The 71,070-nt window shown below is 36.6% G+C and overlaps 6 protein-coding genes across 9 annotated transcripts; 5 read left to right on the top strand and 1 right to left on the bottom strand.

Moving 5' to 3' along the window:
• The first annotated feature begins 23,392 nt into the window (after positions 1–23,392).
• Positions 23,393–26,060, top strand: LOC113314333 (embryonic protein DC-8-like). Its single transcript, XM_026563131.1, has 3 exons — positions 23,393–25,102; positions 25,256–25,392; positions 25,519–26,060. Exons 1-3 carry the CDS (start codon positions 23,486–23,488, stop codon positions 25,829–25,831), a joined length of 2,067 nt encoding a protein of 688 aa, XP_026418916.1. The 5' UTR covers positions 23,393–23,485; the 3' UTR covers positions 25,832–26,060.
• Positions 26,061–26,508: 448 nt separating this feature from the next.
• On the top strand, positions 26,509–31,221 carry LOC113313307 (magnesium transporter MRS2-11, chloroplastic-like). 3 transcript variants are annotated; one of them, XM_026562061.1, is made up of 14 exons: positions 26,509–27,038; positions 27,139–27,211; positions 27,364–27,434; positions 27,574–27,659; positions 27,795–27,885; positions 28,053–28,121; positions 28,611–28,691; positions 28,790–28,955; positions 29,073–29,118; positions 29,443–29,523; positions 29,899–29,981; positions 30,129–30,172; positions 30,329–30,441; positions 30,905–31,221. In XM_026562061.1, exons 1-13 carry the CDS (start codon positions 26,589–26,591, stop codon positions 30,425–30,427), a joined length of 1,440 nt encoding a protein of 479 aa, XP_026417846.1. In that variant the 5' UTR covers positions 26,509–26,588; the 3' UTR covers positions 30,428–30,441; positions 30,905–31,221. The 3 variants fall into 3 exon arrangements, with proteins under 3 accessions (XP_026417846.1, XP_026417847.1, XP_026417845.1); XM_026562062.1 differs by having other exon boundaries at positions 30,928–31,221; XM_026562060.1 differs by lacking the exon at positions 30,905–31,221 and having other exon boundaries at positions 30,329–30,903.
• A 1,675-nt stretch (positions 31,222–32,896) lies between these two features.
• LOC113312768 (triosephosphate isomerase, cytosolic-like) lies at positions 32,897–34,445 on the top strand. Its single transcript, XM_026561504.1, has 5 exons — positions 32,897–32,977; positions 33,069–33,165; positions 33,228–33,345; positions 34,133–34,217; positions 34,368–34,445. The coding sequence occupies exons 1-5, from the start codon at positions 32,897–32,899 to the stop codon at positions 34,443–34,445; spliced, it is 459 nt and encodes a 152-aa protein (XP_026417289.1).
• A 6,475-nt stretch (positions 34,446–40,920) lies between these two features.
• On the top strand, positions 40,921–44,640 carry LOC113311827 (probable U3 small nucleolar RNA-associated protein 7). Of its 2 annotated transcripts, XM_026560625.1 has the most exons (9): positions 40,921–41,065; positions 41,193–41,261; positions 41,536–41,667; positions 41,864–41,953; positions 42,059–42,191; positions 42,647–42,765; positions 42,892–42,959; positions 43,193–43,241; positions 43,353–44,640. In XM_026560625.1, the coding sequence occupies exons 2-9, from the start codon at positions 41,199–41,201 to the stop codon at positions 44,373–44,375; spliced, it is 1,677 nt and encodes a 558-aa protein (XP_026416410.1). In that variant the 5' UTR covers positions 40,921–41,065; positions 41,193–41,198; the 3' UTR covers positions 44,376–44,640. The 2 variants fall into 2 exon arrangements, with proteins under 2 accessions (XP_026416410.1, XP_026416412.1); XM_026560627.1 differs by lacking the exons at positions 40,921–41,065; positions 41,193–41,261; positions 41,536–41,667 and having other exon boundaries at positions 42,072–42,191.
• A 2,297-nt stretch (positions 44,641–46,937) lies between these two features.
• Positions 46,938–50,226, top strand: LOC113313335 (sulfite exporter TauE/SafE family protein 4-like). Its single transcript, XM_026562101.1, has 12 exons — positions 46,938–47,165; positions 47,257–47,416; positions 47,543–47,743; positions 47,850–47,911; positions 48,018–48,057; positions 48,179–48,234; positions 48,383–48,469; positions 48,664–48,714; positions 48,815–49,054; positions 49,383–49,476; positions 49,561–49,701; positions 49,785–50,226. Exons 1-12 carry the CDS (start codon positions 47,001–47,003, stop codon positions 49,859–49,861), a joined length of 1,374 nt encoding a protein of 457 aa, XP_026417886.1. The 5' UTR covers positions 46,938–47,000; the 3' UTR covers positions 49,862–50,226.
• Positions 50,227–50,681: 455 nt separating this feature from the next.
• On the bottom strand, positions 50,682–54,231 carry LOC113310762 (SRSF protein kinase 2-like). The gene is made up of 4 exons (XM_026559535.1): positions 53,904–54,231; positions 52,830–53,807; positions 51,576–51,623; positions 50,682–51,484 (listed from the first exon to the last, which is right to left on the bottom strand). Exons 1-4 carry the CDS (start codon positions 54,108–54,110, stop codon positions 51,044–51,046), a joined length of 1,674 nt encoding a protein of 557 aa, XP_026415320.1. The 5' UTR covers positions 54,111–54,231; the 3' UTR covers positions 50,682–51,043.
• Positions 54,232–71,070: the final 16,839 nt, after the last annotated feature.

The raw sequence follows: 71,070 nt of genomic DNA on the forward strand, positions 1-71,070 counted from the left end.
ACCGGTTTCCTCCTTCAGGTATTTGAGCCAAGAAGGGAATAGAACTTGTATGCTTCTCTTCCCATAGACAACCGTGCATGTAACCCTGAACGGATGTAGACCCCACCATGTATATGCTTCGAAAAAACGTTACCCTGTTGCACCTGTTTGATAGGCATGTGGGCCCGCCTACTTCGTTCAACCGTAGGACTCATCATGCGCCTACTTGATCGAACGTGGGCTTGTTGTGCCTGCTTGATAGGCATGTGGGCCCGCCTACTTCGCTCAACCGTGGGACTCATCATGCGCCTGCTTGATCGAACGTGGGCTTGTTGTGCCTGCTTCGGTTAAACGTGGGTCCACTGTGTGCGCCTATTATACCGGCCTTATGTCCTGATCAATACCATCCTTTGTGACTTGATCAATACCATCCTTGTGACTTGATCAATACTAGCCTTGTGACTTGAGCAATACCAGCCTTGTGACTTGAGCAATACCAGCCTTGTTTGCTGACGTGATATCAGTCTTGCTTGCGTGACAGGATATTAGCCTTGTGATCTCGACTAATACCATCTTCGCGAACTTGAGCAACACCGGCCTCGTTTGCTGACGTGGCCCAATACCAGCGTTGCTTGTTTTGCCCGTACGTTTTATGTGCTTGATCAATGTGGGACCCGTCGCGTGCCTTCTTTGCTTGGGGCCGGTTGTGCCTACTTTGACCAATCTGGGGCTGGTTGTGCTTGATCAATGTGGGACCCGCCGCGTGCCTACTTCGACCAGACACCAAACCGGTTGCCTCACCCAACACCAGACTTGTCTCTTGACCAACACCGGCCTTGCCTTGACGAACACCGGCCTTGCTATCTTGTTTCGTTCGAACACCGACCTTGTCCCATACACCAGCTTTGTTACTTCTACCAATACCGGCCTTGTTGCTGTGACCAACACCGGTCTTGCTGACTAACACCGGTCTTCCCTTTGCTCGAACGTGGGACCCAGGCGTGCTTACTTTTCCCAAACGTGAACCTTGTATGTTCGAACGTGGTGTGGGTCCCACTGAGAGCGTTAAAGCAGCTTCTGGTGGAGGGAGCGTTGAAGAAGCTCTTGACTGACGGCGGAGGAATTTTATGCTGAGCCTCAGTCCCCAAGCGTGGTCTGCGTGGCTCTATCTTGTATACCCGATGGGTCTTTTGTACGTAATGGTCGTTGATAACGCAATTTTGGATTGAAATCTCCGTCAGTTAACGCAATTTTGGATCCAAAACTAACACCTTCAAATTTCCAAGCATATTAATTACAAATTGGTGTAGTAATAATTGCATTACATAAGAAATATATTCGTTATAAAACGATTTGAGGATTTTATTTTTGCTCAGACCCTAGGATGGTTCGATAATTTTGTTCTTCTTATTTGATGCATATGGCGTGCTAATCCTCCAAGGATTCATATTACATTCACACAAGAAATATGATCGGGGAACATTTTCAAATTTGTAATCCTTGGAGAATTCAAATAATATTCAGACAACCACTTGACTCGATTATGTCAGTTTAAACAATCCTTTATGTGTTTTTTTAAAATTTGGTGGAAAACCAAGAATCCATATTAGTTCGCTGATGATATCAGCATTATAGGTCTCTTGAGGAGTCCCAAAATCCACACTTTAGCAGCATAAATTCTATTTGAAAATGCGGGGGTACAAATACCACACCCAACAATTCGTTTGGAAATCTGAGAGGACTTACTCCAATACACTTTATAGAGAATCAACTAGACAGTCAGATTCAATCTAGATTAAAGTATATCAAAGAGTTTAATATCTCTAACTCTTAATTCAATCCGCAATCAACAAATAGAAATCTGCGAGCCTGATTGAATATAAGAGGAATTACTTGAGCGGTACCAAAGACCAATGTTCAAGTGTCAATCAATGTAAATTAACAACCAAAGGTTGGATATTCTAATTGATTGATCTAACGCACAACCTGTGATATTTCAATTATATAAAAAAATATAATGCGGAAAAGAAATAACACAGACCCCAGAATTTTGTTAACGAGGAAACCGCAAATGCAGGAAACCTCGGGACCTAGTCCAGATTGAACACCACAGTGTATTAAGCCGCTACAGACACTAGCCTACTACCAATTAACTTCGGACTAAACTGTAGTTGAACCCTAATCAATCTCACACTGATTCAAGGTACAGTTGCACTCCATACGTCTCTGATCCCAGCAGGATACTACGCACTTGATTCCCTTAGCTGATCTCACCCACAACTAATAGTTGCTACGACCCAAAGTCGGAGACTTGATAGACAAATCTGTCTCACACATAACAGTCTATAAAATTGAATAAATATGTCTCCCACAGAAGTACCCAAGAGTTTTTGTTCCGTCTTTTGATAAATCAAGGTGAACAGGAACCAATTGATAAACCAGACTTATATACCCGAAGAACAACCTAGTATTATCAATCATCTCACAATAAACTTAATCGACTAGCGAAACAAGTTATTGCGGAATCACAAACGATGAGACGAAGTTTGTTTGTGATTAGTTTTCTATCTTGCCTATCGGAGATATAAAATCTCGAGCCAATTATTTCAATTGCACTCAACACGATAGAAACAGCAAGATCAGATCACGCAACTACAAAGATAATAGTTGGGTCTGGCTTCACAATCCCAATGAAGTCTTCAAGTCATTAACCTACAGGGTCTCGATAAGAAACCTGAGGTTAAAGGAGAATCGACTCTAGTTATGCAACTAGTAACACACATGAGGTGTGGGGATTAGGTTTCCCAGTTGCCAGAGTTATCCTTTTATATAGTTTTCAAATCAGGGATTGCAATCCAAGTTACCTTGGTAACAAAGTATTCAATATTCACTGTTAGATGAAAAACCTGATTCAACCAAGCTAATATCTTCCAATCGTTAGATTGAACTTAGCTTGTTACACACAAATGAAATGTACCCTCATTTAGGTTTATGTACCCGTACCTAAACGTGTACACCATGTTGGTTCACAAATAGTTAACCGAGGTTAGCCATATGATTACTCTCATATCAACCTTATTCATCTTAACCATAACTAGTTCAAATGACTCAAATGAAACTAGTTAAGAGTTGTTCAATTGTTTAGAAAACACAATTGAAATCAAATCGGGTTGATTCACTTGAATCAATCATGAACATTATAGTCACTATTTGCAAAGATTGCATTCCTCATAATTTAAATGTTTAAGTTCATGGACTTGACCGATTTGACAAAGTAACCAGCTTAAGTATGCATACGCGTATGCGTACTTAAGCAACCGGTTTTGAGTTTGTGAAGTTTCCAAACTCAGCAGAATTTTCGGTTCAAAAACTTCCGCCAGTATGCGTACGGGTTCGCATACTTAAGGTGACTGGTTTGTGAGTTTTTCCAAAACCAAATTCAGCAGAAATTCTCGGTTTGAGAACTTCCGCCAGCATGTGTACGAGTACGCATACTTAACCTGTCTCCTTCACCAAATTCGTATACACACATATGCATACTCTTGGCTTTCGGTTTATGGACTTATACACTAATTTGCGAACACACTATATATGCTTATATCCAAACATGGTTACCTCAACTCTTTATTTCAATCATTGAAACATTCTTCTATAATGTTAATAGTCGTTTTCACACACTATCAACATCAAAAAAAAAAATCAAGATATTGAAATAATCATTATTGAAACCTTCCAAGTCTTACACCAAATGATTGTATCACACAAACCATGTAAGATGTTACTCGGCAATTTTCTCATGATATAAGATGAACTTGGGCGAAACAAAAACTTACCAACACATATTTCGAGAAATATGTAAGCAAGATATACTCAGCTCGAAATTTCAAATGTGTATAGAGAAAACTATATCGTAACACGACTTATGTCTCAACATAGGAGATAGTAGAAATAGACCTTCCAAGTGATAGATAAGTTCAAGTCTCCACATACCTTTTGTCGAAGAAGTTTCACAAGCTCCCCTTAGTAGTTCTTCGTCTTCAAGAGATGAACTTCGAAAGATTTAAGCTCAACCACACTATCTATGTCCTAGTCCGAGACATCTACAAATAGGCTAGAAATCAAGACTTATAGTTTTGATCACTAAAATTGAAAAACATGCTTGAGATAGCAACGCATGAGAGTTTGACCGAGCAATGCTCTAACAATCTCCCCCTTTGTCAATTTTAGTGACAAAACTATCAATACATATGGATTACAATAAAGATAAAAAAAAAATAAGCTTCTTATCTGCATGCTTGATCTCCTTGGCATCTTCAACGCGACTCGAAATCTTCGTCACTTACAAGTACTCCATGATCGTAAAGGTTGTAAGTTCAGCATCACAATTGTTGAAGATCCGTAGCTATAACAAAGAAAAAAACAAAATATTCCCGATCATTGTTATACAGTGTCATAGTATTATTAAATAACATCAAAGTTCAATTATATCACAACTTTTACAATAACACTATGGTGATATGCATCACTCCCCCTTAGTCAATACATATCTCAACATGAAAACCACTCCCCCTTACATAATGATCCGTAAACCATATGTATTTATAGTGTGAACTACACATTAATTCTCCCCTTTTTGTCAACAAAATTGGCAAAGGTACGAAAATAGTGGGATCCTAATGAAATTTCCACGGAGATACTGATAGACACATTTTTGTGTCTAAGTTTTCCTCAATTTTCTGTATTGTTAGTGCTCATTTTTGTACTTATTATGATGTTTTATGTGTTTTTAGGTATTTTTGGAAACAAACATTTTTGGAAAATTCGGCTCGAAAACTTGATAAAGGTACCCGGAGGACGCTTGCTATTCGGATTCCCACTTTGGATAAGGGGAAACCCAATTGCTAAGGGGCACCGTAGTGTTATTCGCACCCCACGGCTGGATAGGGGGACACCCATCTTCATCACCGTCAGAATTATTTTGGCGGGAAAATGTTACTTCAGCTGCGTGATATTCTGGAATAAATTTGGAGGGGATTTCACGAGATTTTCTCGTGGATTTGAATTGGAGATACCCTGTTTTACCTAAACAGGATAGGTAGGTGACTTGAAATCGAAGATAAAGGAGTTTTACACTCGGTTAAGGAGAACAGAGTTGTCACGTTCGCAAGGGAGATAATCACGGGATTACATAGAATTTAGACGTGTACTCACGTGTCTGGATCGAGTTGGCTTGCTGAAGAAGCGTGCAGAATTTAAACAAGGACATTTTGCACGAATTATACAGCTGCAGATGCATGGAAAAGGAAAGAAAATATTTTCTTTAATACCGAGTAATAGAGGATTATTGTGGGTGAATGAGCGAGATTTCTTGGTGATGTTCAGTATAAATAGGTTTCTGGGGTCTCATTGAGGGGGACGAAGTGATTGGAAGGGAACAAAGTGAAGAAATAGAGAGATACAAAGATTTGTTGTTGCTGCCATTAGAAAAGAGCACGAAGAACAATAGACTGCACAGAGCAGTCATTTCCTAGTGTCTTATATTTTTGAATTTTTGTAACACCCAAGCTGCAACATTTATCTTCACTGTTGAGACACATATTGTAACAACGATTTCTGCAACATCTCATCAGTGTGCAAACCACTGTTTAATTATAAATCATCTTTGTAAGCACCTTTTTGAGCAATAAAAATGAATTTTGAGCGTGTTTCCAACATGATGAGCGGCTAAAAGTTCCCGGTGACCAAGGAAACGGAGGAAACTATTATCTTATGCATGATTGGTAATTTTCTTTTATAATTTCAATTTTTATTAATTTAATTTAATTCACTAAGATCACTTTAATATATGTGTTTATAAGATGAAAATGGTTTTCTTAATTAGTTGTGAATCAATTTGATGTCTTATGCTTAGAAATAATTCTTTGATAATTCATGCTTAGGGATTACAATTTAATGTTTGGAAACCTTACAGATATTAGTGAGTTAATGTGAAAAAGAGCTTAATAATAATTCTTGAAATAATTTTTATCAACCAATCAGTTAAAAGAATAGTGGAGTCCGGAGTCTTGGTCTATTTTAATATCTTGAAATCAAATTTAGAATTAAGTTTTGTTTATTTTTAAGTTTCATTAAGTCTAAAACTATTGCTTTCACAAGTCTTGAACGAATCATCTACTAAAATATCATTGAAAAATACCATCAATTTTTTGGCGCCGATGCCGGGGACTTGTCTTTATGCTAGAGTTTTTAGATTTTTTTTAGGTTTTTAAAAATTGTATTAGGATATTCTCTATTTTTGTAATTTTCTTTTTATTTTTGCACTTCCCTATTTGGACTTTGGACTTGGACATTTGGACTTTTTTTTTAAACCCTACGGAAGGGTAGTATATTAAATATTAAACTGTTTGCAGAGAAGGACGGCAATTACAATATTTCCTCGGCCCCGCGGGTTCGTACATGACATAGGAGTTGTGGCCCAAGTCTACTACAACGGTTCTTCGCCCGTCTGGTGCGGGAGGTAAGTTTATAGAAACACCCGTGAATCCCCTGTCAGCGGGTTTACTGTCTTCCTTCGTGTGCTTATATGTTGAGGACTGAAAACGGTTTAATTTTCTAGTAAAGGGCAAGGACTGACCATAAAAGATAAGGGTTTGGATTTCATCACCGTTATCTTCTTGCTCGCTTTAGGAAAACGAAACCTAACGCGAACCCAAGCCTAAAATACTGACTAGAACGAGACCGATAGGGTAATGAGCTTATAGGAAAGTCGTTCAAAAGGATTGTATTGGGTATTTTGTTAGCCTATCTCAAAGTTCAGGAAGATTACTGGAAGTCGATTAGAGCCGCCTTGTAACCCAGGGAAGCGTTGCCAAAGAGGCGAGGGTATCAAAGCTCCCCAGAGCTTCTCTCGCTTCTATTCGACTTACTTTATTCGGATCGTCCTACGAGGTTTGCTAAAATTGTACCTAGTTGCCTCTTGGAGGAATAAAAGTTGGTCTAGAAACAATCTAAGTGGAGCCATCATGCTTTTTGTTTGCTAGAAATCAGTAGGTTTGTTGTGGTGGAGTCAGCCTTGTTTGTGTTTGCATAGAAATTCCCTTCCTTTTAGGATTTTTCTTTTTTAATTTTTTTTTTCTAGTGTATGCCCAAGGTTATTAAAGAGCGGGCTTGGAAAAGAGACAATCTAGGTCGATTTATTAGTGAAAAACCTAGTAGTTCTTCTGGTGGAAGCGGGGAGCTCGAAGACTCTTCTTTTGAGAACCCCGTTTTTGGAAACTTCAGTTTTGAGGATTTGTCTCTTTGTGAGGAAAGTACCCCTAGTACTTCAGTTGTGCCAGCAATGACTACTTTGAAAGATTACATGTACCCAACTAGGACCAACCGAGCATCGTGCATTAAATTGCCAGCCTCTACGGCTAATTATGAGTTGAAACCTGGTATCCTTCATATGATCCTTATATTCTTAGGAAAAGACGATGAAAACCCTTACTTTCATGTTAGGGACTTTGAAGAAGTTTGTGGAACAATTAAGATTAAAGACCTTAGTGATGAAGTCTTGAAACTTAGGATGTTCCCCTTTTCCTTAAGAGATAAAGCCAAGTCCTGGCTGAATAACCTACCATCCGGGTCTATAGAAACATGGGACGAACTTACTGTTGTTTTCTACTTAAAGTTTTTCCCTAAGCATATAACCGCATCTTTTAGGAAAAAAATTAGTTCCAGTGTGCAACAAGAAGGAGAATCTCTTTATAGGTTTTTAGAGAGATATAATGATCTTTTGTCGCAATGTCCTCACCATGGGTTCGAGAAAATGAAACTAGTTGAAATTCTTTATGACGGTTTAGACTATTCGACCAAAGCCATGGTCGAGTCTATGTGCGTTGGTATGTTCACGAGTAAAAACGATGATGAAGCATTCTCCTTCTTAGAAGATGTAGCTGAAAAATCCCAACAGTGGGAGTATTGTGTTGAACCCCCTAAAAGACTCTTGGTTAATAGAAGTAGCACCAATGTGGTAGATACGAGTTTTGCATCAGATTCTAAGTTTGTTGCTTTGTCTATAAGGTTAGAATCTTTGGAAATGGGTCAGTCTAAAAATAGGTCCCTTGTTGAACCTAATGATAGAATTAGAGCCTCTCAAGTCTCTAGTTGTGGAATAGAACCCGATAACTCGTTTTTGGAAGGTCAGGTTAGTGAAGAGCAAGCCCGTGATATCTATAACAACTTTAGGTTTGAAAACCATCAGAAGTTTGACCCATACTCAGAGACCTACAACCCTGGTTGGAGAAACCATCCTAATTTATCTTGGTCTAAGGGCCAGAATCAAGGTCAGTCTAGTAATTCTCAGCCTCCCCCAGGTTTTGGTTATACTAAGAACTCTACAGATCTAACCCAGTTTCAGAACCCTTCTGAGAAAAAGATCTCCATCTTAGAAGAAACTCTTACTATGTTAGCAAAGAACCATGATTTGTTATCAAATAACCACCTTAGATTTCAACAAGAAACCAGGCAGAATTTGAAGAATAATTCCCAGACTCTTGCTAAATTAGAACTTCAAGTCGGACAAATAGCAAAGTTTATAAGTGACGGAGAAGATGGAAGGTTCCCTAGTCATACTGATCTTAACCCCAAATGAGAGAAATCGTACAATCATGTGAATTCTATTACAACCCTTAGGAGTGGAAAGAAAGTTGACACTAAGGTCGCCATGCTTGAAAATAAACATGTTGTAGTTCACCCTTCCGAGCCAGAAAATGAAGAGACTGATAGAGTCTCTAAAGACACCAATGAGGGTCCTAATGAGTCTGGCTTTGTTCTTAGAGCCCCATTCACACGGCTGCTAGTTCCAACTAAGAGGGAGTCCAACTTTAATGATATACTGAAGGTTTTTAAGCAGGTAACTATCAACCTTCCATTATTAGATGCAATTAAGCAGATTCCCGCTTATGCCAAGTTTCTTAAGGATATGTGTACGCGAAAGCGAAAGCTTAGTGTCCAGAAGAAAGCTTTTCTAACTAGTCATGTGAGTTCTATTATTCAGAATACCACTACTCCTAAGTATAAAGACCCAGGGTCCCCTACCATTTCTTGCACAATAGGTAAATACCGTGTTGAGAAAGCGTTGCTTGACTTAGGAGCCAGTCTGAACTTACTTCCATATCATGTGTACCTTAAGATAGGACTTGGTGAGATGAAACCTACCCAGATGACACTTCAGTTAGCTGATAGGTCCGTTAAAATTCCTCGTGGTGTGATCGAGGATGTTCTTATAGAGGTCGACAAGTTTATTTATCCAGTGGATTTTGTTATCTTAGATACCCAACCTGTCCCTGACCCAGATAACCAGATACCGGTAATTTTAGGTCGTCAGTTTTTAGCTACATCCAATGCGATTATTAACTGTCGAAATGGTATTATGAATTTGTCTTTTGGTAACATGACTATTGAGCTGAACATTTTTAATATTTGTAATCTACCCTCTGAACTAGATGACTCGAGCATAGAAGAGGTGAACATGATAGGAATATTAGTCGAGGAATCATTACCAAACACTTTGTTGGAAGATCCATTAGAGAAATGCCTAGCTCGCTTTGGGATTGATTTTGATGATGATAATATGATTAATGAGGTAAATGCTTTGTTATATTCAACCCCTTTGTTAGATACTAGTAATGTATGGAAATCTAAGTTCGAACCACTACCAGTTTCTAAGTATGCCCTAGTTCCTTCTTTAGAAGAGCCTCCTTAGTTGGACCTTAAACCATTACCAGATACCCTGAAGTATGTGTTTTTAGGCCCATCTTAAACTTTACTTGTGATTGCAGCATCCGACCTGGATAGTGATCAGGAAAGTATTCGAGTAACTGTCCTTCAAAACAACAAGGAAGCTTTAGGGTGGACCATAGCAGACATTAAGGGTATAAGTCCTACTGTTTGTATGCATCAGATTTATTTAGAGGAAGACACCAAACCTTATAGGGATATGTAACGTCGAATTAACCCTAATATGAAAGAAGTAGTTTGAACCGAGGTTCTTAAGTTGTTAGATGCAGGTATTATCTACCCCATTTCCGACAGTAAGTGGGTCATCCCCGTTCAGGTTGTTCCCAAGAAATCCGGTATTACTGTAGTCCAGAACGATAACAATGAATTAATCCCGACCCGAGTGACCACGGGTTGGCGTGTTTGTATTGACTATAGGAAATTGAACAAGGTCACTAGGAAGGACCACTTTCCCCTTTCCTTTATCGACCAGATGCTAGAGAGATTAGATGGACATAGTCATTACTGCTTTTTAGATGTCTACTCTGGATATAATCAGATCGTTATTTCCCCAGAAGACCAGGAGAAAACCATTTTTACCTGTCCCTTTGGTACCTTTGCGTATAGACGCATGCCTTTCGGGCTATGTAATGCCCCTGCGACTTTTCAGCGTTGCATGATGAGCATATTTTCTGACATGGTTGAACGGTTCTTAGAGGTCTTTATGGATGATTTTTTAGTATTTGGTTCGTCTTTCGATGAGTGCTTGCATCATTTGTCATTAGTTTTGACTAGGTGTAAGGAAAAGAATTTAGTGCTTAATTGGGAGAAATGTCACTTCATGGTTCCAGGAATTGTTTTAGGGCATATCGTATCTTCTAGGGGTATAGAGGTAGATAAAGCCAAAGTTGACCTTATTAAGATTTTACAGGTCCCAAAAACCGTAAGAGATATTAGGTCATTCTTAGGGCATGCAAGTTTTTATCACGGATTCATTAAGGATTTTAGCTTGATTTCTAGATCTCTTTGCAATTTGCTTGCAAAAGATGTTAAGTTTGTCTTTGATGATGCTTGTTTAGAGGCTTTTGAGAAGCTTAAGACTTTACTCACTACCTCCCCCATAATTTAGGCACCCAACTGGAACCTACCCTTTAAGATCATGTGTGATGCTTCATATTATGCTATTGGTGTTGTGCTAGGTCAGTGAGAGAACAAATTACTTCATGTGATTTACTATGCTAGCAAAACTCTGAATGATGCCCAGTTGAACTATACCACTACGGAGAAGGAACTGTTAGCCATTGTGTTTGCCTTAGACAAGTTTAGACCCTATCTCTTAGGTTCTAAGGTCATAATCTTCACCGATCATGCTTCTTTGAAGTATCTTCTTTTCAAGAATGATACTAAACCTAGATTGATTAGATGGATCCTCTTGTTACAGGAATTTTCCTTAGACATTAGAGACAAAAAAGGTGCAGAAAATGTAGTAGAAGATCACTTGTCTAGGCTTGTTGTGGATACCCCTGATGATTCTCCTCCTGTTATGGATAGTTTTCCTGATGAACAACTGTTCTTTGTTACCCAATTACCTTGGTATGCGAATATAGTGAACTATCTTGTTACTGGTCGAATGACCCAACATTGGGGTAAACAAGATCGTTCTAGGTTTTTATCCGAGGTTAAGCATTTGTTTTGGGATGATCCTTATTTGTTTAAGTATTGTCCAGACCAGATTATTAGGAGATGTATACCTGAGAGTGACCAGTCCAGTATTATTTCCTTTTGTCATGATCATGCTTGTGGGGGTCACTTTAGTGCTAAGAAGACTGCTGCTAAGATATTGCAGTGTGGATTTTACTGGCCTTCGTTGTTTAAAGACTCCCACAGTTACTGTGTTACTTGTGACTGTTGCCATAAGTTAGGGACCATTTCCCGTAGAAACATGATGCCCTTGAACCATATTTTAGTTGTTGAGGTCTTTGATGTGTGGGGTATTGAATTTATGGGTCTGTTTCCTAATTCTTTTGGTAACCTATAAATCCTTGTTGCTGTAGACTATGTATCTAAGTGGATTGAGGCGGTTGCGTGTAAAACCAATGACCATAGGGTTGTGATTGAGTTCTTAAAAGATAATATACTTACACGTTTTGGTACACCGCGAGCTATAATTAGTGATGGAGGGTCGCACTTTTGTAATGGACCTTTTAGGCTTTTGATGAATAAATATGGTATTACACATAAGGTAGCTACTCCGTATCATCCACGGACTAGTGGTCAAGTAGAGGTTTCCAATAGGGAGATAAAATATATATTAGAGAAAACAGTTAATCCTAATCGGAAAGACTGGTCGTCTAGGCTTACTGATGCCTTATGGGCTTACCGTACTGCGTTTAAGACCCCCATTGGAATGTCACCTTATCGACTTGTGTATGTCAAGGCATGTCACTTACTTGTTGTGTTAGAACATAGAGCATATTGGGCTGTTAAGCAGCTAAATTTTTCACTTGACAAGGCAGGAGCCCATAGGAAACTCCAGCTCAACGAGTTGGAAGAGATTCGTAGAGATGCATACGATAGTGCTAAGGAGTATAAGAACAAAATGAAACTTGTGCATGATAAGAATATTTTAAGAAAGTCATTTTCTCCAGGTCAAAAAGTTCTTTTGTATGATACCCGCTTGCATTTTTTCCCTGGGAAGTTACGTTCTCGGTGGACGGGTCCTTTTATTGTTCGCACTTTCTTTCCTCATGGAGCTGTTGAGATCGAGACACCGAATGGTAGTAGTTCTTCGAAGGTTAACGGTCAGAGATTGAAACCCTTTTTAGATCCCTTTCCTATAGGTGATGTTGAGGAGGTCCCTCTGGAGGACCCTGTTTATCCTTGATTTGTATGTTGTATATTAGTTTTTGATTTCTCTCTTCACCTAGGTACTATCTTTCCGACTTCTCCCTTTGTTGATTCCTCATGTTACTTTACTTTTTGGTATTGCTCTTTCATTAGAAAAATTGAGGACAATGTTAGATTTAAGTTTGGGGGTGGGGAAGAAACTTTTTGTTAGCTTTTAGTTGCAATAAATAAACTCCAAAGCCTAGAAATTTATGCTTATTAAGGTTGGCACTAACCAATCTAAGTGGATGGGAACATCTTGGTTGTAGGAGTTGAGGAACCAATATTATTAGATGGAAACATCTATAGAGTCTATTCATAAAAGCACAGAGCTCGGGTGTTAGAAAAAAAAAACATGGTAGTTTCGCCATATCTCATTGAATCCTTTTCGCCTTTTGTTTTTATTTTTATTTTCTTATAAGTGATTTGGTGGGGCACACGATTCAAGTTGTTACCATTTCTAGGGTGAAATAGAGTGATTGAGATACCAAAAAAAAATAAAAAGAAAAAAAGAAAAAGAATTGAGACCAGACCATCAGACCAACCGAAATAAATTCAATAAAGTCGACCACTGGTGCCCTTGTATATGCCAGTTGTGTTGACCTAGAGTTAGGATTATCACCCGCTGGTTCCCTTGTATATGCCAGCTGTGTTGATATTAGTCAGACCGATATCTCAGTCCACTAGGATAGGTTCATCCTAGTAGTGGCCTTCAGACAGATATGGGAAACACTGTTCACCTTAGTCAACAGCAAAACCATCTACGTTTTTCTCTACATCCATCTTCTTAATCTTTCCATGTGATTGGTTGACTCCGGTTATGATGTCCAGAAACTATCTGAGTAGAGCTCTGTCACTTATATATGAATTTTAGTATGCTTGAGTGCAAACTCGTGTACAACAATTGGAATTTCGCATCAGGCTACTTCCTCCTATAGTCAATGATTGTATGCCAACCAAGGAGATTCTTTAGTCCCTTTCAAGGTTCTGCGTAGATAGATAGGGTCTGGAGTAAAGGTTTTGTGGGTACACCTCTGGTAAACCCTCCCGAGACAACACTCGGCCACTAGGGCCACCTAGCGATTTAACGGCTTGCTGCATGTGCCAAGTGTAGCCGTGATGCCTGCGACAGTGAGTTAGGATTTTATTTTCTAGATTAGATTTGCTCGAGGACTAACAAATAATAAGTTTGGGGTATTTGATAGACACATTTTTGTGTCTAAGTTTTCCTCAATTTTCTGTATTGTTAGTGCTCATTTTTGTACTTATTATGATGTTTTATGTGTTTTTAGGTATTTTTGGAAATAAACATTTTTGGAAAATTCGGCTCGAAAAGTTGATAAAGGTACCCGGAGGACACTTGCTATTCGGATTCCCACTTTGGATAAGCGGAAACCCAATTGCTAAGGGGCACCGTAGTGCTATTCGCACCCCACAGCTGGATATGGGGACACCCATCTTCATCACCGTCAGAATTATTTTGGCGGGAAAATGTTACTTCAGCTGCGTGATATTCTGGAATAAATTTGGAGGGGATTTCACGAGATTTTCTCGTGGATTTTAATTGGAGATACCCTGTTTTACCTAAACAGGATAGGTAGGTGACTTGAAATCGAAGATAAAGGATTTTACACTCGGTTAAGGAGAACAGAGTTGTCACGTTCGCAAGGGAGATAATCACGGGATTACATAGAATTTAGACGTGTACTCACGTGTCTGGATCGAGTTGGCTTGCTGAAGAAGCGTGCAGAATTCAAACAAGGACATTTTGCACGAATTATACAGCTGCAGATGCATGAAAAAGGAAAGAAAATATTTTCTTTAATACCGAGTAATGGAGGATTATTGTGGGTGAATGAGCGAGATTTCTTGGTGATGTTCAGTATAAATAGGTTTCTGGGGTCTCATTGAGGGGGACGAAGTGATTGGAAGGGAACAAAGTGAAGAAATAGAGAGATACAAAGATTTGTTGTTGCTGCCATTAGAAAAGAGCACGAAGAACAATAGACTGCACAGAGCAGTCATTTCCTAGTGTCTTATATTTTTGAATTTTTGTAACACCCAAGCTGCAACATTTATCTTCACTGTTGAGACACATATTGTAACAACGATTTCTGCAACATCTCATCAGTGTGCAAACCACGGTTTAATTATAAATCATCTTTGTAAGCACCTTTTTGAGCAATAAAAATGAATTTTGAGCGTGTTTCCAACATGATGAGCGGCTAAAAGTTCCCGGTGACCAAGGCAACGGAGGAAACTATTATCTTATGCATGATTGGTAATTTTCTTTTATAATTTCAATTTTTATTAATTTAATTCAATTCACTAAGATCACTTTAATATATGTGTTTATAAGATGAAAATGGTTTTCTTAATTAGTTGTGAATCAATTTGATGTCTTATGCTTAGAAATAATTCTTTGATAATTCATGCTTAGGGATTACAATTTAATGTTTGGAAACCTTATAGATATTAGTGTTTTAATGTGAAAAAGAGCTTAATAATAATTCTTGAAATAATTTTTATCAACCGATCAGTTAAAAGAATAGTGGAGTCCGGAGTCTTGGTCTATTTTAATATCTTGAAATCAAATTTAGAATTAAGTTTTGTTTATTTTTAAGTTTCATTAAGTCTAAAACTATTTCTTTCACAAGTCTTGAACGAATCATCTACTACAACATCATTGAAAAATACCATCAGATACATCATGACCAAAAGGTGTATTAACATAACAACAAATTTAGATGCAATCATAAAGCCGAAGCTAAATGCATTCATCAAGGAGTTAATGAAGATACAAGATAACCCTTAAAAATTCCACAACCGCACTTCCCACAAGATTTGGCAATTAAACACAAGTTCAAAATGAACTCTCCCCCATAAAATGTCATCCTTGAAGGAACGACAAAGGCAACCTTACTTTCACAAGAAAAGAAGGATTTCTTTTGGACAAACAAATCACATGAAAACATGAATTTGTATCCATAAAAATTAATTGAAATAACCACAAGGGAACCCATAGTTAGTTCAATCAAAAAATATCAGCCAAAATTAATCACAAGAGAACCCATGATTAATTCAATTGTAATACACAACCAAATTAATCACAAAAAAGATCAATTTAATTGGTCATGCTCGACATAAGCGAACTTACGGAGCACCAACTAAATAATCAAAAGAGAATGATTAATTTAGTTGATCATGTTCGACATTGGGAACCTCACGTAACAACAACTAAGTTAATCATAAGAAAATAATCAAATCAGTCGATTGTGCTCAACATAAGAAACCTTATGGAACAACACAGTATATGCACAAAGATTGTGGATCGGAGATCGACCAAATACTGCGGAATAGACAAGGATTCATTCTATTTTGCATCACTATTTGCAAAATGACATATAATAGACTTAATCCTTGTAAACAAAAGTTATATCCTTTCTTTTTTATCAAAAACATGACATAAAAAGCTTTAACTTTTGTAATGTCAGAAGTTCATTCTATCTTCCATCAATACATTCATATCGACATAATAGAGATAACTTTTGAACAAGTATGGGACAGTCACAGGTTCACGGACGTAAACAACATATCCCATAACAATTTTCACTATATAAAATCATAAAGATTAAAATTGCAAAAATCATCTTCCAAAAAATACTTTAGAGTTTAAATAAATAAGTCTAAAAACAATGAAGATGAAGATCGTTGGACATAGATATGTGTACTCACAATAATGGCTATTCCAAACCCTAGTTATTCTTCTAAACACACAAAAAGAAGATTTACTATACATTGAGACCTCTGAAGAATTCTTTATCGTCCCCGAACTCCTTGTCGTCAACAGCCATAGGTACATAGGGTTCATGGAGAAAGGAGTCAATTCCAACAAACCTTCTAGGATAATGATGTCGAATCGGGGCCTTCTGAATTTCGAGAGTTCTCATAACAAAAGCCTTTATTTGCTTAATCTCTTTTCTTGCTTCTTTAAACTCTTCAAGAACATTTCTGAGAATTTGAAGGAATAACACTTGGCTTCCTCACATTCCTTCTTTTTCTTTTCAAAGTCGGAGGCAGCGGAGATTTTTCTTTTTCCTTTATGATTGATGGCTTAACAATCATATTAACATCTTTTCCATCAGAACTCATGATGCTTGGAGTCTCCATACGTGTATGGATTTGTGAGAGGAAATCACACTATAAACTCAACAGGCAGTCTTAAGATGAAAAGAGTTTCAGAGAAGGAAAAAGAAATGTAGGGTTATGGAACCTTTTAACACCGGTTCATCCACGCACGATTCACGACCCTAAAGACAGTGGAATAGTCGAGAATAACCCTCTTTTGATAAACATGGAGGTTCCTTCCAATATCAATTACATATGAAATAATTCCAAACCATACATCAAATCTAAGAAAAGCAAAATAGAAGGATTTTTTTTTTCTTTTCTTTTTAAGCCTAAGGTGTGCAAGTTCTTGTCTCTTTTAATTAGGTACATGAGACAAGATGCAAAAAAACAACACAATTAAATTGTGTTGTGGTGAACAACAATTTGTCCACCATGACCCTTTTGAAAGGAATTCATAGATCTCTGTCTATCAAAGTGTTTATAGTATACTCTTTTCTCTAGTGGTCTTGACCTGTCTTTCGAAACCAATTTCTTTGAAGGGGATAAAATCTTACATACCTCAGTGGTTTTCTGAACAAGTTTGAGTTTGTTTGCTAGGCGATTTACTCTTTGTTGAAGTCTCTTGACATGCCTCATCTTGTGTTTATACTTGAAACACTTTGAAAGTTCATGATCCTTAAGTGAACAATAAGAACATGTCAATGGATATGTTGATTCGAACTCCTGAGATGTGCAAGCTTCTAGGCACAAAGTGGATCCTGAAAAATCAGACATAGGTTAATTTCTTCTTCCAGATTGGTTGAGTTTCTTTCTGGAAGAATATCAAGATTGATGTATGTATTTCTACAGTTATCAAAATCGATATCTTCACAAAGAAGTGCAACACTTGATTTTTCGTCTTCATTGGAATCATAGTGATTAGACATTTCATCAAGAGTTGCAGCAAGACCTTTGTTTCCAGTGTATTTTCTATGATTTGGGCACTCATTTGCAAAATGACCAAAACCTTTACGCTTAAAGCATTGTAGCATATCCTCGTCATCAGCCTCGTCACCATCCCTGTTTTTAGGAGGAACACGATTGTGAGGTTTAATAGACGACCTAGGTTTGTCTCTTGAAAACCGTTTAATTTTCTTCAATAGAAGATCCCTAAACTATCTTGTAATCATAGAGACTGATTTGTCAAGATCTTCATCTGATGGATCATTCTCAGAAAGATCATCCTCAGAGACATAAACACTTTTACTTTTGTCAAGTAATATAGTGTTCTTTTGTGCTTTAAAGGCAACATCCTTTCCGATTTTGGATGTGTGCTCATGATCAAAGATCTTTAGCTTTCCAACCAACGTGTTTATGGAAAGAGCATCAAGGTTATTTCCTTCAACAATGGCATACTTCTTAGAATCCTATCTACATGGCATCGATCTGAGAATTTTCATCACAATGTCCTTTTCAGGAATAGTCTTACCCAATGCAAAAGATGCATTAACAATTTAAGACACTTTGTGATTAAACTCATCAAATGAATCTTCATCTGCCATATGAAGTTTTCCCAATCGGAATTAAGGTTTTGAAGCCTAGCTTCCTTTTCACTGTTATTACCTTCGAATACGGTTTCTAAGATATCCCAAGCATCTTTAGACCTAGTGCACGTAGTCACATGGTGTTGAAGATCTGGGGTAATGTCGTGTATGATGGCATTCAAACCGTCGGAGTTTTTATTTGCAGCAAGTATCTCGGCAGCATTGTATTCACCAATTTTCTTTGGAACGTTCACATTCCCTACTGCCACAACGGGAGCATCATAGCCATTACTTACATAAACCCATGATTGAAAATCACGCGCCTGAAGAAAGGCACGCATAGCAATTTTCCACCATAAGTAATTAGACCCATCGAATACTAGTGGTACGTTTATAGAGATAACACCTTTGTCCATATCAGATCGCTACAAACGCAGACTTATGAGGTCCTTAATGTGTTTGCCTGCTCTGATACCAATTGAAAATGCGGGGGTACAACAACCACACCCAACAATTCGTATGGCAATCTGAGAGGACTTATTCCAATACACTTTCTAGAGAATCAACTAGACAGTCAGATTCAATCTAGATTAAACTATATCAAAGAGTTTAATATCTCTAACTCTTAATTCAATCCACAATCAGCAAATATAAATCTACGAGCCTGATTGAATATAAGAGGAATTATTTGAACGGTACCAAAGACCAATGTTCAAGTGTTAATAAATGTAAATCAACAACCAAATGTTGGATATTCTAATTGATTGATCTTAACGCACAACCCGTGATATTTCAATTATATAACAAAATATAATGCGGGAAAGAAATAACACAGACACCAGAATTTTGTTAATGAGGAAACTGCAAATGCAGAAAACCCCCGGGACCTAGTCTAGATTGAACACCACACTGTATTAAGCCGCTACAGACACTAGCCTACTACCAATTAACTTCGGACTGGACTGTAGTTGAACCATAATCAATCTCACACTGATTCAAGGTACAGTTGCGCTCCTTACGTCTCTGATCCCAGCAGGATACTACACACTTGATTCCCTTAGCTGATCTCACCCACAACTAAGAGTTGCTACGACCCAGTCGAAGACTTGATAGAAAAATCTGTCTCACACATAAAAGTCTATAGAATTGAATAAATCTGTCTCCCACGGAAATACCCAAGAGTTTTTGTTCCGTCTTTTGATAAATCAAGGTGAACATGAACCAATTGATAAACCTGACTTATATTCCCGAAGAACAACCTAGTATTATCAATCACCTCACAATAAACTTAATCGACTAGCGAAACAAGTTATTGTGGAATCACAAACGATGGGATGAAGTTTGTTTGTGATTACTTTTCTATCTTGCCTATTGGAGATATAAAATCTCGAGCCAATTATTTCAATTGCACTCAACATAATAGAAACAACAAGATCAGATCACGCAACTACGAAGATAATAGTTGGGTCTGGCTTCACAATCCCAATGAAGTCTTCAAGTCGTTAACCTACAGGGTCTCGAGAAGAAACCTAAGGTTAAAGGAGAATCGACTCTAGTTATGCAACTAGTAACACACAGGAGGTGTGGGGATTAGGTTTCCCAGTTGCTAGAGTTCTCCTTTTATATAGTTTTCAAATCAGGGTTTGCAATCCAAGTTACCTTGGTAACAAAGAATTCAACATTCACCGTTAGATGAAAAACCTGATTCAACCAAGCTAATATCTTTCAACCGTTAGATTGAACTTAGCTTGTTACACACAAATGAAATGTACCCTCATTAAGGTTTATGTAGCCGTACATAAACGTGTACACCATGTTGGTTCAGAAATAGTTAACATAGGTTAGCCATATGATTACTCTCATATCAACATTATTCATCTTAACCATAACTAGTTCAAATGACTCAAATGAAACTAGTTAAGAGTTGTTCAATTGTTTAGAAAACACAATTGAAATCAAATCGGTTTGATTCACTTGAATCAATCATGAACATTATAGCCACGGTTTGCAAAGATTGCATTCCTTATGATTTAAATGTTTAAGTTCATGGACTTGACCGATTTGACAAAGTAACCAGCTTAAGTATGCGTACGCGTATGCGTACTTAAGCAACCGGTTTTGAGTTTGTGAAGTTTCCAAACTCAGCAGAATTTTCGGTTCAAAAACTTCCGCCAGTATGCGTACGGGTACGCATACTTAAGGTGACTGGTTTGTGAGTTATTCCAAAACCAAACTCAGCAGAAATTCTCGGTTTGAGAACTTCCGCCAGTATGCGTACGGGTACGCATACTTAACCTGTCTCCTTCACAAATCCGTATACACACATATGCATACTCTTGGCTTCCGGTTTATGGACTTATACACTAATGTGCGAACATACTATATATGCTTATATCCAAAGATGGTTACATCATCAACTCTTTATTTCAATCATTGAAATATTCTTCTATAATGTTAATAGCCGTTTTCACACACTATCAACATCAAAGAAATTTTCAAGATATTGAAATAATCATTATTGAAACCTTCCAAGTCTTACACCAAATGATTGTATCACACAAACCATGTAAGATGTTACTCGGCAATTTTCTCATGATATAAGATGAACTTGGTAGAAGCGAAAGCTTACCAACACATATTTCGAGAAATATGTAAGCGAGATATACTCAGCTCGAAATCTCAAATGTGTATAGAGAAAACTATATCGTAACACGACTTATGTCTCAATATATAGGATATAGTATAAATAGACCTTCCAAGTGATATATAAGTTCAAGTCTCCATATACCTTTTGTCGAAGAATTTCCACAAGCTCCCCTTAGTATTTCTTCGTCTTCAAGAGATGAACGTCGAAATAGGCTAGAAATCAAGACTTATAGTTTTGATCACTAACATTGACAAACATGCTTGAGATAGCAACGCATGCGAGTTTGACCGAGCAATGCTCTAACACTATTTTTTTTCTTCTTTCTTAAATTTGCAGTTAGAACTATGCGAGATTAAACTCGTCTTTAAGATAGACTAGAGTTATTTTTTTGATGCTTGTCTTCTGTAAAACTCATGTAGTTGCGTTAGCATTCATTTTTACGTCAAAAATTGTATTGTTTCCCCTTCGTTTCAGGTTTTGTCCCATGTGGATTTCCTGACAAGGTTTTAACGAGACAACATCTCACTGACGTTTGAATTTTTTTCTTCAAAATGTTGATATTTGTGCTCTTTTTCCTTCGTCTATTTTTTTTCCCGTTGGGTTTTACTTGCAAGGTTTTAGTGAAGTAAATTAGTTTAACATGGTGGTCATCCATGGGGGAGTTGCATCAATTTCGGTTCTTTGGTGGATTCACGCCATTAACTTGGTCATTTGCTAGACCAAATCAACATAACAATCCCTTGGAAATACATCTTGGCCCTTTTTTGAAGAAACTACATCAACAATTTCTGCAAATTAATACAAGAATCTAGAAATGGAAGACACAAGTCCTCAATGTATTTAAAGAAGCATGAAGACTCGAGAACACCACTATTAGAAGACTTCATCAACTAGAAGATTTCTCACGAAAGCATTGTTATCTCTAGCATTCAAGAAATTCGTTCATCAGAATTGGGAAGTCTCGACTCGAAGATTTACAATTCAAGATTTAACTAAAGTACATATCAGGGGAATCATCATAGTAAAAGGTATTTTATTGAACTATCACGTTGTACTTTTTTTTCCCTTCGTCAAGATTTTCTCCCATTGGGTGTTCCTTGCAAGGTTTTAATGAGGCCACATATGCATGTCCCACTTCGTTCTAAGTTTACTCAAAATTATACTATTTTCCCTTCTATCAGACTATATCCATTCGAGATTTCCTAACAATGTTTTAACGAGGCAATTAGTTTAGACACAATATCATCAAGGGAATGTTATAAACCATTGTTTATTTACTAACATACAGTATTCTACATGCATTATTACTATAAATATTCTTTTCCTTCTTCTTTTACTCTGCGGCTTCTTCTCTTTTCACAACATAAATATAGTTATTTATTTTATTTCTTTTAATAGCTTCCCTAGACTATACCTAAATCCACTTGTTTAGAATTCTTTTATGGTGGGTTTGTTTGCAGAATTCACCGTTTCCTACAAATTCTGGGATTTATGTAAATTTCTTGTGTGTTTGGTAACTTAATAAAAATTCCTAGGATTTATAGAGTTTTCTTGTATTAATGTCTTTGTACCGTTTGGCATTACCCTCAAATCTTAAAATTGCATATATATATATGGGATTTAGAGTTAAAAAAAAAATGGGTCCATAAATCCCTTGATAAGTTTTTCAGCAAATCTTAGGGGAAGGGGTCGGACTCCATATGGAGGATTTGTTGGAAAACTGAATCCCGTGGGAAACGTGATTCTAGGGATTCGGGTAGCCAAACATACAGAGGGAAACATAATTCTACCGAATCTCCTGGACCCATAAATTCCACCTTTAAAATTCAACATCCAAACATACCATTAGCTATTACAAGGTTTCGGATCCGATAGACCTACGCAGTGAGAGGGAGTATGGAACCATCAAGTAGATTTCTTAAATAAACCCCATGTTAAAACACGAGTTACAGTTGGTTTCAAACTCAAACAGTCAAACTAGCGAAGAATGCATGGGAAACTTCGTCGAGATTACTTTACTCTAGCAGAACGGACGAGATAAACTTCTGGACGAAGTATCAAAAACACTAGCATGCTCGCCACGTGATACATAACATTTTCCGAGTGGACACAATGTATCTTTTATCCATCCGTCAAATATGATTCCAAAGAAAACAATTTGAAATTTCCAGAAGTTAGCCGACTCAGCATATTTTCCTACAAGCAGGTCGACAGCTGTTAAGTTGCTAATTACTAGACACCTGCATGCCGGTGATAACGTGTCATCATGATCAATCCCAAGTTTAAATCAAGCCAACGTCCACCGACACGTGTCAAGCACCCTATACGTGTCAGTAAAATGTATTACTTCATGGCATGTGTCATCATATGATTAAATCAGTACCCTTTTCTTTACTTCGTGTATATATACAACCTTCGGTTTAAGCAGGTAAATTCACTAAAATTTTCATTTGAGATTTTTGAGAAACAAAATATTAGAAACTGATCTTCGTTCAAGCGTTCGTGAAAAAATCTGAAAAAGAAAAGAAACATTTGTTGAGAGAAATTGTTAAGCATAATGGCGTCAAGACAAGCAAAAGAAGAGAAAGCTGAGCATTTAGCTAGGGAAGCAGCAGCTGAATTAAGAGATGTTAATAGAGATAGGAGGTATGAAGAAGAATCAAAGATCAAGTATGACGAGGAACCACAGCAACAACAACAACAAAGGCCTGGTGTTATTGGGAGTGTTCTGAAAGCTGTTCAAGGTACTTTTGATCATGCCAAAGAAGCTGTGACTGGTTCTAAAACTGCTGCTCATGATTATGGTACTACTGCTGATCAGACTACTACATTGGGTCAAGGAACTGAGTACTATGAAAGTGGTGTCCCTATGGGCTCTGGTTATGGCGAGGACTATACTGCTACTGCTGCGCAGAAAACTAAGGAGATGAAAGATACTGCAGGGGAGAGAACAAAAGAGTATGCCGGGAGTGCTGCTGAGAAAGCCAGGCAGGCGAAAGACTCTACGGTTGATACCGCCAAAGAGTACACTGGCAGTGCTGCTGATAAGGCAAGGCAGGCGAGAGAAGCTGCTGAAAGGAAGACTAGGGAGTACGCAGATACCACCAAGGATTATGCTGGAAGTGCAGCTGAAAAGGCTAGACAAGCAAAAGATGCGACTGTCGACACAACCTATGATTATGCTGGAAGAGCTGCTGATACGACCAAAGAGTATGCTGGAGCCGCAGCTGAGAAGGCAAGACAAGCAAAGGATGCAACTGCGGACACTACCTATGATTATGCTGGCAGAGCCGCAGATCAAACTAAAGAGTATGCTGGCGCTGCAGCTGAGAAGGCAAGACAAGCCAAGGATGCAACGGTGGATACAACTAAAAGTTATGCTGGAAGCGCAGCAGATAAGACTAAAGAATATGCTGGATATGCAGCTGATAAAGCAAGGCAAGCAAAAGATGCGTCTGTGGACACCACAAAGGAGTATGCTGGCTATGCTGCTGATAAGGCAAGACAAACCAAGGATGCTACTGTTGACACCACAAAAGAGTATGCTGGATATGCCGCTGACAGAGCAAGACAGGCCAAGGATGCTACTGTTGACACCACAAAGGACTATGCGGGAAGTGCAGCTGAGAAGGCTAGGCAGGCCAAGGATGCAACAATAGACACCACAAAAGATTATGCAGGAAGTGCGGCAGAAAAAGCTAGGCAAGCTAAGGATGCTACAGTAGACACCACGATGGACTATGCTGGGAGTGCAGCCGACAAGGCGAGAGAAGCAAAGGATTATACTGCTGAGAAGGCTGTTGAAGGCAAAGATACTGCAGTTGGTAAGATTGTTGATCTTAAGGACTCTGCAGCTGATGCCGCTAGAAGAGCTATGGATTTCTTGACTGGTAAGAAGGATGAAGCCAAAGACAAAACCTATGAGACTGCTGAAGCAGCGAAAGGCAAGACTTATGACACTGCTCAAGCAGCCAAGGATAAGACTTATGAGACTGCTCAGGCAGCCAGGGACAAGACATATGGGGCAGCTCAAACAGCCAAGGATAAGACGTATGAAACTGCTCAAGCAGCCAAGGACAGGACATACGGGGCAGCTCAAACGGCCGAAGATAAGACATACGAAACTGCTCAATCAGCCAAAGAGAAGGCAGCTCAAACTGGTCAAGCAACCAAGGTATATATATAAAGCCTTACAACCCACTTTTCAATTGTCATCAGTTACATAGTTACATTTTGATTCTAGGATCTAAATTTTAAGATGGAATGGTTTAAACAAAAAAATGGAATGATTTTCATGAGTTGATCTCTTAATTTACTTGTAAAACAGGAGAAAATGGGTGAAACGGAGGAGGCAACAAGACAGAAAATGGAAGATATGAAATTAAGGGGAGAAGAGTACAAAGAAGGTGCTAAGCAGAGAGCTGGTTCTGCTCATGCTTATGGTCACGATGATGAAGGTGAAAGGTACGTACAATGTAGTATGTACAAGGTCTTTTAACATTTTTAAGTTTCTAACTGCCTATTGTTAATCGAGTTCTGTATTTTTGATCAATTGTGTTGTGTTAATGCTAATGTCATATTTAACTGCAGGGGAACTGCAGCACATTCAAACGTATTTGGTGCAATTGGAAGTGTAACAGAAGCAATCAAAGAGAAATTCACAACACCGAAGGATGTTGTTGAGAGAGCAAGGCTTCAAACTGATGATTCCAAATCTAGGTCTGCTGGAACTGGCCATGAAAAGATTACTGTTGATGTGGAACGAGAAACACCAGCTGGTCAAGTTTCATCTAGATTGAAAGCTTCCGATCAAATGAGTGGTCAGACTTTCAATGATGTTGGAAAGGTGGAAGATGCAACCACGACTGTACGCCTCAAGCGTGATAGCCAGGGTAAAATGTAATCATCTAAATGTGTGTCAAGCGGAAGGAGGCAAGGAATATTTTGGAATGTGATTAGTAAATACGTCCCCATGGATGGATACTATGTTATTTTTGTTTTCTGGTTGTATTTTGGTTTCAGTTTTTTTTGCTGCTTTAGGAGTTTTAACTTCGGGGTTTGGAGGCTCATGATGATGATCTTACCTTCCTGTTGTTATATTTAGTTTGTGATCTTGTTTTTCTGTATAATAAAAATACGACTCCTCCTATGTAGTTCTGCTAGTGCTCTTGATAAATTTAGTGCTGATATAGACTTATCTCTCTCGACAGTTGACTGATAAGATATTTTGAGGAATTATTAGCTAGATAATCGGTGGTGTTATTCACAGCTCTAAAACACCACTCTACTCACAGCTCAACATCATCTAAGCCCTACCACTCTACTCACAGCTCAACAACATCTAAGCCCTACATCTTTCAAATGGTGAACCCTTTTACTTAATAGTGAGTGGGTCCTTGCTGAATATTCCTGAACCACTATTCTTGTGACACCTAGCATTGAGTGGTGAATAGAGCTCTAAGTGGAGAGCTGAATATCATTTTCCCTAGATAATTGCACTTAAGAAGACACGTGGCGGTTACTTAACAGTCAGCTGTCGTTCTTAATTCTGTTATCTGAAACGAACAAAGAAATCTATACTAATCCTTTTTTATTATCAACAACAAAATCCTTCCAGAGAATGAGAAATTTAGATCGGACTGAAGCGAAATCCTAGTTCAATGGCTGTTTCACATCGAACAAATCTTCGTCTTCTCCAATTTCCACTCATCTGTTCTTCTGAGAGAAAATGCACTTATGTGATTTCAGAGGGTTCTTCAAATTCGAACTCTCTAATTCGATCTTTATTTACATCGAAATGTAATTACATATCTCTTCGGAGGAGGAGAAATGCTTTTTTGTTTGTTCCGGTTACAATATTGTTTTCTCGTAGAGTGAAATGTTTCACAAAATCTACTGATGAGAATTGGGCACTAGGAGAAAGTATTGACCAAGAATGGAACGATGATGGTGATAATAATGATGATGGTGCTGAATTGAGTAGTAATTCCAGTGGTGTTGGTGATTTTACTACTCGACAAGTTTCAGTTTCGGGGAATCAACACTTGAATGAACCACAGAAGTTGTCTAGTGATTCTCTTTCATTGGGAATAAAGGAGCCTATTTATGAGGTAATGTTGGTGTTCTTGCTGGGATTTTGGATTTTTGGTTGTGGGTTTTATGCTTTTTGGTCATTTATGGTCCTAATTTGTTATAGAAATGTGTATTCAGGTGGTAGAAGTGAAGTCGAATGGTGAACAATCGATTCAGAAGATTAGTCGGCGGCAGCTGTTGAAATCCAGTGGTGAGTGTCACAACTCTCTAAAGAACTTGCCAAGTTATCTTTGTCACATTGCTTGTGTTAAAACAATTGAATATATGTTTACCTTGCCAAGTTAACATTACTTGTCAAGACACTACATTCTGCTCAAAATTTGTAGTTATGTTTACCTTTAGGTCTTCGTCCACGTGATATTCGGAGTGTGGATCCATCGCTATGGATGACAAACTCAGCGCCTACTTTGCTGGTATGTTTGGACCTCCTTATCACTTTTGTGCTTCTTATATTGATGTTTAAACTTCAGGATTCTTTGGGATGAGTCCAGATATTGCATTTTTTTTATCAGATTAACATGCTTTCAGTATCTCATACTTTCTCTTTGATAGGTTAGAGAACATGCTATTCTATTCAATCTTGGCTCGCTGCGTGCAATTGCTATGCAAGAGCGTGTGCTTATATTTGATTATAACAGGTGATATCTTACTGCGATTAACCATTTGTGGTTTTCTCCAAACGGATAACAAATTTTCTTGTGAGCTATTTAAAAAAATGCAAGTACAGGCTTGAATTAAGAATTTACTGTCGTGTACATGTTGAGCGTCTCTAGGAAGGGAGCAAAGGCTTTTCTAGAACATTTGCTGCCTCGGTTAGTCCCTAAAGATGTAAATGGAGTGCCGTCAATGCCATTTGAACTAGAGGTTAGTTGTTCATTATCCAGGTCAATATTGAAAATATGTTGACTCGTAACTATTTATTTCTGAGGGATAATTTTGCTGTTGTTGGAATTGTGATTCTAGTGCCTCTCTATTGTTTGGGGAAGCTCGGTGTGTGATTTGTATTTTATTTTTTTTATATATATTATTAGGTAGTTGAAGCTGCACTGGTATCCCGGATACAGCGTTATGAGCGAAGACTGATGGACGTGGAACCTCGTGTGAGTATGTGAATGTGTATGTATATCTTTGAGTATTATTTTGTTGTCTCTTATATTGTAATGAATGAACGCTGACCTTTTTGAGACAACAACAACAACAAAAAAGTTCCTGGTGAGCAGATTCATAACACTGGAAAGGATTTACAGGGTGGAACTAGTCTCTATTTGGCTATAATTTTGTGGCATATGCTTCCACTTGTGTTCGTATTTCAAGGTCATCATGGTGAAGGGTTTACTAATTGAGAGCTCAAAATGGGCTTCAGCTGCCATTTTTCTCAACTTCATTCTTAGTAGAAGATATTGTGTAGGGAATTTGGGTTTAATACTCAAATGAAGCGAGTTTTATATACTTAAGTTTCATCTGTTCTTATTTCTTTATACTGATTCTATCCTCTCCATGCTAAAGTGTTTCCTATTCATTCTTTGAGGGGAAGGGTTTATATTCTATATGTTCTTTTGTCCCTCTCACTTACCGGTGTTCTCGTGTAGGTTGTAAAACTACTGGAAGTTTTGCCCAATCGGCTGACAGCTGATGTATTGGAGCAACTTCGTTTGAGTAAGCAAACCTTGGTATGGTTGAATCTCGATTTTACTCTTATGTGCAATCCACTGATCTCTGAATCTGTTGGCATTAGATAATGTGTTGCATGTATTCTACTTTTTGGAAGGTTGAATTGGGTTCACGAGCAGGGGCACTCAAACAAATGCTGCTTGACCTTTTAGAAGATCCCGATGAGATACGCCGTATGTGCATCATGGGAAGAGATTGCACCATTAGGAAAGGGAGCACTGACATGGATTGTGCTTTTGATGTAGACAAACAAATCGCTGAAGGTGTTTTACACAAATTTTTCTTCTGTTGTGTTTCAACAAACATGGTCTCTTTTTGAGTATTCGTATCTGCCTTGCTTGGTCGTTTGGAAGTTATAAAATTTGGTTACCTTATTGCAGAAGAAGAGGAAGAAATAGAGATGCTCTTGGAAAACTATCTACAAAGGTTGTGCTCAGAGCCTATTGCATGTTTAAAGAACTTGAGCAATGTGGTATATAGTTATTGTTATTTCTCATATTGTTGGGAATGAATGTGGTTTTTATGTATTCCAAAGCCATGTTGGTCCATTGGGTAGTTATTACAGCTTGATACGTGTAAGATGGGATACTAGAATCCAAATGTGCATGTGACCGACTCTACAAAGCATCTGATCACGAAATTCGATTATTATTCTCTGTCAAAACATAAAGCGGCACATACGCAGTAACATTATTGAGCACTAATTACTTGTCAACTATGTAATCTGACTATTAGTTTCATATATTGCAGATGTGAATCTTGTCATGCTCAGGCTGAGAGACTGCTTGATTCGGCAAAGGAAATGGAAGACTCTATTGCTGTGAACCTAAGGTTCTGATGATATTTCCTTTAGCTTCTCTGTTTTACAATTCTGAGAATTCCATCAACTGCTTATAAGTTATATCAGTTCCATATATTTAATAAACGTACTGTCAAAAAACCTCCTTATTGGTAAGTTTGTGTCTCAGAGTTTGGTTTTCCAAAGGGGAACATGCTATGGATTTGTAGATTCATTGAGGTTTTAGAGAAAACAAGTTCTGGCTTTAGTTTGTACACGGGACTATAATTTTGTGAACAATAAATGAGATGACAATCGATACAGTCTTCCTGTTACTGCATGCCTTGTTGCTTATATGTTTTGTGAAGTAAGGCACATAACTGGCTTAGATTGATGGATGACCTGTATTTTTCTCCACCTACTTGCAGTTCTCGGAGACTTGAGGTCAGTAGAGTGGAACTGCTTCTTCAGGTTGGCACATTTTTTGTAGCTATTGGTGCTCTTGTAGCAGGTAATTTTTGTGAAACTAAAACACCACCAATAGATGTGATAGGTTTTGGAACCTAAAGAATTGATTGAACAGGCCTTAACTCTGCTTGAGCTGTTACATCTGAATAGACTCACACTCATGCTGAAGCTCATTTTTCTGTTGCTGCAGGTATATTTGGTATGAATCTAAAGTCTTATCTGGAAGAACATGTGGTATGCATCTTAACTCATTTATCTTAGCATTGTTGATTCCTTGCTCCCTGATATCATTCCTACTTTAACTGTACTGCTGCCTTCATTTCCTGTGCAACTCTTGTCCATCATTCCTCAATTTTACGTCCAGCTTTTCTATACTCTTCCTTCCTGCAGTTTGCATTTTGGTGGACAACAGGTGGAATCATACTCGGTGCTTTTGCGGGATTCTTTCTTATGTACACTTACCTCAAGGCGAGGAAAATATTATATTAGATGCATTCAACAAGGTAAATGAAAAGCCTTCCCTCCGAACTACTGGTGGTCCAGGCAGTGCCATAGCAAGCTTTTTAGGAGCTCTAGGCAAAGTGACGAAATGAGGTCCAAAATGAAAAAAATCTTTTGTTTTCATAGAACAATATAGATAGTATACATTAAAGCTTGCAAATCAAACAAGAAAGTGCCACATTTCAGGAAGGAAAAAAAACAATTGTTTTTCTGTTAAGAAAAAGATTATACTCCAGCCAGAAAGGAAAGACGGGATAGTATCCAGCCATTCTCTCCAGTCCAGAGTTCTAGTTCTTCTACAAAACTGAGCTGCTCTATCAGCTAGATCATTATAATCCCTACTCAAGAAATCTACTTTGGCATAATTAAAAGCATTTAGATTATATTGTACTATTGAACCAACTTATCTGGTTGTTATTTGTATACTGATAAGAAATAACTAATTTAGCATCACTGATTAAGCAGATTTTGTTCGTCTCTATCTTTAGCTTACACTGATGGTGTGGCTCCAACTAAAGCAAGAATTTCTGCCTCCTCTGCGTCTCTAGCTATCCCTTGGATGATCTTGCAAGCAGATTATATTCACCTGAAATAGTCATCATGACAAGGCCTATCAAGAAACCCACTGAACACATTCTATTAGATGCAATTTTGCTAGAGCAGTATGGTCCCTTACTCCCTTTTATGCTGATCTTATGCAAGATGACATTTCAATAATGAAGGATTGGATATTCAAATGGCTGTGTAATGATCTTTATAAAAATACATTTGTTTTGTGTTTACCATTACTTGGGAGTATTTGGAGGGACAGGTGTTTCCAGATTTTCCAAGGGAACCTTAATCATCGGACCACTGCCAGATTAGCTATGAAACTAGTTAAAGACACAGAAGTTTACTTGTCTGATGAGCAAAATGCTGCGAGTGTTCCTATTATTCACAACTTGAATTCTGTTCTAATAATCTCCCTGCTGATGTGTACTCACCTATTGCCATGCTTCTAATGATAAAAACACTAATCTGATAGTGAAAAATACTAGAACCCCCTACTATATGGGTTCAACATATAGAAGCCCCACAAAATGGATCCTCCACTATCAACTCCATACTTTAGGAAAATGATACTGCTAGGCCCAAAAAATTAATTTTTCTTCAGATCTGGCCCATAATTAATTATTACGAATTTTAATAATGACAACACTACCCTTTACTATATATACAAGAGGAATCTCAGTAGATATTTTCATTTATCTATTTTCTTTCTCTCTCTTCTCCATTCTCTTTCTCTTTCGGTCCGGCAAAAATTATTTCTAGGTTTTGAATATCAGAAGATTAATGTTGAATGGCAACAATTTCATCAACAAATCTAACAAAACAAATAAGTTTCTCATCTCTATACTCGATTCAATTGAAATCTCGTCATGTTTTTAACAAAAATAAACTTATGAATGACTGATTTACGGTTTCAAAACCCTAATTCATTTGATTTCACTTCGAATTTTTGATCCGATTTGGAATCATAGTTTAGATCTATAATACTTTTATCATTCTCATTAATTGGAATTAAGGTTTCAGAGTTTTTTTTTTTTTTTTACGGAATCTCTTTATTAGGATTTGTTGCTGAAATTTTGATCTGATCTTAAATCTAATTTCAGATTAATAATCATCGTGTTTTTATATTTCTACCCATATGAGATCATTGAAATCATATAAACTTCAATCTATACTGATTCTTTTTCGTTTGTTTTGAAATTTTATTTTGGATGATTCTATTCAGATCGAAGGAAAAGACCAATACGATTTTTCCTGAATCAACATATCTCTAATCTAGGTAAGTTTTGATTGTTGTTGTTATTGTTGTTGCTCGACTTGTTGATTTTTCATATTTAAACTATCAGATTATTTAGATTTCAAGTATGTTATATGAAATGTTGATGGTTTCCTGTCATCAATTATTTAGTGTGTTCTGATCTGCAATTTTTTTTGTTTGTTTATTAGTAATTTTGAAAGCATAAAACTATTACATGTAAGTAACATGAAAACATGATTTAATTTGTGTTATGTTGGAAGTTCCTAATGCTTGATACAAGGATGCTTGTTTACGAGTGTTTAGATTATGGAAATATGAAGTACTGGCTTGATTTGAGGATGTTTGTACTTTGATTTTGATTTGTCCATAGTTATGCCTGTCATTTTCCTTGGTAACAGGATATGTAACTTCTGATTACACATGCCATATGCATGTGTAACTTCTGATTACACATGAATTTTGTATGTGTAGTAGAAGATTACACATGCATTTGTATGTGTGTCAGCAGATTTTAGTAGCACCAACTTGATTTGGGGATGTTTGTATTTTCATTTTGATTTGTCCATAGTTATGCCTGTCATTTTCCTTGGTACCAGGATATGTAACTTCTGATTACACATGCCATATGCATGTGTAACTTCTGATGACACATGAATTTTGTATGTGTACTAGCAGATTACAATGCGTTTGTATGTGTGTCAGCAGATTTTAGTAGTGGCGGTGCTTTTGGAGTAGGTGATCGTTTTTTTATATTCATAGAAATCTTGAACTGATTATGAAGTGGTATTCGTTAATGAATCATTTGGAATTTTTAATTTTCAGGTGTCTGTGTTTGAGGCAGCTGTGAAGCATGAAAACAAGGTTCAAAAGATATCACGACTTGATTTCATTTTTCACTACTTGTCTGTTTCTGCGTTTGGTTTGCTTGGATATAAGCAACATTAACATTTTACTGAAGTTCACAGTTGATTTTTTTTTTAGTTTGCTTATCTTCAGTTTTGGTCTACAAACGAAGCTGTGTGGTGGAGGTACAGGTTTTGGAGGAGGATGAGAAGGTAGTGGTGGTGGCCAGCAGCGGTTCATGTGTCTCTGTTGAAAGGTAAATATTGAGCAATATTCGTTTCCATTTTTCTTTTGGCACTAGTTCATGTGTGTATACTGTATTGGTTCATTGTATTTATCAACAACATTAAGCATTGGTATGGACTATTAGCTTTTGAAGTATGATGCCTTCAGACTTTACAAGTGTGCAAGTTATATGAATGTGTAGCTGCTAGTTACACATGCTAATTAGAACTGTAACTACTAGTTATACATGCTAACTAGATGTGTAACCGCCAGTTACACATGCTAATTTTATAGATCTAGGTATGGAGAAACTGATCTGAATCGAAACCTACATATAAGAGTACTGCTTTAGACGTGGAAGAGCTTGCTGACCAGTTGGGTCTAGGATCAAAATTCTATGTAATTGGATTTTCTATGGGAGGCAAGGCGACTTGGGGATGCCTCAAATACATCCCTCGCATGTATGGTTTTGCACCTTCACTTTTTATCTTTATTGAACTTGATTTGTTGAACAACTTTTGTTGCAGTAGACATTAGACATTTCTTATGAGTTTAGGTGTAAGACATTAGACATTTCTTTGCATTATATGGATGTGTAACTCTCAGTTACACAAGTCAGGTGCATCTGTAACTCTCAGTTACACTATTCAAATGCATCTGTAACTCCTAGTTACACTATTCAAATGCATGTGTAACTCCTATTTACAGTAGTTAATCTTCTCACATCATGCATTCATGTTTTCTATGTTCTGGTCTGATACTAGAATACTACTCAGGCATGTATGAATAAACAAAACTCGCGTCCCTTGTTTATGCAGTATTGAGATGCTTTCCAGTTTAAACATCCCCTGGGTTATTCTCAACCTCTTTGAAAGAAGTGCTATGCTAAATGAATCAAATGAGGTAATTAATTTTATTTATTTTTTTGCACAGAAGCTTAATTGTTATTGTTATGTACAACTCTTGTGGCACAACATCTTTTCCTTTGGTTTTTCTTAATTTTTATATAGTTTTGTAACATTGATTGGATGCTTTTGAAATATGGTTATGTAGCTCTTTAGAAAGAAAGTTGCATATGCACTTTCTCAAGGATTTAAGGTGATTGATGGTGTCAGTGAGACTCTTGAATAAGGAGGTGATAAGTGATGATTCTTAGCTCTTTTATAGTTGAAAATGTGTGCTTTATATGGATGTGTAACTCTCAGTTACACATGTCAGGTGCATCTGTAACTCTCAGTTACACATGATATATGCATGTGTAACTCCTCTTTACACTAGACAGGTGCTCCTAGTTACACATGCTAAAATGAACAAACTTGCAACCAAAAAATTCCACATGCTAGGTATCCAAGTCATATGCATGTGTAACTGTCAATTACACATGACAAATGCATGTGTAGGGAGTTACACATGCTAAGATAGGTTATCATGTGTCTTTTCTGTGATCTTTGTTCTATAATTTTGCCTTACAATTATTGTATAATATTTATTTATTTTGCTTTTTGTTCATCCAACCTAATCCATGGATGTTTATTTCGTTGCATATATGCAAACATTTTGGAGTGAAGAAGACAAGAAGGAAAGGCAAAGATTTAAATTCATAAAAGCTAATTGCTCAAATGTGGTAATGGTCTCGCTGGAATTGGAGTTGACGCTGGATACACAAATCACATGTGTAACTCTCAATCACACTAGATAGATGTATATGTAACTCTCAATTAGACTAGACAGATGCGTGTGTAACTTCTAGTTACACATGTTAAGAAATTATTGTAACGTATTTTTAATAGTTTTGGGCTTAGTTTTAAATTTTATTTAATTTGGGGCTTAGTTTTAAAATTCATTTAATTAGGGGCTTGACAATATATGTAAGGGTATGAATGTCTTTTAATAATTTGGGGCCTAGATTTAAACTTTTTTTAATTAAGGGCCTCATATTATGGGTTATCCATGGGTTGGGCCTTAGCCTAATTTTCCCGATAGTGAAAACCAGCATTACACATGCTACAAGGATTATCATGAGAGGTATTACAACTAAAAAAAAGTGGATTTCGTAGGCAGGAGGATGTTTTCATGACATTTCCAGATAAAAAACTGGACTCCTGCCTTGGCAACATTGCCAACTTCCGTAAGGCCTTGTAGACAGGATTAACGGCTTGAGCGTCTGTGTATGGTTGATTTGGCCTGCAATCAATTCATTTTACAGTGAAGAGACCATTTCTGGAGTCTGTTGGGCATTATTAGGAGTGAAGAAAACATTACTAGGAATCCAACACCTTAGTATCCTGATCAACAAATCTAGAAACAACGATTAACCAACACATAATGATGCGTAAGCTTAAAAGAAAATTAATAAGTATAGTCAAATAAGGTTGGTCAAAATCAGTTGACTATTATCATGTAAATTGTCAAGTCCACAGAACCGACAGAGATATTGGTTTTAGTGTTTTATGATTACTGTATTAATAGCCTGTCTGAGAGAGACAAAAGCTTGTAACAATAATTTCATGTAATAAAAATTTCTTTCATTCAATTTCTTGATTTCTTCTGTCTCTTCAAAGTTTTGAATAATTGGAAACATAGATTTCTCATGGTATCAGTTAGGTTATCGATCTAACTAATATCAAACATCAAATCTCAATAGTTTTTCTCAAACAATTTTCAGCTTTCATCTAAAATCTGGATAACAAATCTAGGTTCTTGAGTTTCTGTATGGTAACTTTGAGATCTGGAAATAAATTCAATACCCAAGCTACAAAATCTACCAAGAATGGTAACAACATCAGCAATCTCAATAACAACAACAACAATCACAGCATCAATATTTCAATCCGGTCTTCAAAATTTTCAGAACTCGAGCATTGCAATGTCGACTTCCGCTTTTAATGGTACATATCTACCTTTTACGAACATCACTAACTTTGTATCAATGAAGCTAGATGGTTCAAATTATCTCCTTTGGCGAGATCAATTTGAAGGAGTTTTATTTTCTACAGATTTTATGTGAGTGGTGAGATTATTGAACCAACAAAAATTGTCACAGTAGATGGTGTAGAAACAACAAATCCAGAATGAGTATCTTGGAGACGATTGGATAGGTTTGTCTCTACTTGTCTTAAAGCCACTTTTACTTTTACTATTAGTGGAGATGTTCTTGGTCTTACTACTGCAAAAGCTATTTGGGATTATCTTGAAACTAGCTTTAGAACACAGTATCTTGCAAGAAAGAATATGTTAAGAACACAATTACATGGAATTGAAAATGGCAATCAGTCCATAGTTTCTTATCTTCAAAGGGTTAAATCCATATCTGATTCTTTAGCAGCAATTGGAGAAAAAGTTAGTGATGAGGATCTTATGATGTTCATTATGAATGGTTTAGGTAGTGAGTATGAAATTTTTGTTATCTCATCTCAAAATATGGAGAATCCTTATATTTTTGGTGAAAGTAAAGCAAAATCGCTTTCTCATGAACAATTTCTGGCTTATAGACGACAAAGTACTACGCATGTTTTTGATGATCAAAATACAGCTGCTTTTTATGCAAATAATGGATTAAATTCTTATGCAAATAACAAGAAGAATGGAGGGAATTTTAAGAATAGCTCTTATCAAACAGGGTCAAGTTCAAATACTGCAAATGCATATCAGAATGGGTCGAACTCTAATAATAATAGAAGATTGGATTATAATCAGATGTACTGTCAGATATGTAAGCAGAAGGGTCATTTGTCTACCAGATGTTTTTTTAGGTATCATCCTCCTGCTGGTACTTCTACTACTTCCTCTCAAGCTAATTTCGCAAATTCTGAGAATCAAAGAAATTATTCTAATAGTGAAATGCATACTTCTGGTCCTTCACAACAGGCTTTTGCAAGCTTTAATGTTCACACTGCTGCAACAAATGATGATCCTTCTTCCAGTACTGTTTGGATTTCAGATAGTGGAGCCTCTACTCATATGACTGGTGACATAAATCTTCTTCAAAATACTTCTGAATACAAGGGCAAGGACAATGTTCAAATTGGCAATGGTAAGACCTTATCTATTGCTCTTACTGGAAATACTATACTTCATACACCTGCTACAAGTTTTAAGTTAGACAATGTTTTACATGTTCCATCCATAAAACATAATTTGTTATCAATTGCTAGATTTAATAGCGATAATGTTTGCTCCGTTACTTTTGATCCATATGGTTTTGAGATAAGATGTTTGAAAACTAATGCATTACTTGCTAAGGGAAAAATGCTTAACAATTTATATCCTATTTCCTCTGTTGTTGCTCCTCCAAATATATGGCATGACAGGTTAGGTCATCCCTCTCCTAGAATTTTATAGCAACTTCATAGTCATCACAACATTCATATCTCATCCTCTATTTCCAAATCTTTGTGTCATTCTTGTCAGTTAGCTAAAGCAAAAGATTACCCTTTCAACTTTCATCTTCACATGCTTCTTCTCCACTTGAACTTATTCATTGTGATGAGTGGGGTCCTGCCCCTGTTACTTCCTTAGCAGGTCATAGATATTATATTTTGTTTGTTGGTGACATTAGTAGATTTTATTGGATTTATCCAATGCAACTCAAAACATAAGCCTTGCAGTGTTTTCAGCATTTTAGAACTTTAACTGAAAATTTATTTCATAGCAAAATCATTTCTTTCCAAACTGATGGAGCTAGTGAGTTAGTAAAAGATGTTTTTAAAGGTTTTCTAGACTCTTGTGGTATTCAAATAAGAATATCTTGTCCTAAAACCCCTAAGCAGAATGGTCTGGCTGAAAGAAAGCACAGACACATTACTGAAATGGGAAATTCTCTTCTCTTTAATGCGACCTGTCCAAAAGATTTTTGGTATGATGCATTTTTAACTGCTACTTTTCTCATTAATGGAACCCCAACTCCAATTCTCAATAACAAATCACCTTTTGAAGTTCTTTTTCATATAACTCCAGATTATTCTCAGTTAAAAATATTTGGTTGTGTGTTTTATCCTTTTTTGGGACATTCTAGAGTTGATAAGCTCTCACCAAAGTCAGTAAAATGCATTTTTATTCGTTATAGCTCTTTACACAAAGGTTACAAATGCTACAATCCTCTTAATAAAAGAACTTATATCTCTAGACATGTGATGTTCTCTGAATCTGAATTTTATTTTTCATCATCTCCTTCTGCTTCTTCAATTTCAGTTTCTTCTGTTGAGGAATCTTTACCGGAGTCGTGTGAGTCTATTCCTCCTGCATCCATTGTTACAAGGTCTCAAAAAGGAATTTCAAAACCAAAAGCTTTCCCTGATCATGTAATGCATTATTCTGTTAAACATCCAGTTCACTCAGCTTTTGCTTCTTTATTAGATACTCCTACTGAGCCAAAAAGTTTCAAAACTTCTATTAAGAATCCTAAGTGGCTAGTATCTATTAAGGAAGAAAATACAACATTGAAGAATAATGATACTTGGGACTTAGTTGATCCTGAACCTCACATGAACATTTTAGGTTGCAAGTGGGTTTATAGGATTAAGCTAAGATCAGATGGAGAGATAGATAGATTTAAATCTAGACTTGTAGTTCTTGGTTACAATCAACAAGATGGTGTTGACTATGGTGAAACATTTTGTCATGTAGTCAAATCCACTATAGTAAGAGTAGTTCTCACTTTGGCAGTTACTAGAGGTTGGTCTATAAAGCAGTTGGATGTATCAAATGCTTTTTTACATGGTGATTTAACTGAGGATGTATATATGCAACAACCTCCAAGTTTTGTTGATCCTGAATTTCCAAACAAAGTCTGTAAATTAAAGAAAAGCTTATATGGATTGAAACAAGCTCCAAGGGATTGGTTTAAAAAATTCAGTAGTTCTTTGATTGCCTATGGTTTTGTGAGAACTGTTTCTGATTTTTCAATGTTTGTTTATACTTCTGGTTTGAATATGATGGTTTTATTACTTTATGTTGATGACACCATTCTGACTGGGAATTCAGATGACTTACTTACTGATCTGGTTAAATATTTGGGTCATCATTTTGCTATGAAGGAATTGAGTGATTTGCATTATTTTTTAGGCTTAGAAGCACTAAGATCTGATGATGCTATAATGTTAACTCAGAAAAAGTACACAGTGGAGTTAATTACAAAGTCTCATATGTTGGAGTGTAATCCTTGTAGTACTCCAGTTGCAAAAGGACCCAGAGTGTCAGTAAAAGAAGGAACTTTACTATCAAATGCAACAGAGTATAGAACCACAGTGAGAATGTTACAGTATTTTTGCTTAACTAGACCAGACATATGTTTTGCAGTTAACTATGTTAGTTAATATATGCATTCTCCTACTGACATTCATCTGCTATTAGTGAAGGGAATTCTCAGATATTTAAAAGGTACAATTGGTTATGGTATAACACTAAGAAAAGGTGATATTGAGTGCTTAACAGCTTACACTGACTCAGATTGGGGCAGTTGTCCTGAGACGTACATCTAGGTCTACATGTGGATATGCAATTTTTATGGGTACTTCTTTGATTTCTTGGTCAAGCAAAAAGCAGCCTAATGTGTCAAGATCAACAACAGAAGCAGAATATAAAGCTTTATCAGTTGCTACTGCTGATTTAGAATGGATTGCCTCTTTATTTTCTGAGTTACACATTAACCTTAAGAAGCCAATAACTCTGTATTGTGATAATACAAGTGCTATTTACTTATCTGCAAATCTTGTCTCTCATTACAGGGACAAACATATAAAAATTCACTATCATGTTGTGAGGGAGCTGATTGAAGAAGGATTTTTAACTGTTCAACATGTTGCTTCAGAGAATCAGTTAGCAAATTTATTCACTAAAGGCCTATGTGCACCTATTTTTGCTTCCTTGCTATATCAACTAATGGGTTTGTCTTCATCAACAAATACTTCAGAGATTACTTCATCAACTTCTACAGAGACTACTTCTTCTGCTCAAAATTTGTTGTATGCTATTACACCTCTTGCAGACACTTCTAAGTTCCCAACTTAGACAACTTTCCTTTTTTACAGCTTTACTACTCAGTTTTGCTTTCTTAGTGATTGTCTTTTGTTTTCTCCTCCTTGAGAGTTGAGTGCTTTGATGTTTGTTACAAGATTGTTTTAGCACTTCAAACTGATTAATGTTTCTACTATCAGTTTGAGAGGGGCGCATAAGTATAGCCAAATAAGATTGGTCAAAGTCAGTTGACTATTATCATATAAACTGTCAGTTCCACCGAATTGACAGAGTTATTGGTTTTAGTGTTTTATGATTACTGTATTAATAGCCTGTCTGAGAGAGACAAAAGCTTTTAACAATAATTTCATGTAATAATTTTCTTTCATTCAATTTCTTGATTTCTTCTGTCTCTTCAAAGTCTTGAATAATTGGAAACATAGATTTCTCAAAAATGTATAGAAGGTGAACGACATTTTCTGGATCATATACAGAATGGTTTGCGACTGGTGAGCACAGAGGCAGTACTAGACGGTAGTTGAAGTGTATCGAGAGTTGTTTGGGGTGGAATTAGCGAGAATAAGAAGGTCAAAAACGTAATACACCAACTCCATAAATAATGAGAGACAAATGAGAAAATCGTAAGGCCCTAACCCCTGAATAAACCTTTTGCATCCTCCCTTCACTTTTTTTTCTTCTGCTTCCCGTAATTACATCACAGAAGACAGTGATCTAGAAGACTAACTACCAAAACCCTAAAATTTCAGTTTACACTCAACAAACAAAGAAGTAATTGGGTAAGTCATTCTCACGAGTCCTATTTCGTGAAAAATCTGTCAATTTAATGATATATTTAGGGTTTTGAATGGATTTAGTAATACTGGATTTTTATGCTAATAATAAAGCTCTTTTATGGTGTGATAGGCAAAGATGTCGATATTAGAAGAAGAGGAAGAAACTAAACCTCAACAAGTTATTCGCTCTATTGATAAGGTTTGTTTGCTGATTTTTAACTCATTGTACATCTTACAATGATTGTTAAGGTTTGGTAGTTTAATTTATGATTATTGGGGTTTTTAATTGCTTTTGAACTTAACTTGATATGTTTATTAAGTTGAAATAAACTGTTTTTGGTAATTTGTAGTTGGTGTTGTTGATACATTGTTGAGCTTATTTCATTATTGAAGCACTAATGTTGGTATTCCTTGTTTCTGTTATATTATGAAAGATACTTATTGGAGTTGTGGGATTTGATTCCAATTTGCAGGAGATGATGGATGACTTAGACGCCCTTTATAAAAGGACAGATGAGCTGGATTTGAAGCATGAGCTCGATTTGAAGAATGAGCTCGAGTTGAAGCAAAAAAAGTATCAACGAGGTGATGGTGTTAAGTTGGAGGTAGGATGTTGATTATTGTATTTCATTTATTTCCATTTAGCTTTTATGGAGTGCTTTATGCACTTCGTTTGGGACATTGTGGCCAACTGGCCATGCATGTATGGGATCTCAACCGTCACTGTCCCTGTAGCATTTTTTGTTTGCTATTGCTTCTTCTCAAAAAGAGGTTTGGTACTCTTATATTTATGACATTCAGGGTTTAAAAGATAAGAAGCTGAGAGGTCAACTTGCCGTTAGAGAAGAGTTGATTGGCCAATCTGCAAATGTTGCTGCAAAGGCTGAGAAGGTTCTGTTCTTCTTTCTCAAAAATTTCTTTTGAATAGTCTAATAGGCATAACTACAAGTTTATTTAATTACATTTTGGGCTGACATTCTGAAAATGTACTCCTAGTGGCTGAATTCAGTTAACACAGGCTATTTGGAGGCTGAAGGGATGGAGAAGACGTGGAATTATAAAAATCAAGATATCGTCCGTAGTGTAGATCTGTTAAGCTCAAAGAAGGCAATGGATTTGGTCTTACCAGGTTGGTATCATTATAGATGACTAGCCTGTTTTTCTGTTTATCCGATCAGTTGAGCATTTAGGATAGGCATTGTTTTCTTTTTGTGCATGGAAAAACAATCACGTCATTAAACTGTCACAGTTGCACTTTTAACTGGTTGGTTCAATGTGAACCAAATGATTGCTCTCTTGGAAGTCTCATCTACTAGGCAAGAAGTGATTCTTGTGATGTTTTAATACTTTTGACATACCACTAGGTCTTGCCTATATTTTTCATTACTGTATATTGTACCGAAACATCCATCCTACCCCCGTTCTCGTGTTATTATCAGTAAATGTTTCTTGAATTTTGCCAAAAAAAAAAAATAAACTTTTGTTGATTCCTTGTTGTGGGAATTAGTTTCTTACTGTATTATTTTGCTGTGATTATTATTGCATATGGTCCAAGTTTTAACAGCAATACTCTTTACTGTGCAGTACTTGGTCCATACACAATGGACTATACCGCAAATGGTCGTTATATGGCTATGGCAGGACGAAAGGGTCACCTAGCAATCATAGACACACAAACTTTAAAACAGATCAAAGAGTTTCAGGTAGGTTCTGGTAGCATTAGTTGTTTAGTTCTTTAGTAAACTAACCTGTTATAACATTGACAAGATCCCAAAGAATTTGAAATTTTATTTTTGTTCCTACAATAACGTTTGAGTTGATTGATTTAGGTCAGGGAAACTGTACGTGATGTTGCGTTCTTCCACAATGAGCTATATTTTGCTGCAGCACAGAAAAAGTAAAGCTTTTTTTTTCTTATCTTTCAATTATGTACGCGTTGAAAGGAACCTGTTTAAAAGCACTCAAAGTTTATTTAAATGTCTGTTTTTTTTCCAATTAATATAGTCTCAATTGTAAATCTCATTAAAACTACTCAGGTTATGATCTGAAATTTATAGAATTTTTCCCGCTTCTCATGAATAGCTTCTTCATCTTTGAGCAATGTTTCACGAAGTACTCTTTCTGTGACAGGTACACATATATTTACAATAATCATGGCATAGAACTCCACTGTATTAAGGTTTGCTTTATCATGCTCCTATTGTTATTCACTCTTTCTCTTTTGCATGCCTCAATGGATTGCTCTCATAGCTGTTGATTATTAATATTTGGACTTTGAATCAATGTTCAGGAACATGGGGCAGTGCAGAAGCTTCAGTTTCTGAGAAATCATTTCCTCTTGGCAACAATAAACAAATTTGGACAACTTCGCTACCAAGATGTCACTACGGGGTTTATGGTTTCAAACTTTCGAACAGGTCTCGGCCGTTGTGATGTAATGCAGGTGAATCCATTCAATGCTGTTGTGGGGTTGGGTCACTCATGTGGTAAAGTCACTATGTGGAAGCCCACTAGTGCCGTTCCTCTAGTCAAAATGCAGTGCCATAACGGGCGCATCTCTGCCATTGCGCACCACCCTGGAGGTAACCTAATGGCTACATCAGCGTTGGATGGTAAAATTAAGCTTTGGGATTTGAGAAAATTCGAAGTTCTAAAGACTTACTTTCGTCATGCTAATACCTTGGACTTCAGTCAGAATGGTTTGCTTGCTATTGGAAACGGATCTCGTGTGCAAATTTGGAAGGATAATGGGGACCAATATTATGGTCGTTACATGACTCATGATATAGCTAAAGGGTATCAGGTGGGAGAAGCGAAGTTCCAGCCCTATGAGGATGTTCTATGCCTTGGACACACCATGGGTATTTCCACTATTTTAGTTCCTGGATCTGGAGAAGCTAACTTCGATACATTCGTAGCAAATCCGTTTGAAACTAAAAAACAGAGAAGGGAGAAGGAGATTAAAGCCCTTCTTGACAAACTACCCCCTGAAACAGTCATGTTGAACCCCACGAAGATAGGAACATTGAAGCCAGCAAGGAAGAAAGAACAACCATCTCAAAAGGAGCTGGAGGCTGAAAAAGAAGATGCTGTTGTTGCTGTCAAACTTGCTCCACGAAAGAAGAAAACAAAGGGAAGGAGCAAGCCAAGTAAGATAGAAAGCAAGAAGCAGGAAAGTATCATGAAAGCTAAAAGACCTTACTTGGATCAGCAAATGAAGGAGGAAGAATCTAGAAAGAAACTGAAAGTAACTGAAGTTCAGCTCCCTAAAGCCCTAGCACGATTTGCCCGTAAAAAGGCAGCTGTGTCCTAATTATTCAAGAACTTCTATTACCAGAAAAAATTTCCCTCAGAATTTTGACCCCGTTTGTGGTGTACTTTTATCATTTTAACTTGTGATCAATTAGTGGAAACCAGAGATCTCTTTTGGGTTCCCCCCTCCCCCTGTTCCCTTGAATCTTTGTTATTTTATTTAAATTTTTTTCTTTTCTTTGTAAGCTAAAGTACTACCAAGTTAAAGCATAGTGGATTGAAAGACAGTGCCTTATATATCTACTACCACGATATTTGTTTGATTGGTTCAACTGGACCTTATTAGGATTCAAGGTTGAATCCCTTGCATAAATAAATGAAATGCTGTGAAATGGGAACTTTTACAAACAAACCAGCACTCGATTCTGCAGACTTTAAAACAGATACCGCTACAGCACTGATTCTATTCTTGCCAGAAAGATGGTTTTCGCGCTGATACCAATTTTTTGTCATAAAACTTAAATGATGATGGAGTAAGCAGCTATTTTTCAAGTACCATACAACCTTCGTTTCTAAAAAATAGGCAAGTTTGTGTGTAAATTAACTATTTCCGTCTTGAAATCCTGAGAGCCTGGAATTGTTTTTTTTTTTTTTTTTTTTTGGATTCATATTATTTCTAAGTTAGATCTAAATAATGAACAAATATTGTATTTTAACAAATATAATAATATGTAATCTTAGTGTGTCCGAGAAATTATAGAATCAGTCGAATCCATATCACATTGTTGATGCTTCATGGATGAGTGTCATGCCAACCTCTATTCTCAATTTATTAATTGCCACTATTGCAGTATCAGTATATATGAAGTTTGAATTTTGAACAGTATAAGAATATTCAGTAATAAAATTGTATTAAAACCTAGGATAGAATTTTCCAGGTGTATCTCTCAGATCAGATCATCAGAAGAAGTCAACTGTAATCTCTTTTCAGATGCAATTTATTTTTGTTGAAGAAATTTTCGTGATAGTGTACTATGTGATTCAGTTTCCAAATAAATAAAAAAGAAAAAAGAAAGACGTGTTTGGATCAAACTAAATTCTTGTGTTGCACGATGAATTGATTAGGTTTGATATACAGCAAGGAATGTGCAACTATTGCGACTTGCTAGTGCTATTTGCCATTCAAGATTTCATACCAAACAGTCTCCATGGTTTTAATAAAGTAGTAAGGAATGTAAGATTTGGTAGATTTTGGTGGTTATCTGGTTTAAGTGGCATGCATATAGTTGATGGTCTCACAACCTAAAGTTGTACAAGAACGCCAGTTTTAAGCATTCAAAAATAGAGAAGAAAATATTTTCCAACATACCTTCAGTTTTTTAGAAATTGATTCAATATGGTTTCACTCTAAGATGTAATGACCATACATCCAGGATGTGACCCTTACCCCGCCTAATAATCGAGTCAGTAGCTCGGTAAACACGATATGGCGGAATTAAATGTGCCCAGAGGCTCGGTCAGTGTAGGGAGCAGGCCTTTCTTCACATGAAGGTTTATCATTAAAAAATAAATTAATTTGTGACTAAGCACAATACTTCTAGATGTCTATCTTCGAAGTTAGCCATCTTAGAGAAGGAATCTGATTGAGTGTGTGCGTAACCAAGTACAATTATTCAGTTTTAGTACTATAGTATGAGCTATGCTTATGTACACATGAGGTAGACTGTTCTGATTGAGTATTGCAAGACTTATCAAAATGTCCAAGGGTTTGCTCTGAAAATTGAACATGCTTATCATCTTATGTAAACATGATCTTGACAGTTTCTGATCATTAATTTCCATGAAAATATCATACTTAGAATTGTAACTTCCAATGTTTATTTCCCACGTACTCATTTGACACGCTATTTGTATGCTACATTTACGATCACTACACCAGGAGCAAGTTTTCCAGAAAAAAAGCCTCCATTTATACTGGATGCTACTAGAACAATGCCTAATCGCGCTCATCTCGTTTTACTCGTGCATACTGTTCTTTTTTGATGGACACGAGTTTCACCCTGCGTATAATTCAAAGGTGTAGCAGTTGAAGACTTCAATTTTATAAGCCTGCATTCATGTTGAACCGTGCACATTTTCCCGCTCGAACCCCATTTGGCATGAGGATGTCTTCCGGCGGCCTAGGATGAGTACAATGAACAAATCCACTGATATTTTCCGATCGTTTTTTGATTTTCAAATTCTTTCCTTAATTTCAATATTGACTATCTATAATTAATATGGACTGGTCAGTAAAGAAACGTCTCTTAAATGCTAACGAGTATTTACTGTTAAAAGTTTGAATATTCCACCCTGTTTATAGTAATATACTTAATGCAATGTGTCATAACATGTCTTATCACTTGTAAACGCCTATAATTTCTCTAAACAACGCAATTAACGCATGTGCACGCCCTGTTTACTCCTCCTACCATATAGAGATACCTCAATTACTCCTGTACTTATATTGTCTTGTCATCGGCCGATCAAAAACAATTTAATATTGCTTTGTCATAATCTCCATGGGTTATGTATATATATGTCATAATCCATTTCTGTTGTAGCCACCATTCTTGCAACAAACTAGACTCTAGAAAGAGAAGAGAAGAGAAGAGAAGAGAAGAGAGGGGGACTCAGAGAGATAGAAATGGCAACAAGAGGTTTTATTTTGTATCTAATCTCTGGGTTCTCAGTAGCTATTCTTGCAACGTTCTTCATCACTAATCCAAATAGCAATCTCTCCTTAAATCATAATTCTAAAGATGGATTGAGTTTGAGTAATGGTCTGGGAACTAGTGACAGAGTTTGGCCTGTATGTCTCTTATATCTCTCTATTTATATTTCATTTGCTTAATCTGTGCAATCCTAAAAATAAATTATTTTTTTGTTGATGTCTACTGCAGAAATTGGCATTTAATTGGAGGGTCATATTGGCTACTGCTATTGGATTCTTTGGTTCTGCTTTTGGCACCGTTGGTGGTGTTGGTGGTGGTGGGATCTTTGTTCCTATGCTCAATTTGGTTGTTGGTTTTGATACCAAATCTGCTGCTGCGCTTTCCAAGTGTACACACTCCTAACTCCTGTCTCTGTCTCTCTGTTTTTTCAGTCCAATACCAAACAAAAAAAAGGGACTAAATTGGATATGGGTTTTGTATTGTATTGTGTTGATTGATGGTGTATATGTTGCAGGTATGATAATGGGTGCATCAACATCATCAGTTTGGTATAATCTAAGAGTACCACATCCAACAAAAGAAGTACCAATTATTGATTATGATCTTGCTTTGCTCTTTCAACCAATGTTAATGTTAGGCATTACATTTGGTGTTGCACTCAGTGTTGTTTTCCCATTCTGGTTAATCACCATTCTTATTATCATTCTTTTTGTGGGTAATTAAAATTTTCTTACTTGAATGATTTCGGCTTTCGTTTTTATCAATTCTGTAACCCACACATACATAGTACGAGTAATAATGTTCTTATTGATCTTAAATAGGAACATCGTTGAGATCGTTCGTGAAAGGAATCGAGATGTGGAAGCAAGAGACAATCTTAAATGTACTTAAATCTTTTTCAGACACTTGCAAAATGGTTTAATTGTTGGTGTCAAAAAAGTAGTTTTTTTACTAACTTTGTGTGTTTTTACTGTGTTCTTCTTTATCAGCAAGAATATGTGAAACAACAAGAAGCACAAAGCAACTCAAGTAAGAAATCTTAATAACCCTGTTATGCTATTTTGTTATGAAAAAATTAAACCTCAGTTTTGTCGAAAAAACGGGGTTTGTTTGACATTTGTTAATATGTCTGTTTGTGCATTGGTTGCAGTTCATATTGATGCAGACTATGATTTGCTAGTTCCCCAAGAAGAGAAATCTGGATTAGTAAGTTTCAACTAAACTAGCCTTAAGTCTTTGATTTTGAAATTCTTATACTTATACATGTATTTGAACTTGCAGGAAATACTATAAAAACTTGAGATGGTCTTTGATTTTGAAATTCTTGTACTTATACATGTACTTGAACTTGTAGGAAATACTAAAATCCAACTTAAGATGGAAAGGAATTTTCGTGCTAATGATTGTTTGGATTTCTTTTTTACTTCTTCAAGTCATCAAGGTGAGCTTTAGTTTCGATCGATTTTTGTTTGTTCTCTTTATCTTGATTCAACTGATGCTGTAAATTGGCTAGTCACACATTTGACTTGCTAAGAAACAAGTCAAGCTTGAATTCTACTGTATGAAGCTTGTGCAATATAGCTCCACTTAGGCTATAAACTCAGTATCTCTGCTCCATTTTGTTTTTGTTGGCAGAATTTCACAAAGGAATGCAGTTTATGGTACTGGGTACTTAACTTCATGCAGGTAAAAAACACAACAGTTGTTTCCTTTGATCAGAGTTTCTAATTGATTAAATCTTGTTGGTGGATTGGTAAAATTTTCTATGTTTTACGTTTTCCTTCAGATTCCTGTGGCATTGGTTGTATATGGTTTTGAAGCAGTGAAACTGTATAAAGAGAGCAAGGAAAGAAGAACGAATGGGAACATGGAATCTGTTTGTGAAGCGACAATACAATGGAGTGCACTGCAACTTGCATTTTGTGCCTTTGCTGGTCTCTTAGGAGGTACAGTTGGTGGTCTCTTAGGCTCTGGTGGAGGCTTCATTCTGGGTCCTCTCCTTCTTGAACTTGGTGTCATTCCACAGGTAAGCTTTTGCAGCATATATTCAATATACCTTTCAATACTAACCATAAGCGTGAAAGGCTGAACATGTCTTATAAGTCATCAAATGAATCCCTTTTGTAGCGGTTAGCGCAATGATGTAGGTGGTCATAAATTTCCTTGTGTAAACTGAAACGGAAAATTTCTTTTAGCCTTTTAGGAAGCCCTGGTTATACTATAAACGCTTACAAGTAAAGGATTTAACTTTGTGATGTTTATGAATTTGTATGCGGTATTTCTCAAGACAGAATTGATAGATTGAGTGAACAAGTAATACATGTTTATGATTTCATATTTTCATTGACTCGTAGGTTGCTAGTGCGACGGCCACATTTGTTATGATGTTTTCATCATCCCTGTCTGTAATCGAGTTTTACTTCTTGGGTAGATTTCCCATCCCATACGGTACGTTTAGCATCCATCTTATACTTCACATCAGCGGTTTCTATGCTTATCTCAGTACTGATACCTATAACTTCCATACTGCAGCCTTGTTTCTCGTTGCAGTATCAGTAGCGGCTGGATTTTGGGGACAATTTTTCGTAAGAAAATTAGTGCTGTTGTTAAAAAGAGCTTCAGTCATAGTCTTCATTCTTTCAGCTGTCATCTTCGCGAGCGCTTTAACAATGGGTAATTATCACAGCAAATTCACTCTCCCCATACATTGTTGTGCTGTGGTTTATGCTTCTAAGGTATAGTTGTCATTTTTACAGGGGTGGTTGGCATTGAGAAGAGCCTTTATATGATTCATAATCATGAATACATGGGATTTCTCGCGTTTTGCAGTTAGACGATGCATTAAAAATGTCAGCAATGAAGGAACTAGTAGATATGACAGTTTACAAAGGGGATATTGGTTAATTGCTGATTGACCAAGGCAACACCCTAAACCAATTCCATATATGAAGCTAATAAAAGATCTGGAATGTATATGGTAGCTACTTGTTAACGCATCATTTCCATGATCACTCCATTGTAATTTTACAGCATTAGATTCTTTTGTTTTAGATTAAAGGTTTGCGAAGGTTCTGTAAGTTTTCATGTCCTGTAAATGTTTGTTTGGCGCCTCTTGATTGTCCAAGAAGCCCCTTTATTCCCAGATATAAATACAAAAATTCATTTTTGAATTAATCCGCACACCATAATTGGCATAAACCCACTAACTGATGATGTGATTTATCTGCAGATTCTGCATTGGTTCTGGGCTAATCTTCAGACCCATGACTTGCACAGAGATAAGGTGGAAAAGACTGTTAGTTTGGTTGATCTTCTGACACTGACAATTTAACCATCATTCTTCTGGAAAGGCTGTTATCCGTATTTATCCGATCTTCATGTGATTAATGCAAGGCCAATTCAATATTGCTGATGCAGGCAAATTTACTAATTCATTCAAACAGATCTTTACTGTTAAACACACAGCATCAGACGGTGCAACAAACTTCTGGACCAGATTCTTCAACAGAAACTAAGAAGCGTTGCAAACAAAGCTAGAAATCAAGGAAAATGTGAGTTAATAACACCTGCAGTCAATCACATCTAATTAAAGGTATAAGGTGCGAAGACAAAAAAAAGAACGAGATTAATAGGAACATGTACTGCAGAGATGATGGAAGATAATAAATCGGGGAGATAAAAATCAAGGAATTTAATGTTAATCCATTTTCATGAAATGTGTAAACATGAAGCTCTTCATAGATACAAAAATTGATAGTGCCACAACTAAGACTGATCTTGAAGTGTCTACTAAATGGAAGTAAGAGAGTGGCAGGGAAAACCTTTTCCACAAGCATGAAAACAAATCATTGTTCTGAACCACACTACCCCAAAGTTGCACATATCAATTCCTAGGTCACACTCACCCAGCCACGAAAATTAAAGGGGAAGCGATCATTCCTCACTAAAAGCAAGCGGCTGAAAATAAAGCCACGCGTGGAGGGGACAAGGTTGCAGTACAAAAAGTGTTCTAGAATTATCGAGATGAACTAATAGCACCATCCTTTGGAAGGTTTTTAATACTAGGTGGGGGATCTTTAACCAGATTACGGTCCCCATCAATGACAATGTTTCCCATTCCCACCTCCATTGCCTCCCTATCATCCTTCTCTGCCTTCTCAGAATTACCTACACTTACACTTTCCGACTCGGTTTCAATTGCAGGAATAGGAGGTTCAGAAACTCGAGGGGCTGAGATCCATGGATGAAGAAGCAATTGAGCTGCAGTTGGCCGCTTCTCAGGGACAAAATCTAGTATGGGGGCAAGGAAGTCAGCCATATCTTTTGCATCTTGCTCGCTAAATTCATATTTCTCAGCAAGAACTTTGTGTAGGGGCCAGAAACGTAATCGACGGATGTGTCTTAGGTCTCCATGTCTGTTGAAAAAGTCCCGTGAATACCGACCACCTAAAGCAATCTAAAAGAGATATTTTGTTAAGCAAATATGAATCAAAAGAATAGAAGGTAAAACCCGCAAAACTACTGAACATAGTGGATAACATGCTTACCTTGCGTGGCATCATTCCGAGCAGCTCCATCATCAGCGCCAAGTGATCCTGTTAAAAGATAATGACAAAAGAATAGTGTTACAGCTTGTCATGTTTCCTTCAACAAAATCAAAAGATCACAATTACTGGCAAAATCCCGTGAAAACATTTCACTGAACTTAAATATATCTGCTTCCTGTAGGCTTATTGAATTTGACTCTTGACATGTCCCTCATAGTGGATCCCTCCACAATGGTCGGACATGCAATTGATGATCATAAAGGACAAGGCATTTGACATTTGAAAATCCAAGTATCAATACTATGGAAAATACCCACATTGCAATTGTACCAGTTATACAGTTCCCTATGAAATTAGGGCCTTCAGATGGACTACAACACATTATCTGGGAATAGATTAGTCGTCATACAATTTCAAGAACTCAGAGCACTAGTAGTTTGACCAAGAAGATAGGTGGAAATAGAGAATTGGAAAAATAAGACATTTTACTATTCCCAACCTCAAATAGCCAAATATTTGTAGTCTGTTCTGAGAAGCTTAGAGCCTGTTTGGCAACCAGAAGCAGGAGTCAGAAGAAAATGTTTTTTGCTTCACAAAAGATATACCTTTTTGCTTCTATAAGTCATTCTAAAGTTTGGTTTCCAAACTAACTTTTGACTTTTCAACTTGATTAAGCCGAAAAGTCACTCATATATGGTATCCAAACACCCAAAATCCTAATAAATGTTAACATAAAAAATGTTGTGGGCCGAAGAATAAACAGACAAACATAGAGATAAAAAGGTAATATAAACAAAAGGGCCCACTTTCAAACAATTTTAAAGTGTAAATGAAAGGATATATCTATCTTTGGGCATTAGAAAAGGATTTTATCAGACCCAAAATGCACAGCTTTCTACAGTTACAGAATTATACTATTACACCCTCAGGACATGAGGAAAGACATGACAATCCACATGTATGCCATTGTAATCATGTATGATATATACGCACTGGCTAAATGGCAAAATTATAATAGTCATAGATTTGCATAACTACTACGGTACAAACCCTTGAAAACAACAATATAGATTAAATGAGCAAATATTACCCGCAATCAATATAAAGAGCTCACAAAAGGTAATAGAGCAAAGCAAAGCAAGAAATTCATCCTACACAAATAAATTGCCCCTAATATCCACCTCAGCAGTTGCTACAGAAGTTCAAAAATACAGTGACCAATGTGATATATGTTCAGTAACAAAATATGCATACCTCATCCCTGTCAAAGTTGTCCCCGCTGTGAGGATCAAAGAGAACATCCCCAGTTGCTAGCTCAAAACAAATGCACGCGAAGGACCATAAATCTGCTGGTGTGGAGTATTTAGATCCAAGAAGAACCTCAGGACACCTATACTGTCTTGTTTGAATATCACTTGTAAATTGCTTGTAAGTCCAACAAGCGTTCCCAAAGTCAACCAATTTGCATTTCACGTTAGCCGATTGCAACAACTTTTGCCTCATTGAGCGACTCCCTCTCCTACGTCCCTTCTTGTTCTCTAGGCCATCTTTGACCCCCTCACCATTAGACAAACTAACGTGGCCACGATCCTCACTGCCATGTTCATTCAAGATTTCATCAGCAGGAGTATCCATATCCACCCCATTAGAAGTTCTCCTGTCCTGTTCAATTTCTTCTACTATATCGTTCCCTGTACCACCATTAGCTACCCGTTTAGCTTTTTTCCGCATTTTCTTCTTCTGATTCTTCGTCAAATCCCCATTCGAATTCTTACTTTCCTTCAATACCACAGGATGAACCACCGATTTATCCTTAGTACTGTTTGCAACAACAAGAGGAGTACCCCATTTTACAGGATCCTTAGATGGGTCAATTGTGGATAACAACAATACATTTTCTGGCTTAAGATCAGTATGTATGATTGACAATTGTTTGTGCAAATAATCTAAACCCATCAATATATGATAACAAATTTCTTTAACCATATTTACTGGCAATCCCTTATAATCACTATACTTAATCAATGTCAACAGATTATCACCCAGATACTCAAAAACCATACAAACATGTTGCCCATTTGGCCCAGAATGCTTAAAATTATCCAAAAGTTTAACAACACAATTCTTATCATCTGGGTCACCTTCTGCTATCTGTTTAAGTATTTTTATCTCATCCATTGCTGCTTCCGTATAATGTTGAGCACTTTTTTGAACTTTCAAAGCTACATATCTCTGTAATTCATGGCAACACATAAGAAATTAAATTCATAAAATTTAACAAAAAAAAAAAAACAAGAAGTAGGGTTTAGAGATTAAGGGTTAACATACAGAGTTTAGAGTATCCCAAGCAAGCCAAACAGTAGAGAAATGTCCCCAACCGAGTTTACTTTGAATCACATAACGACCAGATTTAAAAGTATCACCGATTTGAACAGTATGATAACCACCTCTTCTATAATCTTCAGTTCCTTCATCTTCAGATGTGTAATCTTCATCATCGCTTTCACTACGAACTTCTTTACGAGTACTCTCCATTAGAAGATAAAATACCCCCAAATCTTTAAAACCCTAATCGAAATATTTACCCTTTTTGATGAATCAGAGCAGTCCCTCTCTCTCTCTCTCTTTCTATTTCTGAGATTGATGGGTTCTAGGTTCAGAATGAAAGAAAATTAGGGTTTCTTGGCTTTTCGGGGGGGAAAAAAAAACTCGCGTTTTTAGGGGCCACTCAAAAGGATTTAGGGGCCAACAATAAAACAAAAAAGGTCACCCAAAGGGAAAATGTAGCCAGCCCTTATCTCGTGTAATTCGTAATGTCAAAATTACCTTTATATATTCGGAGGATATGATAACATTTTTATCCTCCGATTTCAATCGGAAGCCAAAATATTACTCAGACTTCTGATTGTAGTCGGTGCAGTATTAGAATGATTTTTGTTTCATTTTTTCCATTTCTTTTTCATTTTTGAGTTGTTAGAGTTATAGAGAAGAAGGTGAAGGAAAAAAGGGAAAACCCATTTTATCACTACAAAAATGGATGGATATGAAGAAGAAGGTGAGAATCATGGCGAAGACGATTTGGGGTATATGTTGAATGATCCAAACTTTTGTGGAGAGGAAAACCTAGACGACCCTTTCATGGAAGAAAATGGAGAATCGCCTGATATTGAATCTAACGATGCATGTAAAACACAAGTATTGTGTTAAGAAACTCAAATACTCGATTTGCATGCGTTTGTGTGCTTTTGTAAACAAGAAAAACCGATTATTGCATGCATTGAATGCCATGAACTACCCAGATTCGGTAGATAATTTCTCGAATAAACTTACGAATATAACACACTGAGTACCAAATATGTATATTCGGTAGTTCCAAGATAGTATTTTACTGCCGAATATGAGAAAAAACCCCAAACTGGTTTTCCAAAAAAATCTACATTCGGTAGTTATGTAGAGTTATTTACCTCCGAATGGCCCCAAAAACGAATTCCTCAAAAAAATTCAAAACTCAGTATTCTTATCCTTTACAATCAGTAATAGTTTAACATTATTTGACTGCCGAATATAACAGTGGCCTCAAAATAAAATTTCCGAAAACTTGAAAATCGGATGTTTATCGATTAAAGTTATCTCCCGGTTATTTATATTCGGCTGTTTTACTATATATTTTAGATTCCGATTATATCATTTTTTGCACTCAGTAAAATGTGTACATTCATTTGCATAAATCGGGTGTTCTGGGTAACCGATAGGATTCCGAATATAGTGTATTCGGCAGTTTGACTTATTTAATAACCTCCGATTATTATATAATAATTTGTTGCTTTCATATGCAGGTCGTTGAAGAGTTTGTTGATGATTTCTATTTGAGGCCCGACACTTGCCTATACTATGCAAACGATTTGGTATACTCATTACTACTTCTTCTTTTTTTTCAAAATTTATATGTTAAATGGTTATGCTTATTAGATTTTTTTTGTTTTATGCACGTTTAGACATTTGGAAGTAAGAAGGAGGCAAAGGAATGGCTTATGAACAAGGCAAAAGATAACATGTGTGTGGTAGTTCAAAATAATCATGTTAGTGACACTCGATTTGAAATGATTTGTGAGCGAGGTGGGACGCGAAAGAGTCACGGGGGAAAGAATAGTAAGTACGTACGGAAGACGAATAGGAAATACCGAAGCAATACCAAGAAGATAGGATGCCCATTTAAGATTGTCTTCTATAAGCCCGATGGTATTAAAGGTAAAGAGTATAAAATGTATAAAGTTGATAACGGTTGTCACAACCATGATGATCCGTTGGATTTAATTGGACATGTAATGGTTGCCAAGTTAAAACCACATCAAATGCAGACGGTGAGGTCTATGCGGATCCAAAAAGCGAGTGCGATCTTAAGTAAAATAAAGGCGGACGACCCCGACAACTTGTCTTCTTTGTCTACAATTAAGTCGGCCCTAGCTACGATCAAAAGGACTGAATGGGATGGTAGAACGGTCATGCACAATCAGGAGTGGTTAGCGGAGTTACACGGCTACACCTTGAGAAGGGAAGAAAAGGATGGTATAGTGGTTCGTATTTTCTTGGCACATCCCGAAATGATCCAATTGGCTCAATGCTTTCATCAAATTTTGTTGATAGATGCTACTTATAAGACAAACAAGTATAACATGCCGTTGTTGAACATTGCTTGCCATACTTCGGACAAAAACACGTTTACGATTGCATGGGGTTTAATGGATCATGAGAACAATGTGAGTTTCATTTGGATGTTGGAGACGTTGAGGTCCATTTATAACGGTGATAATTTTCCAAGGGTTATTGTAACGGATAACGATCAAGCCTTAATGCATGCAATAGCGGTAGTGTTTCCGGAAGCCCAAAACTTGCAATGTACGTGGCACATTCAATGCAATCTCAAAACCAATTGCCATCATCATTTCCAAGCTAAAAGACCAAGGAAGGGTACCAAGAGGTCAAAGGAAGAGGATGAGCGCATTAGTAAATTAACCGTGGAAGAACGTAAGGAAGAGGATAGGTTATTTGAAGAAAAGTGGAAGGAGGATGGAATTATTTGGAAAATGTTCATGAAAGCATGGGACAAAATCGTTTGGTCGATGACCGAGGAAATTTACGAATGTAACTTGAAGAAATTTGAGGATGAATACGGCACGGACTACCCAAAACCGGTTGAGTATTGTAAAAAACAATGGTTAACGATTAAGGAGAGGTTTGTGTTTGCATGGACATATGAATATCGTAACTTCAAGAACGAGGCGACAAGCATTGCGGAGGGGTCTCATGGTCGACTAAAGAAAATACTAATTGGTAGTCAAAATGGAGTTGTGTCGATCCAAGAAGCAATCCATGAATTCACCAATCGTGATCTCGTAAAGATTAGGAAATGTATGCAATTTAGTGTACACCAATTCCCGATGGAACATATTAAGGAAAAATTGCTTCTAAGGGGAGTTGTTCATAAAGTTTCAAGATGGGCAATAAATCGCATGATGAAACAATTGAAGTTATATAAAACTTATGATGACGAGAATACGGTTTGTGTTTGCAAGGATATGATAGGTATTGGACTCCCGTGTCGTCATAAGTTGGGTAGGTATGTTGAAGTGATTGACATCAATGATATTCATCCATTTTGGAAGCAATTAAATTTCACTCCGAACACCCCGGTAGTTGATGGTCCGTCTTTCTTGGAGTCGGAATTGTGTGCACGAATAGCCGAGCGTTACGCTACATCAAACGGCACCAAAAAGCAAATATTGATGCATAATTTGGAGGAAGCCCTTCACCCTTGTTTAAGGGAGGTTGATGAACCTATTAAGCAAAAGAACACCGGTAGGCCGAACACCGAAGTGTCGAGGACCATCCAAAGAAAAGAGTTGAAGGAGTATTTGTCTAATAAAAGAATATTGTCTAGGCACGAGCGTTCGGAAGCCGAATTTGAAGATGAGCCGGAACCTAAGAAAAGAGGTCGTCCAAGAAATGATCAAAGTGGACCAACCACCCGACAAGTAAGGCCAAAGATCTCTACAGAGCCTTCTCAAGTAAGTCAACCCAATGTTGTCGAAGAAGTTGTTGAGCAAATGAACGCCTCGCAACAAACCCAACCAATGGAAATTCTTACTATAAAAGAGGACAAAGGTACTCTTCGTTGCCCTAGAGATCTTAATGGAAGACCAAATCGATCCACATATACAATATACAAAGAGTATTTGGAACAACTCCCTCCACTTATCATTCCATTTGTTTTGTCGACCGACGAGGTTGATGGGGATGGAAAATGTGGGTTTCACGTTGCTACGGAACAAATGGGTTACTTTAGAGAGGCGGATATCGAAGATGTCACCCAATGCCAATATTTAAGAAATAAGATGGCGGTACAACTAGTGAAGGACAAGGGTTTTTATATGGAGATGATGAGGCGAGGAGATAGATACGACAAAGAACAAGAGTTCAAAGACTTAGTTGCGCGTGTGAAGTGCCGAAAGGGATTGAAGACAATCGGATCCAAGTATTGGATGACAATGCCTAAATTTGGATATCTCCTAGCGGACGTTTTGAATTGCGTGGTACATTTCTTTGTTCCTCCTATGTATGGACTTAGCATGACGTTTGCACCCACAAGAACGGCTTGCGACGAGTCGGTTAAAGATAGAAGAATCGTAATGGCATTTGTGAATGAAATGCATTTTATCGGTTTAAGAGTAAAGAAAGATTGTCCGTTACCTCCGTTGAGTAAGTGGCACGATTACTTCCCGATGAACCATTGCAAGGATTGGGTGAAACAATATGAGTCCAACATGGTTGATTGGGATCGCGTTATGGACAACAACTTTCCCGCTGAGTTACTCGAATTGATCCCCTCGGATGATGACGATGTTTGATCGTTTTTTTTTCGAACATGTAATTTGTACAAGTTTTTTGGAAACTTTTTTGTGAAGTATATGATTTAATCGGTCGCAAATAAATCGGTTGGTTACACGTTTTGATTCCGAATGTAGGAATCGGGCTCTTTGATACACGTTTTGATTCCGAATATTATAATCGGTTGGTAATGATACACGTTTTGATTCTGAATATTATAATCGGTAGAACTCTTAAATATCTATCTACCGATTTGGTGGGTATTTCGAGGCAGCTATAATTTTTTTTGAAACTATGTAATCGGAACAACAGTATTATAACACTTCAATCCGATTAATCATATTCGGGAATTCCATATTTTATCAAACCGCCGATTAATATTAAAAATTTGAATTTACAGCACTCAAACATCACATGTTATTCTTTTTTCCCAGTCCGAGATGCAACAATCAACGCGGCTTCGAAATGTAGAAACGACTCTCCTCTCCACTTGGAATAAGCATCTTGTGCCGCAAACCTATCGTCTCTGTGCCTAGCAAGAATACGGTTGTACTCGGTGCACAATTTTATAACATGGTGCACCCTTGAAGAAACATGGGATGGTTCATAATTGTGGCGTGGCTTCTTGTACTTACCAACAAAAGGACCCAATAAAACGTTAATCCAAAATATACGATCGTCCTGCTGTTCGTTGGGTAGATCTTTCACAATGTAATAATTTTTTATCCATTCGGTCTCTTCCTCAACTTGTTTTAATCTTTCTCTATGATGGAATTTTTCTTCACCTCGCTTCTTAGCCTTGATTTCCTCTTCCTCCTCCTTCGTTGCCACTAACGATGGTTTAATTTTTTTGGATTGTTTGTTCCTTTTTTGTATTTATTCTTCCATTGCTACAATTGATGTAGTTGTTCGCTTGCATATTCGACGTATGTTGTCGATTGATGATGGACTTGCCATTGAAAAGGTTTTTCATTCTGATTTTTTACTCAATAATAACTGAGAGGGGTTACCCTCCTTATATAGATTAGAGTTCCAACGGCTCTAATTTTTGAAAATATGGTCGTTGAGGTTCACTTGCTCATCAGTTAACGTTCCATTCTTTTCCTTCTCCAAGGTGCCTCGGAACATATTCATCAAAGCTGTAATGTTGATCTGTCTTGTTCTGTAACTTGCATGCCTCCTAAACTCTGTTGTTGTTGTCTCTTCATCCCAACCTAAGCACTTTTTAGTTAGAGCATAAAGTTGTGCCCAACTTAACTGCTTTGTGTAGTTAAACTTCACAGTTGTGCCTTGGTCGGGAAGGTTAAGAATCTGCACAACATCATCCGGAGTAATCGACATCTCCCCAAACGGCATATGGAAAGTACGGTCTCAGGATACACTCTCTCAACGAACGCCGATATGGCCACACGATCATGTTCCAACAATGAATTCTCGGCGGCATTAGCTAACCCCGAGTCGGCAACAATTGATTTGAACCTTTCACATTCACCGGATAAAGGCCACGCAAGCATTTTTGTTGGTGCGGCGGTAGGTTTGAGTAGACGGACCGCATCTTGATGATCCTATTAAAGTACATAAAAAAATCCTTAATACAAATATTACGATATAACACATAGACAATACATTAATAAAAAATAGTAATTTTATTACCTCGGTTTCATATATTTCTCTGGCCCATGAGTCTTTGTATCCAAATAGCAATTTTCCTCCATCCGCCGGTAGCCCAAGGATTGTGCCTCCTGGAATACCCTTCTTCTTCAAGTGCTGAGGGACAAGATGTGATGCTTTCTTAGCAATATCCTTCTTTACACCATCTTTTCCTTTTTTGGATTTTTGGGTACCACTTGGTTGTCCTTCTTCTTCTACTCTTGGCACTGGATCAACTGGTTCAATTTCATGGTGGGGTGTAACTTGTTGAGCAGTTGGTTCTGCACTTTGTTGAGCGGCTTGTTCAACACTTGGTTGCACCCCTTGTTCACTGCCTTGTTGTTCTACACTTTGTTCAGCACTTGGTTGCACTCCTTGTTGACTGCTTTGTTCTTGTAAGCTTTGTTGAGCACTTGAATTATCTTTGGCACTCCTTTCCCTCCTAGCACTAGCTGTCACTTTCTTCCTCCTTTCTCGACTTTGTCTAAACAACAAAGAAAGGAACAATATTTACAAACTATACAATCGGAAGACAAAGTATGGAAATATAACCCGAATGTACACATTCGGACGTAAGAATACACATACTGTTCCCGAATACAAAACAATCGAAAGCTAACTAAACATATTTACAACCGAATATTCATCAATTGGAGTTCAGAAGCTCTAAATTTTTCATCCTACACAATCGGAAGAAAAAGTACAAAACTATAACCCTAATAAACAAATTCGGAAGTACGAAGACACATATTTTTCCCGAATGAAAAACAACCGGAATATAACTAAACATGTTTACAACCGAATATTCATCAACTGGAGTTCAGAAACTCTAAAATTTTATCCTACACAATCGGAGGTATAAAACATTATATTGTCTTCCGAATAAATACTGGCCCCAAAATGGGATTTTTCCTATATCAGAAATTTTGAGATTTTTTCAATATATATATATATATATTCGGTAGTGAGTGTACTTCCGAATAATGTGTGTCTACTTAAATATATTTGGGAGCCAAAAAATTCATTAAACTACCGATTATTACCAGTTTGTATCCAGGAAGATATGGCCAACAATATTCGGCCGATAACCATCAAATATTTCTCCCGAATACTGTCGATGTTCTTGAGAAATGAAGAACACGACTACATTCGGAAGTAAATAAGCATGAATATCGCCCGAATCTGGATAAATAACCGAAAACCCTAGAAATTTTTTTTCTCGATTCGTCGAATTAAAGCGAAATAAACACCAAAAATGATAGATTCTTACCTAATTGGGGCCATTTGAAGTTGACGAAGTGTTTGACTATCGGAATCGCCACCACCGACTACATCGACGGGTACTTCTTCTTCGCGTTCTTCTTCATTTGCAGCAACAATTTCTTTATTTCTTGCTAAAATCCCAATCTTTGGATCGATACCCCGAGCAACGTTTTTGGTTCTAGGTCTGTGGGTTTCATTTCCCTTATCCATTGTTTTATAAACGAATCGACGATGTTTTGATTTTACGATTCGCGACGATGTTTCGGTTGAACACAAGAACGAGGGAAATTTTTTTTTTCTTCCACAATCGGAAGATAATATGAAACTGGAAGAAGAAGAGTTGAAATGAGTAGAAGTTTTTTTGATTTGGTTTTTATACAGTTTTACCAGAAGGGCATTTATGTAACTTCAATATCATATAGGGTACCCCTTAACTAGAGTCTTTGGCTGGGTATAAATTGATGGCCCATAAATCCTTTCGGGTGGCCCCTAAAAACGCGGGTAAAAGAACACCTCTCGTGTTGTTTTGTTTTGTTTCAGCAGGATTTGTCTTCCCGGCAATTTAAAAATACCCGATTAAAATAAAAAATAAAAATTGAATATCTAACCATTCAGTAGATGACACGCTTGCATCTTTTCTGGGGCATTAACTCGCATAATATTTTGTACCACGCTCCTTGAGAAAATCTTACAGTACAGGGCACAAACCGGCCGGAACCTAAAAAACTCGGCGAAATAGAGTTCTCTCCATCCCTAAAAAGACTAGTTTTTTGTTTGTTTTTTGCTTATGAAATACCCAATCATGTTTTAAAATTAATTTCACCGAATATAACATTCAATAAAATTGTGATTCCTAAAGAATAATAACAAACTACTCCCTCCGTTACTTTTTAATAGGCCAGTTTCTATAAATAAATATTTCAAAAAAATAGGCCAGTTTTCTAATTGGAAAAGTCAAATGTTACTTTAATTTTCTGGGACCACTTTTTTTTAACTTATTTTGATGACAAGTGTTATGTGGACCATTTCATTTATTTCTTTGACTGATAAGTGTCATGGAGACCATTTCACTTCACTTCTTTTATTGACAAGTGCCTAGAGGACCACTTTCAATAATTAGTTCTTTTAATTTCCTTAATTTTCTCAAAAAAAAAGATTGGCTTATTATAAATTAACGGAGGGAGTAATTTTTTTTGTAATGATATGGTAGTCCAACGTCTTTAAAAGCCACAGCGCTTAATATATATAGCTTCTTTAAGCAGTAAAAGATATGTCGTTCCAATATCTCTATTTAATTATATATATCTATATACTTATGTTGAACTTTTTGTTCTTCTAAATGTTTGGAACAAAATGACTTTTTTAGTGAACGTGTCACAGCTAACTATTTTTTTTCTTTTTTTTTTTCTTTTGTAAATATAAAGAAATAAATTCTCGATTTTCTCTCCTATTTAGTACGTCGACGAAGAATCAAACTATCACTATATTTATTATTCTTTCTATTTTTTCCTCCAAGTGCAGGATAACCCCAAAGGATTGTAGGTTATTTTCTACCAATTAGGGACCTTCACGGCTTCGCCACCTCCATGGGGATGGTTTACAGGGTTCATAACTACCCTTCTTACTACATGACGCTTACCTAGCCAATGCTTAGATCTCACTCTACCCAAACTTTTCTGGTTCATCACAACATTACCCACTTGCCCGACTTCTTCTCCAAATTTTGGTATTCTTTAAATTTTCTAAGTTTAAGCTTTTGTTCTTCTATATATCTTTGCCTGTTTTGGTTTAACCAAATCACTGTGTTCCGTTACTTCGCGATACATCAAATCTCCATAAATATCTCGTCCAACTGCTTAAATTTTTATTGGTTCCTCCATCTTGATTATGTCATGCCACTCTTAATATTTTCTTAAGGTAAAGTGGATGTCGGATTTTCTTCGGTGACTCAATGACCTTATTTTAGGTTTTCTTTTTCTCCTCACAAACCTAAAAACAATTTACATGAATAAAATAAATCAGAATTAAACAAATCTAGAAATATAAATATGAGGAAGGATGCCTTCACACTGTTATTTTCACACTATCTCACATTTTTGGAGGCATTTTTCTTAATCAGAATTAAACGATAACGAATTTAAAGCTAATATCTTGGGAATATTTAGTCTTACAAAGATCTACATACCCAAAAGAATTGAGCTCACTCCGTTACGTATAACTCTACCACCTACTACTTTGAAAATTGACTGTCGAAAGTCAACTAATTTTTAACCGTTAAAATTAAGATTGGTAGATTGTGAAGCTTGGTATGTCGGAATGAGGTCATTTTTATGGGTATGTATAGATTTGTAAGATGAGCATATCCCCAAAATATTAGCTTCAAATACGTCACTGTTTAATTTTGATTAAGAAAATGTCTCCCAACGTGTGAGATAATGTGAAAATAAGAGTGTGAGCCTGTGTGAGGGGATCCTCATGTAGTGAATTCTCATGAATTATATATATCATATGTAATTTAAACCCGTGAATATAGTGTTAGTGCAAGTTACTTATACAATCATTATGTGCACTCGTCAATTCCTATATATCTATATATTAAAGAAAGCGTGTGCTAATTTCATTTTGGCGCAACAAAAGTTATGATTCAAATCAATTGATTATGTATAAGTCAAAATATAATGTATCTTCTTTCCTATTTCAAAAAGAAATTATAAGTGGAAAGAGTTCACTTAAAATGAAAATCTATATGTTATCCTTGGTGGAAAAATAAAAGTTGAAAGGGATAATTGGATTTCGCACTTTCTAAACACGGACATACACGAATCAGAGCTTTATTATAATATGCATAAGAACCCATTTGGCTGAGCTTTACAATCCAATAACACATCAAGGGTGCAAATTTTGACATTACAATGGTTATACCAAGCTTGAGATTTCTATGACATTAATAAAATATCTGTAGAAGTTGCTACGATGGTATAGACTACGGAGAAGATATTGTTATTTTTGTTCTTTAAAGCTCTGAACCTGGAAAAGTTTTTGCAAGCAATTACGAAGAAAAAAAAGCATAATCAGTCATCATGATAACAACACTGCACCGTACTTGCTGCAGGACCAGCAATTTCATTATCCCAAGGAATTTTTTTTATCACCAATTGCAAATATTATACTGGTGCGGCCAAAGCTTTCAACAGTGCCCACGAATCCATAAGGTGTAGTATGCGAATATGTAGCTTGATGTCTTCAAAAGTTCAGGACTCTTTTTTTTTTCTTACACATTTTACACATAAAGAGAAACAATAAGATTAGACACAATAGGCTTAAACAAAATGTATTTAAAAAGTGTCAACAGGTTTATGCTACATTTGATGAAGACCTAACTAGAATGGTCCAATTAGAAGTATAAAATTTTACTATCGTAGCCACTGTAAAAGTTGTTCTTTCACCACATGCTTGAGTTGCGAGAAGCAAATTTTCTAACTTAACTTAAATTACAAATAGTGAAGCCAACACAAATATCGATCGATAATCAATATTTTCCTGTCAATATTGATTATCGATATTATTGCCTGGGAAATGATATGAAAAAATCTCGCCTATAAGCATTTTATATAAAGCTCATTCGAATATACTTGTGAATTTTCCTGTCAGCGTTTCAGTGATGATGAAGTAATATCTTGACGACATAAACATTACCGTGTTTTCCATTTTCAGTAAATATATATATATATATATATATATATGGGTTTCACTCGTTGTCAAGCATTTTTGGTTAAAGACTTACCTAAAACACATGAAAAAAGAGCAAAAATAGCACGAGGTCTGCTTGCATATTGCACATCCATCACAAAGAGCTTATGCAAAGGAAAAAGGACATTAGGAAATGACTTGCACAGTAGAATAGCACAGATAAACAGAAACTTTACGGAGAAAGTCGGATCTCACACTACATGAATTCATTTGTAAATAAAGACCTTATCTTTAAACCACGTGTGAGAGATTATTACCATTTGTGGATATTGTGAGATAAAGGCGGTATATGTGGAGAAAAGAAAGATGAGAGTTCAAAGATTGTACTTCTTATTAGATTTAAAGGGTTTTTATTGGTAGATAAGAAGATTGGTTGAGCAAAATTGATGCCCTGAGAAGAAGCAAAAATGGTGCAGAGAACAGAAAAAGATTAAAGAAAAAAAGAAAGTATACGACCTATCTAGTACAGTAAAACATTTTAAAAAGATACAACAGCGTCTTGCAAATACATTAAATAAATAACCTGCAAAAAAAAAAAAACTATTTTTTTTTCAAAGCTAGTGTGCCTGCTCGTAAGGAAGTTTCTTTGGAATTTATGACGAATGATGACAAAGAGCTGAAACCTGCTGATATTCTTGTGCTTAACTGGGAAGACGGAAAGGATGTTTGTATGGATGTCACAAGTGTTTCGCCCTTCACAGGTGATGGAATTCGCTCTTTCGTCCCAGGGAAAGCTATATCTAATGCGGTTTCACGTAAACACTCTAAGTACTTGGACAAGTGTATTTCACATGGTCATGGATTGAGTGTTTTGGCTTTCTCTACTCTAGGAGAGTTGGGTGAGGATACTTTGTGTTTTTTCAAGCGTCTGAAGAATTGTTTAGTTAGTAATGACGCTAGTAGTGGTTTTGGTAGCTTTACTTTTCATAGATTAGGCGTTGCTATTCAAAAAGGTGTTGGAGCCCACCTTGTTGCTAGGTTACCAACCAAAAACTTTGTATAATAATAAAAAATTTATTATTATTTTAAAAATTATTATACAAACACTACCCGAGTTGTTATCGAAGAAGAGAGGTTGCGTCGATCATGCACACTTCTTGTAATGATCTGCAAAAACAAAATAAAAACACACGCACACTACCAATGGTCGGACAAAAAGCCATGGATCAAACAAAAATATAATTGAAGTTTGCAGACGCAAAACCCTAAAAAAAATTCAATCAATAAGATAGAAATTGAGCCGATGAAGAAGAGATTAAAACCTTCTTTTACCAAAAGCATAACCAGCCCCTCCAACTGTAGCATACGGGTGATGAACGTTATAATGCTTATCGTTATTTTTATTGATTTTACCATTTGCACACAAATCCAATGAAAAAAAGAAGAGGATTTCAGGATCTACTCATTATTAATGGTATTATATTTGTCGCTTGACCCTGTTGATTTCGTTATGTCACCCATAAGGCTCTTGTACTTAAGAATGTTGTCTCCTGAGTAGCAATACAAAAAAGAATAAGGTAGCATAAAAGCAAATCGATTCTAATGTTAAGAAGGCATTTCTTTGCTCCATGTATATATGGAGAGCTATAAAATAGCTTTAACTCCCTTGTCAGACTCCAAAAAAAATCTTTCAATCTAGTCGTGGGTTTGTATAAACCATGTCAATCTTCGTAGAAAAATAGACTCGTGCAAAATAGAGATTTGAATCACCTTAAATATTTCCGACTTCTCCCGTTGTTAGTTTGCAACAATTAGAATCCCATGTCCAATATCCAACACCTGCAAATCCAAAACCACCACTAAAAAAGACTTACCCTTGCTGGAGCGCTTTATATAGAGAGCATCAGTGAAAATTTTCCAATTAGACAGAACAAGGAAATAGTAAAAAAATCCTCAAATTAGGAAATACTATCTCATAGGGCCATAGGCCTTGTTTGGTAAAATTTATGATTATAGATAATCATAAATTGATAAATGATTTTGATATAACCATTTTAAAAATAAAATTTTCCAAACACTTTTTTAGATAATTGGTTATTTTAGAATGATGATCTCAAAAAAAGGAGAGGAAAGAATAATGATTTAGGATATTTTTTTAGTCCTATGTTATTTTTTTGTCTCTCTCTTGATAGTTTAAAGAAAATAAGAAGAAAAAATTCAATTTGAGTTCCTTAGAAAAATAATTGATTATAATAAATTTTCAAAGCAATTTTTTCATGTTTATGGAAATAATGGATTTTTTCAATTATGGTTAAAATAAGCAATTATTATAATGGTTACCAAACACATATAGAATCCATTATAATCTGCATAATGGATTATGGGTTGATAATCAATTAAAATAATGGTTACCAAACAGCCCCACATTGTCGCAATCCGCAGCTATTTCTGCACACAAAATATCTAAACATTTTTTTTTCTTTTTAATTATAGAAAGAACGGCCCCTAGCTCAGCTGGTCATCCCCGTTCCCCAAAGTTTAATGCGCTTCAGGAGGTCCCAGGTTCGAGTCCCCAATGGCGTAATATTGCAGGAATTAACATGGAAGGTAGTGTTAGTTTGCCCCCCTTGTCACACAATTTCAGCCCCCCTCCCGCCGTTTCGGCTCCCTTGGCTAGATTATCCATGAAGCTCGCTGGTAGATTAGCACAACAACCTGTTCAATTAATGTAATAGTATGTCGTTGGAGCTTAGCTTGTTAGACTTCCAACTAGTTTCATGTAATAATATACATCCAATAATAATAATAATAATAAAAATAATAATATTATAGAAAAAACAAATTAAGAAAAATAATCTTTGAAAATAATTTTTTCTTTCAAATGGAATGGAATGAAAATATCTAATAATATTTATTTTTGGATACTTAGGAGACCTAAATTACTCTCATATCACCATATTTATTGGATAAATAGGATACTTAAATTACCTCGTTTGATTGGGGGCCAAAGAAACTAATGGGGGGCCATGACATTTTATTTGCACCCCAAAATTTTCAGAGGCGTATTAATCCGATCATGAATATACTGTTTTATCCTTGACTATTTTATTTTCAAATGACGACCCTAACTAACGACAGTTTAAAGTCGTCATATACATAATTAAAACAATAACGACTCTTCCAAAGTGTCGTCAGCGAATTGATTACGTATATGACGACTCTAAACTGTCGTACATTTCCGCCATTAACGATGAAGATAATGACTCTTTTTAGAGACCAACGATTGTTTTTAACGACACTTCTAAAACATTAACGATTGTTTACAGTCGTCAGATACATAATTAAAACAATAACGACTCTTTCAAAAGGTCGTCAGAGAATTGATTATGTTTATGACGACTCAAAACTGCCGTACATTTCCGCCATTAATGAATCTTCGACAGTTTTAGAGTCGTCACTGAAACAATCGAAAAATTAACAACTGTTTAGGGTCGTCACTAAAAATTTTAAATACCATGACCACTTTTCATACAGATCTGGGCAAAAAAAAAATCAGACACAAAATTGCAGATAAAAGATCTGGAAAAAAAGAATTAAACTCTAATTAAATCAGATTATCACTAATTATTTAGGGACATTTTAGCTATTTAGAAAATATTTTTTTAAGGAGTGATCCAAATTAAGATTGGGTGACCTTTTTTGTACTCTAGTGCAAGCCCCGAATTAAAATGTTTGCCCCCAATTAAGCTAGGCTAAATTACTCTCGTATCACCATAATTAGTCATCAAAATGAACCAGCAGCAACATAGGTTTCCCTCTCCTCCGTTTTTCGCTCTGCAAATCGGGTATTTGAATCAAATCCACCATTAACGCCCCTGTCCATCAACACCCAACCTCTTCCATGTGAGTAAATCTAATCTGCAGGCATATGAAATTAAATACGATGATAAAATCAAACCCAATCCCATCGATCCCACCATTAACTACCTTTTTCATCAATCACCTGTTTTTTTCTTTGAACCTGAAAATACCCACCCACCTTATTTAATCCTATCAATACCCAACTCCCAGCATCATTAATCAGAGCAATTTTAGTTCTTCACCCATGTAAAATTAATTCAGTGATACTACCAAAACCAATCACACAAATCCAACCATTATTTAACCTTTCAGGGGGATCTGAGTTAAGCCAAAATTGAGTACTTAATGGCGAGTCGCGAGTAGTCCTCTCCTGGGGTGCCGGACCTTGTCGCCGGGCGAGACAGAGTCAGGTTTGTTTTTCAATTCGGGTATTTTGAAATAGATGCAAATGATGGATTAGATGGTTTTTCGTTCCTTTTTCCGGCATGTCTTTCTGTGATGCTATCTGTGTAAAGTTAATTTTTTAACTTCCTAGTTAAATTCTGTGATTAAATGTTTTTTATTTCTTTTCCGGCATGTACTTCTATATTTCTTCCTTCTGTGTAATGTTCATGTTTTAATTTCCTCTTTAATTTCTGTTTCTCTTATTGGGGATTGGGCTGTCTTGATGTTAATTATGTAGTTCAAATTAGGGTAGATTTAAGTTTCTGCTTTAGGATTGGGGATTTATGGTCCGTTTGGAGTTCTCAAAAAATTTGTGCGGGTATTAACGGTAACTGTTTAGAGTGGTAGTAGCTAAGTTTGTGGTTGGAAAATTTATCGAATCATCTGTAGAATTATTGTTGTTGAGTAGTGTTGCTCATAGCCGGAGGAGAAGGATTTGCTTTTCCTGTTTTCGGAGATATTCTGTTTGCATCTCGGCCGTGTTAGTCCCGTTTGAATCGGCATCAAACCGTGTAAGAAAATTTTCATTATTTTTCTTGAACTCGAAGTTTTGTCTTGAAGGGTCTGCTGGTACAGCTGGTTGCTTCCTTCCAGCAGTAGGCTAAGTCGCCTTGTGAGCGGATTAGGTGGAACTATGTTGCTTGCTTTTGTAGTCATAGTGTCACCACGTATGGGTGGTTTAGGTGGAAAGTCAAAAGGTTTCTCTAGGGTAGTCGTTATTGGGTTTGTTTCATTTTTATCCGTTTGGTAAGTTACCTTGGGTATCTCTTTATTTGGTCCTATTGGATCTTTAGCCTTTTTTTTGAACGATTTTTTGGGGCCATGATTTTTTTTTTGGGGCCATGGTGTTATTTTGGGTAAAGACATTAAAAGTAAATCTAGGTCACCTCTTATCTAGATATTTATATTAATACCTAAATTACCCTCCTGATTAATTTTGGGTGATGATTAGCTAGTGTTAATAATAGTTAGTGTAATGATTAGTGAGATGATTAAGTTAAAGATAATTAGTGAGATTAAAAAATCAGATGAGTTTTTTTTTTTAAAGAAGTAGAATTATTGAGAGAGTAAAGTTAGAGAAGATGAAGAAGGTAAACATGAAAAACGATGGATTTTACCAACCACAACCGGAGGAAGGGTATTTGGGTACCCAGGTATACTTCAAACTTAGATAATATTGGTTGAATTGCTCCAAACTTTCAAAAAAATGATTTTTTTTTATGTAAATTTGGGCCAGTTCGGTTAACCATATGTCAATAACATGTAACCGAACACATCTGAAAGTGTAGTTCGGTTACCATATGTCAAGAACATGTAACCGAACACACCTGAAAGTGTAGTTCGGTTACGTTTTCCAAACACGCAGGTTACCGAACTCGCTCGTTAATGGAGGTTTTGGTCGTACAGTGCAATGTTCGGTTACCTAGGATAAAATGGTAGGTAACCGAACTTTGAACTTGACAATTTATTTGAGTACATCTTGTGTGTTCGGTTAGTTCGCAAACTTCAACGCAACCAAGTTCCAACCGAATTTCAGGTTAAAAGTAACCTAGTGTTAGAAGTTCTGTTGGTTCGCAAACTTCAACATATTTTGCGAATCAACCGAACTGGGCTCATAGGTAGAGTTCGGTTATAAAGAAAACTTAATAATTTTGCGAACGAACCGAACTTATGGACTTGTATTGTTCTAATACAAGGAGTT

This window comes from Papaver somniferum, chromosome 9 (genome assembly GCF_003573695.1).
Source record: "Papaver somniferum cultivar HN1 chromosome 9, ASM357369v1, whole genome shotgun sequence".
Taxonomy (NCBI): domain Eukaryota; kingdom Viridiplantae; phylum Streptophyta; class Magnoliopsida; order Ranunculales; family Papaveraceae; genus Papaver; species Papaver somniferum.

Coding starts and splice junctions, on each gene's coding strand:
- LOC113314333 (XM_026563131.1), top strand. CDS start 23,486: ATGGCGTCAAGACAAGCAAAAGAAGAGAAAGCTGAGCATTTAGCTAGG. Junction 25,103..25,255: donor AAACTGGTCAAGCAACCAAG/GTATATATATAA, acceptor CTTGTAAAACAG/GAGAAAATGGGTGAAACGGA. Junction 25,393..25,518: donor CACGATGATGAAGGTGAAAG/GTACGTACAATG, acceptor ATTTAACTGCAG/GGGAACTGCAGCACATTCAA.
- LOC113313307 (XM_026562061.1), top strand. CDS start 26,589: ATGGCTGTTTCACATCGAACAAATCTTCGTCTTCTCCAATTTCCACTC. Junction 27,212..27,363: donor GCAGCTGTTGAAATCCAGTG/GTGAGTGTCACA, acceptor GTTTACCTTTAG/GTCTTCGTCCACGTGATATT. Junction 28,122..28,610: donor TGATGGACGTGGAACCTCGT/GTGAGTATGTGA, acceptor GTTCTCGTGTAG/GTTGTAAAACTACTGGAAGT.
- LOC113312768 (XM_026561504.1), top strand. CDS start 32,897: ATGAATTTTGTATGTGTACTAGCAGATTACAATGCGTTTGTATGTGTG. Junction 32,978..33,068: donor GTAGTGGCGGTGCTTTTGGA/GTAGGTGATCGT, acceptor TTTAATTTTCAG/GTGTCTGTGTTTGAGGCAGC. Junction 33,166..33,227: donor CTTGTCTGTTTCTGCGTTTG/GTTTGCTTGGAT, acceptor TTTTTTTTTTAG/TTTGCTTATCTTCAGTTTTG.
- LOC113311827 (XM_026560625.1), top strand. CDS start 41,199: ATGTCGATATTAGAAGAAGAGGAAGAAACTAAACCTCAACAAGTTATT. Junction 41,954..42,058: donor TTGCTGCAAAGGCTGAGAAG/GTTCTGTTCTTC, acceptor ATGTACTCCTAG/TGGCTGAATTCAGTTAACAC. Junction 42,766..42,891: donor AACAGATCAAAGAGTTTCAG/GTAGGTTCTGGT, acceptor TGATTGATTTAG/GTCAGGGAAACTGTACGTGA.
- LOC113313335 (XM_026562101.1), top strand. CDS start 47,001: ATGGCAACAAGAGGTTTTATTTTGTATCTAATCTCTGGGTTCTCAGTA. Junction 48,235..48,382: donor AAGAAGAGAAATCTGGATTA/GTAAGTTTCAAC, acceptor TTGAACTTGTAG/GAAATACTAAAATCCAACTT. Junction 48,470..48,663: donor TACTTCTTCAAGTCATCAAG/GTGAGCTTTAGT, acceptor TTTTGTTGGCAG/AATTTCACAAAGGAATGCAG.
- LOC113310762 (XM_026559535.1), bottom strand. CDS start 54,110: ATGGAGAGTACTCGTAAAGAAGTTCGTAGTGAAAGCGATGATGAAGAT. Junction 51,624..52,829: donor ACAACTTTGACAGGGATGAG/GTATGCATATTT, acceptor ATCTTTTAACAG/GATCACTTGGCGCTGATGAT. Junction 51,485..51,575: donor TCGGAATGATGCCACGCAAG/GTAAGCATGTTA, acceptor TATCTCTTTTAG/ATTGCTTTAGGTGGTCGGTA.